Genomic DNA, 52,500 nt, shown 5'->3' on the forward strand with positions numbered 1-52,500 from the left:
TGTCAGCGTATACCGCTGAGGGTCTAAATAAGGATTACAGCCAGTGTTCCCTCTAAGCTGCGCGGCTGCGCGGCCGCGCAGCACTTACAAATATGCCGCGCAGACATTTTCTGATGCCGCGCACAGATTATCAGAACGTCGGGCAAGTCTGATTCACTAGAAAAATTTTGGTCAGTGGTTTGAATTAAGCGACATTTTTAGTGCCTGTTTTGTTAAACAAACAGTCTTTGTGTTTTGGGACATAAATAGAAACCCCGGATATAATTAACTGGCCTCGACCAAACTGATACTTAAAGTTTCTGACCTCGGTTGTCATAGCACAGGTCTAGTTTATGACTTGCCTCTCACCTGAGCGGGGTACCGACCTAATGTCTGGGTGACACTCCCGCTGCTTGATTTAATGGTTTACCCCAAAACTGACCGCAGCACTGACACCTAATACCGGAAAGGGATTGCGACTACTGGCTGACCATGCAAGGTTTTTTTTTATTGCCACTGCCCTCCCCCATCTCCCAACCCCACCCATTTCCTTGATACTTTGACGATTTACCCAAGTCAGATGCAAATTCTACGCTACTAGAGGTGGATGTGATTTTGCTCTTTTTGGTTTAAGGATTTATATACTTTATATATCCAATTCTTGGGATCATTACGTGCACCTGGATTGAACTGTTTCAGTGTTCACAAACCGGTTTGGTAAATAAGGAATAAAAGTTTACTACTCTGTGCTATTTGAAAATGTTGAAAAGAAAAATGTGTGTAACAAGCGGTAAAACAATGCAGCAAAAAAAGCGAGAGATTCGTTTAAACTGGAATGGCTCAAAGTTAAAGTAATAACCGATACGCCCGATTCAAAGAATGTTTCAGTTGAATTAGGAAGCATCTATGAATATTCAGATGAGATTGGACTGAAGTGTAAGTTCTGTGCTGCTAGTGCGTATAACAAAACCAACAAAGACAACGAATTCGTCACAGGAAAGCGTTGGGAATCATGGAAACTTGGCTACTGTAAACGTCATTTATTGTCTCGTGTTCATGTAGAAAATGTTGCGATTGTGTACAACCGCTCAAATGGGACTGGTCTTAAACGTCTGCTGGTTGAAACTAACAATGAGCGAGAAGAACGAATTGAACAAAATGAGCGCCAGCGTTCAAACGAGGATCAAGTTCGAATCCTAATGGATAATGTTCTTCTCGCCATTAGGATGAACGCCTCGATGCTGTCGGTACAACTGATTCATAACCACATGGGGAAGTATGTTTCTATACCAGACAGTTGGCGAAGTAAGAACTACGCCTTTGAGTTTGTTGAAGCAATCAACAAGGTGGTTGTAAAGAACATACTGACAGAACTTCGAGTAGCATCGTTTCACACGCTTATAGTTGATGAAAGTACTGACATAACTGTACATAAAATGCTAATCCTTTATTTTAAATTTCGTCCAGTCAATTCTTTACTTTACAAAACCGTTTTTGGTGGAATAATTCAGCTTACCGCATGTGATGCCTCAGCTCTGGAGGCAGCCATAACACAGTACTACACTGAACATCAACTTGACATGAACCGCATGGTAATGATAACATCAGACGGGGCATCGGTTATGTTAGGCCGTAGGAAGGGATTAGCTGCTTTACTGAAGGCTAAGGTCCCCCATCTTGTTGAACAGCACTGTGTTGCTCATCGAGAAGACTTGGCACTTTCTGACGCTTGGAAAGATGTTAATTTGTTTAAAATATTGAGGTTATCTTACGCACGGTTTACACCTTATTTAGTCGATCTTCAGTTAAAAAGGGCGCACTTGAAGAATTGGCCAAGGTGCATGATATGGATGTAATTTCTTTTCGACCAATTCATGAAGTTCGTTGGTTGTCACTTCACTTTGCTGTCAGTGCTTTTGTTAGAAATCTTGATGTTTTAGCTGCCTACTGTGAAGAACAAGTCCAAGACTGCAATGATCCTGTTTGTTGTTATGTTTTGAGATCATTAAGAGATCCCCTGTATCAAGTTGCTCTGTATACCGTTAATGATGTATTAACTGAATTCGCTAATCTATCAATGTTGTTGCAGCGAAGTAATTTATCATCTATTGAAGCATTTCTAAAATACGCAAATTAGAAGCACAATACCTTAGTGAAGATGTTTATTGGAATGATAAAGCCAAGAAAATTTTGAATGAAAACGTAGGAATCGACACAAGACAAATCACACAGTTTATACGATCAGTCTGCGATCATTTAAATGTAAGGTTTCCAGCAGATGAACTTCAGTTTTGGTCAGCTTTTGATCATACTGGTTTAAAAAATTGTACATTTGAGTTTGGCGTCAAAGAGATTAAAGAGCTGTGCGGAAAGTACAAAGATGTGTTACAAACAACAAATGAAGAGTCAATTATCACGCAATATAATGACTTCAAATTTCAGCTCAGCGAAAAAATCAAATCAGGTTCAGTAAATTCACTATCCGAAATCGCAGGAGTTGCTTTAAACGATGAACAATTTAGCTCACTGGCAAAGTTAATTGACATATGCTGTACTTTTCAAGCATCCAGCGCTGATTGCGAGCGAGGTTTTAGCCTTATGAACAGCATTAAAGTGCAAGCACGAAATAGACTTGAAGCCACACATTTAGGAAATCTAATGCGAATTAAATTATATCTAAATGCTGGAGAGGATGTGGATTTAAACAAAGCATATAAGGTGTGGAAGCAAGGCAAGGTTAGACGCGAGAAATTGCAATGAATGCCCCTGCAAGGTTAGCTAATTTTGTTTTCAAGTCAGCTTTTTAATATGGTTAACATGTAAAACTGTCGTATTTGTATTACCGTTATGGTATTAACATTTTTAACATGATTGCATTACACTAACATAGTAAGTCGACCACATAACCTCTTGTCTAAGTATAACTCTGAAAGTTTTTGTTGTGTATTTTATTTTGATGGGATTCGTATCTTCTTTTAATTGCAATAGTTTCACTAGTCCTACACATTATTCTATTAATTTATCAAAATGCATGCCTTCATTACTCTGCTTAATTGTAAGCCTAAACATACATATTAACTTGCCCAAGTCATTTTTAGCACCGCGCACACAACATATTTTTTGCACACACACTCTTGGTCCTTAGAGGGAACATTGATTACAGCCAAGTTGGGGTCTGGGTTGAATCAAAGGATAAAGGTGAGTTATAGTTAGGGCTAGGGTATCGATACCAACAAGTATCGTCCTTACACCTGTCGCGTACCACGTGATCACCGTGCGCCATCCCTGCCCCCATTTGACGCTGTAATTAGGTCAAGCACGCATGAGAAAAGTTGTTATCGTTTCCAATCGAGGCAACGATTCGCTATCGTTTCAAAACGAGGCCCAGGATATCACGTTCGAGCTAGCGATATCTCTGTGGCATTTCGTTACGTCACTCGACACCAAGATTCTATTTTTAAACGCGGGTAGCTTGTGAAAACTGCAAAGTATGACTCGACGAAAAAAATGAATAAAATTTGCCTATCGAGAAATACAGACGTCATTTTGTCGATACCATTTCGTCGACGACAACTTACTTCTACTTTTTCGTCGAAACTACCTTTTTTGTTAACACACATAGAATATGCTGATTTAAAAAGTATGATATAAAATTATCAAATGTTTTTTTTAGAAATCCGAAAAAGTGCAAAATGCTACTTCCGATCACCGGAAATCATTAATCATTTGAAATAAGCCAGTACATACGATCTTTTACCTATATATGAGATTTTGGCTATCTAACTGAAATGGTATTCAAGTTATCATTTTTATACCACGGAAATATCAGTATTTTCGGTTACTGGAAATGGTTCAAAAGCTGAAAAAAACCTGCGCGAACAATGTAATACTTATATGTGAAATATCATCCACCTGACTTAAACGGTACCCAAGGTATCGGCTTTTGAGAAACCGGAACTAGAATAAATTATGCGATGGCGGAATATTTTCGGCCAAAAGTTGACATAGAAGTACACATGTAGTATAACACGTGCATGTAAAGTTTCGGCAACATGCTGAAACGGTACTTAAGTAATGACATTTACAGACACAGAAAAAATTGCAAGTTATTCCGAAATATGAAGTTTTAAAACGTCGAGATTTTTAAAAGCTCGATTTCGCATAATTTGAATCCTTCCTCGAAACTCCGTATAAGAGAAAGTAAAATGCGAACTAGAGAAGATGAAAGTTGTTAAAACTTGTTGATCAACACAGAGACCCGGTACTAAATTTTTGACCGTGCGGGATTGCCGGTCACGGTTTAAATTGGTCGCATCGTGCCGGCGTCGTTGTTGAAAAGCGGTCCAAGTTTTAAAGCCGGTCGGTGTTTGCATTAGACGCATGTCTCGAATTAATTATGCTAATTGGGACTGCGCTGAACACTTCGCTGTTTAAACAAGGACATGGGTGTGTAGGCTATGTTTTTTGGCGCATTGGAATTTTATTTATAACTTTTCAACGACGTCATTCTGTCGATATTATTTGTCGATGTCATTTTGTCGATGTCATTTAGTCTATGTCATTTTGTCAATGTCATTTCGCCGACGTCATTTATTTTGTCAATGTCATTTTTCAATGTCATTTTGTCGATGTCATTTCGCGGACGTCATTTTGTCAATGTCATTTCGTCGATATCCTTTTGTCGATATCATTTTGTCAATGTCCTTTTGTCAATGTCATTTCGCCGACGTCATTTATTTTGTCAATGTCGTTTTGTCAATGTCACTTTGTCGATGTCATTTCGCGGACGTCATTTTGTCAATGTCATTTCGCCGACTTCATTTTGTCTATGTCATTTCGTCGACGTCACGCCGACGTCATTTTGTCGACGTCATTTCACCAACAATCGTCCGACGTTATTTGTGCTATATGTTCTACTGTTTATCCTATACCGTTTCGCCGACGCCATTTCATCGATACTGTTTCGTCGACGACGATTTACCTCTACCGTTTCGCCGACAACAATTTCGCCACCTCAGTTTCACCGATGCCAACTACAGCTCCCCAAAACCAATTTAAAATACAAAACGGGGTAAGTGTCTACAACTGGGGATAGAAACGACTTATGACTCTTAGTCTTGACTTGAGTTTAGACTTAAAAAAACACCCCTCCCACCATCACACCATCAGCCCTACACCATCCCCGTCACTACCTCGGCATCAACCCCACATCATCAACGCCTAACAACACCCCGACATCACCCTTCACACAGCACCATCACCCACACCATCTCCACTTTCAAAATGACCCAAACAACCCAGAAAATAAAAACATCTAAGCCAACAATTCGACACATCATTCAGATTACACAACAATATTTTGCTATTTCTATACATCATTCAACGCATGCGCGGAACGACTTTCTATTTTTAGGTCAATACACCCTGTCTATACATTAAACAGCAGACAACTACGGCCATTGTGTTGCTATAGTTAGGAACTTATAAAATATATTGAAAGTATCCAGTGTGTAGTTTAGCTTCAATACGCTCTCAGGGGCGGTTACATTGTCAGAAGTTTTTATAAATAGACAGTCGTGCTGGGGTTTAAGACTAGCAGAGTTTCTTCCAGGCATATATTCGGGGGGGGGGGGGGGGGGGCACCGCCCCACCCCCCGAAGAAAGTCTACCCCCCCCCCCCCCCCGAACGAAATGGAATTTATATAGAAAATATATACTTTTGACATTGTCCGCCCCCCCCCCCCCCGGAAATTGTTGTCCGCCCCCCCCCCCCTAAAATTTCAAGTGCACCCCCGGAGAAAAAAGTCTGGAAGAAACACTGAAGACTAGCCAGTGATACTCAAGACAAACAGGGCGTATCATAGATAGTATGGCTAGTATCACAACCTTAACCCTAACCCTAATGTTGGTATTAGCTGAATCTCTTGATTAAACAGCCATAAACTTAACCAGGGACGGCGTGGTCGGAGAGTAGGGACTACGATTGCTAACCCCGAGTTCAGATCCCGGGTTCGATTCCATAGGATTTCCCTGAGTCCACCCAGCTTTAATGGGTACCTAGCCCACGTTAGGGGAATCAATGACAGCTGTCGATACTACCCCTTCTGAAAGAAATGGACTCTACATTTACCTCCCCCAATGACCACTAGGTTCAAAAGGTACTATATTTTTTATAATCTTAACTATAGTCCAGACTAGCACTAATCTTCAAATCCTCAGGACACAGAGATTCAAAAGCAAAAAAAAAACAACCTTTAAGACACGCGACTGTATATTTCATGTTTTAATTAGCCTAAAATAGGTATTAGTAATCCCGTACTTAATTAGTCACATTTATCTTAGATTTCTGTCACGTGGGTTAGTTAACCTTGTAGTGAAAGTACGTACTAACCGATAACAAAACATTTGGTGAAGACGTGTTAAAAAACTATTAGATCCCGACAGCAACGAGTCAATTCTAGGGGCCGTCAGTACAAAAAGGTGACTCGAACAGGTGTGGAGTCAGGAGTCAGGATGGGTGCCAGAGTACCTGTTGCGTAGGCAACAGTTAGTTTAGAGTTGACTCTCCTTTTCGAAGTTGGTCTTGATTGGAAACAGACACAATTTCTGCTCACTCACTGTTGTGTTTTACGAGGGACTGAGTTTTGTTTTGTTTTCGAGATTATCTCTTTATCAAACCTTAATATTTTATCTAATCGCATACATACATTAAATGCATCGTTTACAAACTGAATAATTACATTTTTAACTAAAAACATACAGGTAAATAACGAAACTATTTACATGCGAAACTACAGCTGAAATGTAAAGCCATAGGTAAAATACGAAACTATAGTGCAAATACGAAACTATAAACAAAAAAATGTAATTTGACGAAATAAATAAAACAAATATATAGATCTAGGCCTATACAAAAATATTTGTACTCTCTTCTTTGGGAATGATCCAATTTGAGACATCAGTTTGCATATTAAATGTAGAAATACTTAAAAACAACACATAAAAGAAAATTACAAAACAATAGTTCATACACGATACTACGGCTCAAAAATAAACCACAGGTGAAATACGAAACTACAGCTCAAATACAAAGGCGTGATGCAAATACGAAACTATAACTTGGTTACGAAAATAGCCTGCTCAGTAAATACGAGCAGTCGAGCAATTTGAATAAATAAAGTAGATTAAAATACGAATGACGTAATGTATTTAGTTCATTTATAAAATGTGTGTATAAATATACTTCAAAACAAATATTTTATTGTTTTTGTCAAATGCGGCTCTATATATCTGTATTTGTCTTTGCAACGCACATGCGCATCTGAAACTACACCGCAGAGCGGCACTGTGCATATGCACCAAACGACATAGCGGCACTTCACATCTGCACCATATCGCACAGCGGCATTGCGCATCTGCACCGCACCGCGGCACTTCATATATGCACTGTATCGCACAGCGGCACTGCGCATCTGCACCGCACCGCGGCACTTCATATATGCACTGTATCGCACAGCGGCACTGCGCATCTGCACCGCACCGCGGCACTTCATATATGCACTGTATCGCACAGCGGCACTGCGCATCTGCACCGCACCGCGGCACTTCATATATGCACTGTATCGCACAGCGGCACTGCGCATCTGCACCGCACCGCGGCACTTCATATATGCACTGTATCGCACAGCGGCACTGCACATCTGCACCGCACCGCGGCACTTCATATGTGCACTGTATCGCACAGCGGCACTGCACATCTGCACCGCACCGCGGCACTTCATATATGCACTGTATCGCACAGCGGAACTGCGCATCTGCACCGCACCGCGGCACTTCATATATGCACTGTATCGCACAGCGGCACTGCGCATCTGCACCGCACCGCGGCACTTCATATATGCACTGTATCGCACAGCGGCACTGCACATCTGCACCGCACCGCTCCAGGGGTGTGAGATAACACTTAAAGCGTGCGAGGCAATTAAAGAACTCACCTCAACACCCGCTTCAGATATCTGATGGAAGGATTGCAAATGACAATACAATCAGCAGATAAACACACACAAGATGGGGTTATTTATTGCCTGCATGATAGGCAGTCGCTGTAGATTTGGGCGCTTGTCGATTAGACGTACTCACATTGGCTCATTGTTTTGGTGATATTTGCGACAACGGTTCTTTAAAATCAATTTAAAGCTAAAGCTTTAGTTTAACTTAAATTTGAGTGTGAATATTTATCTTTCACTAAAATAACGAACCCGATCTATACCTGATCTATACCCGTAATCGTATACTTACACTTAATTAAGTTACCATTCGAACCTGACTGTTTGCGAACAGCTGAAGTAGAGTTCACCTGTTTGGCCTCGGCGTTTGAAGGGATGGTGTTGTCAGCACTAAGCCACGTCGCGTTTCGAACATTTAGCCCGTAAGTCATTTACCTGTAAGTCAGGTACTTTTAAAGTTGGGTGGACGTTTACGAATCTAGCCAGGGATCCGAACTCGAGACTTACGAGTTAGCTGTCGAATGTTCTACAACTGGACCACCCCGTCTCTTATAGATATACTAATACTTCCATATTTAACCTTAACTTCTAATCTTAATCATATATATTTAACATTAACTTCTAATCTTAATCCTAGTCTAAATCCATACGGGGATTAACCAATTATTTATACTAGAAATAAAAATATAATTATCAAACAAACATAAATTTTAAAATTTTAACACCGTAAATTCCAAATCTTTGTGGATTGCACTCAATAAAATTGAATATACCTATACCTATTTCTTCTGAAATCTCTAAAAAAAAGAGTTGTGTTAAGCTATTTCTTTAAAACCTTTTATATCAAAGATGTTGTGTTACGTAACTTGAGATGATGGAGTGGGCGCCAGACCTTCTCAATGTGTTGGATATCACGACCTGAAGTTTCACAGTTCATCAACACAAATACCCGTTAAAAGTCGATTCATTCAACAAATATCGTCTGCTAATACTTTCCCAGTCATAAGTTGCAACGCTTCACTTAACTACAACCCAACTACAAAATCACAGAATCTATCACAAATTTATGACAGACTTATTTGCCAAAAAAAATTCATCTATTTTTTTTTGCGGACGACCTAGAAAAGAGAAATTTCTGAAAAGCGCAAACTAGCATTTTAATGATGCGTACGTTTACACTAGGTGTACTGCCAAGGAGATAGAGACAACGTTCGATTGAGAGAGATGGGAAAAATGTTGTTGTAGTCAGTGAAAGATTTGTCTGGTATGCTGTAGATGTCTGTGTGATTTGTGTTGGACAAGTGGTGGGGTGTAAGTCTTTGGGGGTAAGAAACATTCAAATCTTAGGGGCTGGGAATGTTGGAAGGTGATACTCGCTGTAGATCTTTCATGTGCAACTTTGTGACGACTTGTTGTGGGTTTGTCTTTTCGCCGCCTTGACAAGGTGTCTTACAGAGGCATTGACCTATCTTACAGAGGCACTGACCTATCTTACAGAGACATTGACCTATCTTACAGAGACATTGACCTATCTTACAGAGACATTGACCTATCTTACAGAGGCACTGACCTATCTTACAGTGGCCTCTACCTTTCATCATGTGACCTTGACTTATATTCCAGTGACCTTGACTTATCTGTCAATGGCCCTGATTTATCTTTCAAAAGACCAAAACCACATCTCACCATGTGGGTCGAAGGGTGACAACCACACATTACCACACATAACCACACCTCAACACAACCCAACCACAAAAACCAGTCTTAGACTTGACCACCTTATAACCTGACTCTAAACGTGTCGATCAAAGTTCAAGGTTATTAGGTCAAGGTTACTGGGTCAAAACTAACACCTCCGTGTGCAGTTTTAATTAATTTTTACAGTCCTTTTTTATCCCTTTCTTCATCAAACTAATGATTATTGCGTGTGCTTTGAATTTGGCGGCGTGCAATGACCTACCGTCTGCAAGAAACCAGGTTCGTTTTGTGCCGCCCCTTTGATCATACCAGACCTCCAACAAAGATGGCGTTTTGTTGATTTGCTTCATTAACCAAAACCAGTTACTAATTAGTGATCGGTGGGTTGTTGGGGGTGAGGAGGAAACTAATTAAAGTGATGATTATGTTGTGGGTAGGTTGCTGTGGTGCATTGTGGGAGAGGAAGTGATGTCATGCTTGGTGAATTACAGGGGAGGGAATACGTGAGTCATCATGTTCGTAGGTGGGACAACAGAATTAATTGGGACCACAGAATTAGTTGGTCCACAGAATTAGTTGGGACCACAGAATTAGTTGGGACCACTGAATTAGTTGGACCACTGAATTAGTTGGTCCACTGAATTAGTTGGTCCACTGAATTAATTGGGACCACAGAATTAGTTGGTCCACAGAATTAGTTGCGACCACAGAATTAGTTGGTCCACTGAATTAGTTGGTCCACTGAATTAGTTGGTCCACTGAATTAGTTGGTCCACTGAATTAGTTGGGACCACTGAATTAGTTGGTCCACAGAATTAGTTGCGACCACAGAATTAGTTGGTCCACAGAATTAGTTGGTCCACTGAATTAGTTGGGACCACTGAATTAGTTGGTCCACAGAATTAGTTGCGACCACAGAATTAGTTGGTCCACTGAATTAGTTGGTCCACTGAATTAGTTGCGACCACAGAATTAGTTGGGACCACAGAATTAATGTGTTTATGTATGTGTTTGAGTGTGTGTGTGTGTTTGAGTGTGTGTGTGTGTGTGTGTTTGAGTGTGTTTATGCGAACAGAGCATGTATAAACGTGAATGTAAATCAGTCCACCTTTATGTATCTCCGGCCTAAAAATGGCTGGTACCCATCAATGTTCAAATGTTTTGGCTGCAGAAGTTTTAAGATGTACACATGATTCTCCCGAATTGCTGTCATTTTATTCCAGACAATGGATGCAGGGATTCTAAGGGATCGACCCCCACCCCCTCCACAAGCCCCCGAACCCACCCCCACAAGCGCCCGACCTCACCCCCTCCACAAGCGCCAGACCCCACCCCCCTCCACAAGCGACCGACCCCACCCCTCCCCAAGCGCCCGACCCCCACCCCCCTACAAGCACCCGACCTCGACCCCCTCCACAAGCGCCCGACCCCCACCCCCTCCACAAGCGCCCGACCCCCACCCCGTCCACAAGCGCCCGACCCCCATTCCCCTGTACAAGCGCCGAAGAGTACTAAAGTTCTCAGCTTATTTTCCAGACTTTGCAAAAACTGAATATTCCAGACAGGACTATAATTGAACGTGATGTTGAAATATATCACACTCTATTATTGATTTGTTTCATTGATATGATTAATACGATGCTAAGGTTCAACTTTTTAGCGAGATTAATTACTTTCATACATAGACCTGTGATTTATCTGTTTCAAATGTAATTAGAGTATTCTACCCAATCTTGTTTTAAAATGGTTGTTTTTATCTGTTATAAAGGTCGAGGTCAGTTATACCTTTAGTATGTGTGATATATGGAATAAATAACTGAATGTGACTAATATAAAAACATATTTTTAAGCTGGAATAGTGCGGTCTAATTACGTGTTCTGATTTGAGCAACATTTTAATGAGCATGTGTGAGAAAGGGGACACAAGCACTTCCTGATTGAAATGGAATAACTCCCAGACTTTTCAGTTCAATAACCTCCCCTTGGTGCCAGTAAAAAACTGCACGGATCAGCGATTTTCATCTCACCTGGCCAGCGGCACCTGCAGCCACCAGTGTCTAGCAGACGAGAGCACAAGTGTCATGGCGGATCACTTCTGCTGCGGGCCGGGGTACACTGTTTACATTCTCACTGATCCGCGAAGACGCGCGAGCTAGGCAACGGACTAAGACGTTGGTGGTGGGGGGGGGGGGGGACGGGACACACACGACGCGGACGGGGGTCAGGTCCAGGGGTTAAATCACGGATGTTCTTTACAAAACGGGTGTTAAATGGAGGGTGGGGGTCTAAGCAGAGTAAAGTGTGCTAATGCATGCAAAACGATTTTGCAAATATTTGCTGATCAATAAAAATCTAAACGAATCCATATCACCCAACATAGACTTCAATCAATTTCGAGCTTCGTATAATCAATACCGTTATACCATCAATGATATTCATAATTTGAATATTATTTACTTTTTAATCTATCCAATTAATATATTGGAAAATGCATGCTGAAAATTTTCATATTTTACATAATTTGTTCAATTTTTACGAAATTAGTTCACATTTTACGTTTTTTTGTTATTAAAATTATCAATTGCTCGTTTGAATACGATCCATAGCTATGTTTAGAACACTAATCTAATTTTATCTTCATCGGTCCAAGAAAACCTTTTTATAACTTGGTTAAACTATGGAGGGTAAGGTTACAGAGAGTGGCCTTGACGCCTTCAAGGTTGACCTGCTTTGGGTAAAAATAAATCCTGGATGCAGTTCTTCCACCCATCAGTGTACGTGTGAATTTTGGTTGATTTTACATTAGTGTAAGGCCGTGTTGGGCTCGGTTAGACAACTTGTTGTACGGTTGCTAATACGGGACAGGTTACATTGATGGAAGTATTTACATACGAATACTTGTCACTTAAGCTGGGATACTATATGTGTTTAAATGCAGAGCTTGTGGCAAAGTAATACCAAGGCGAAAAATGACCCTTAAGTGAAAGAATGGAAATATTTATTCCATACACCTAGATCAGTGGCGCCGCTATGGGGTGAGCGGAGGGGTGCCGCCCCAGTTGCTGACCCCATTTTGGAGTCTGTAGGGGTAAAATAAAATTGCTGTTTTGGTATATCACTATATTATACATGCATCTAAGAAATTGGGAACTAAAAAGACTTTTGAAACTATTTTATATATTGATTGTATAGAAAAGTTTAGGTCGATACTTTAAAGGTCAGTGACCGACGAATAACGCCCCACCTCTACACACTAAACACCACCCCTTCCCTCCACACCATACAACACCATCACCCATCAGCCCTCATACACAACACATCAACACAGTAGCCAACCATTACCCACCACCCAACACCATGTGACAGCCCCCACCCCCACACACCTCAACACAGTAGCCAACCATTACCCACCACCCAACACCATGTGACAGTCCCCACCCCCACCCCCACACACCTCAACACTCGAGCCACCATTAACCACCACCCACACCATCTGACAAACCCCATCTTCACACACTCCACTCCTCAACACTCTAGCCACCATTAAACACGAAACTACAGCCACCACCCCTCACATCCCCCACCCCGCACCTCCACACAATAGCCCACCAAATAAGCCACCAGCCACACACCAGGAACCATAACGTTTTAATGACCTCCACGTTTATCGACCCCAGCTAAATTTCTATCATAACTTTTTAAAGTAGCTCTAAAGCTCCATCACCCCCCCCCCCCCATTTTATCGACCCCAACCAAAGTTCTATCATAACTTTTTAAAATAGCCCCCCCACCCCCCAATGACTCTCTAACCGATATGCCCTAAAAACAAACAATAAAACATTCCCCCCCCCCTCCTGACCAATGTTCCCTTTAAGCTGCGCGGGTGCGCGGCCGCGCAGTAATTTTGAGCTTCCGCGCAGTGATTTTGTAAAATAAGTATATCCCTGTATAAGACTTTTAGAACACCGCGCACAGAAAATACATTTTGCACACTAGATTTCCCCTCTTAGAGGGAACATTGCTCCTGACCCTATATCTTCTTTTTCTATATATAAACCCATCCTCCCACGCTAAAAAATAGAGCCGTTTTATAATTAGCATTAGCATAAGTGTTCACGGCCGTCTCGGTTCATAATTAGTAACATTTTGAAAAAAAAAAGAAATTCTAACGTATTCTGTTGTAATGGAATCAACATATTGTTCCGTTAAAAAAACAACGAGTCGCTCTTTTGTTGGTAAAAAACACGAACGTTGGCTTTTTGTGAATGCTAACAAACCCCGTAAGAATGATGCTGGTGCTTTAAATGGTGCATACATAATGGTGTATTGATTCTGGTGGTAGCTCAGGTGTGTGAGACTTGCCCGCACACCACCCACACACCACCCACACACAAGCACGCGACACCCACAGCCACCGGCTTAAGTAAAGCTTACATAATGTAGTGCAACTTAGAGAACATATAAGTGCATTCCTCAACATTAAACCTCCCACATTCCCTATTAGATCCTAATTCACATTCTACATAGCAAGTCCCATATTCCCTTTATAATACCCCACTGCATATAAAAGTAAAAAGTAAAGTTCCTTTTCAAACCTGACGGTCTATAGGGCTAGAGAAATAGAATTCACTTGTTTCTGTGACCTCGGCATATGAAGAGATAGTGTGGTCAGCACAATGCCCAGCCGCCTTTACCTTCCCTAACGTGAGTTAGGTACCTAGGTACCCATCAGAGTTGGGTGGACTCAGGAACGTTCTGCTGACTTGAACCCGGATTCGAACTCTAGACTTTTGGATTAGCAGTTCAGCTCTCTACCGTCCCACTGCAAATATAGCACGTCCCATATTCCTATAAAATAACCGATATAGCATGTCCCATATTTTCTATAGAATACCCCATATGGTATGTCCCATACTCCCTATAGAATTTCCCATATAGCATGTCCCATATTCCCCATAGAATACCCCATATGGTATGTCCCATACTCCCTATACAATACCCCATATGGTATGTCCCATATTCCCTATACAATACCCCATAAAGCACGTCCCATATAGAATTTAACTCACTTTTCTTATAACACAACAAAGTACCTGATTCATTTGGCCAAACTGATTGCAAATGACCACAATTCAGCAGTGGTCAATATTACCACTGCCTATACCTTTTAGTGCAATCCCCCCCCCCCCATCCCTCCAAAACACATAACCAATCTCTATTATTTATTTTTTTTACTTCAGCTGTTTAATTTTTAACATGTGTTCACACACCCTCTCATCTACAACACACCAACTGCTGGGTGGGACTCTACTGCCAATCTAACGATAATATTTGTGTTAAAGTTAACTCTTTGCTCCCAGAAAGTTGGTTGAAAATCACATTTTGTTTTTATCAACCTTGGAGTTTGTGTAGATGGTTGCATGAAAAGTCGTCAGAAAATGTGGAAAACGATGTTTAAATAACAGAAGATGTGTAGTGAATGGGATGTGATTGAGGGACGATGAGGTTGGTCTGGATATCGAGGATAGTCATAGGATGTAATGGGATATGAGATGGGAAATTGGGTATTTCATGATTGGGTATGTGATGAGAAATGGGGTATTGTATGGGTAATGGGGATTGTAATGGGCAATTGAGTATGTGATTAGCAAATGTGTACGTGATGGCATGGGATATGAGATTTGCTATGATATATGAGATCGGCTATGGGATATGAGATTTGCTTTGATATATGAGATGGGCCATGGGATATGAGATTAGCTGTGATATATGAGATGGGCCATGGGATATGATATTTGCTATGATACATGAGATGAGCCATGGGATATGAGATTTGCTATGATATATGAGATCGGCCATGGGATATGAACCGGGACATATCATAATATTATAGAAATGTGTTCTCAGTTTAACACACTTCAATGTGTCCTGAAGTTAAATACACGCCGAAGCCGTGTCACTGAGAAATCCTACACACTGACATATCACCGAGAACTGAACTCATTCGCTTCAAATTACCACCCATACACTTCTACCCCTCGGTCACCACATGCTTTGAAAATGTGGACCTCAACGTTTAGACGTTTACAGGCTAGTTGTTTGACCACTAGACCTCAAAGACAGTTGGAATCAGAGTTTCTTACAGGCACCTCTACCGCCCCCTCCCCCAGAACGAAATAAAATTTATATTACTTACTTACTTACTTAATCCTCATCACTCCCTTTGGAGTATAGGGCAACAACAAGTCTCCGCCATTCCACTCTGTCTTGGGCGAGCCACTTCAGTTCGCCAGAAAATATATACTTTTACAAGTGTCCACCCCCCTCCCGCCCCCGAAAATTTAAAGTGCCCCCCCCCCCCCTCCCCGCTCTCCCCCGAGCAAAAAGTCTGGAAGAAATACTGGCTGGAATCAGAAACCGCTGGTATTTGTCCACAAATTCATACATTTCCGCTTCGAGGGCCATCACAATGTTAATCCTTTTAAAATAATCATGCAACTTACAGAGTTGAAAGGTCACCCAAAATCCTTCCAAAAGAAAGGTCATACGAAGCTACAGTGTACAAGTTTAAAAAAAAACAACCCTGAAGGTTATTCTATTTTCAAAGGTCGAATATTCAGGGTCAAAAAACAAACGGTTGAAGGTGTCTTTCAGAGCAGACGCCAAAAATCGTCTAGTCATGAAGTTCTCTAAGTCGTCCACAAGTTTAAAAAAAGAAACGTCTGGAGTTTTAAAAAAAATAAATCTAAATCTGCATCTAGTACATGGGCATTTAAAATAGATAACCTTAAATAGTAAGATTTAAAATATAATTTTTCAACTAGGGAATGGGGGGAGGGGAGAGAGAATTCACCCATGGTACAGTGGGAAGGAACATATTGTTCAGGGTAGATTTGGATGGCTGGCTACGCTTGACGTATAAACGAGGACATATCACTAAAGATCATTGCATATTTGCAAGGTCAAGGATGTTTGTATTATCGTGCATTTTACCAGTAAGTTAGTTCGCACTTTTGTAGGTCCTGCATTTGTTTTGGTAGCTTTTGGTGTGTTTTGTTTTGTACATTTATTATAATATACCTCTTGGAGCATGAACCAAAAAGTGGTTGCCTTCGTGGTTAGGTTGAGGTTGGGGGGGGGGGGGGGGAGGGGGTGTGGTATAGGTACTGTGTACGTAGAGTTTCTTTCAGACATCTCTTCCCCGTAACACGGCTACAACCCCCTCCCTCCAAACAAAACAGAATGCATGTAGAAAATTTATACTTTTACCAGTGTCCGCTCCCCTACCGAATAATTTAGCCCCCCTCCCCTAAAAAAGTTTTAAGTGCACTTTCCAGAGAAGAAAGTCTGAAAGAAACACAGCTTCTTGACTTCAAGGCTACCTCTACTGCTAGGCTACCCATTTCTCATTTTGATACCTTTACCACTAGTTAGGCTACCATAACTTTAGACACACCAACATAAGGCTACCTCACCTTTAGAGTACCACCACATTTAGCCATCCCCGCCTCTAGGCTACCCCCACCTCTAGGCTTCACCATTTTGGATACCCAGCTTTTAGGCTACCCCACCTTTAGGCTCTCCCACCTACAGGGTACCCCGTCATTAGGCTACCACCGTCTTAAGGCTACCGTCACTAACACATCCACTAACGCCTGTCGGCCCTATCTTTAGGCTACCCCCATCATTAGGCTACCCCCGTCATTAGGCTACCCCACCATACGGCTACCCCCACCTTTAGGCTACCGTCACTATCGCACCCCCCCCCCCTGTCGACAGTGCTAAGTGCTGCTAATGTTTGCCCCGACCATCTCAACAAAGACCAGCAGCCCTTAACCTGCTGCTACCAGAACCAGGACGTCACGTGGTCTTGCAGACGACACGAATAGCACAACATGAGTGAATGTGTTGGGACAGCAAAGGGGAGGACTTGAGTAGATAGCAAATGTTTTATTTTTATCTTGATTCTTTTTCTGTATTTACTTATTCACCTTAGCATTCTTGCATTCCTGAAAGCATGCGCATATATATATATATATATATATATATATATATATATATATATATATATATATATATATATAATCTATTATGGTTTGTGAACCTAAAATTGTGGTTTCGTGATATTTTATGATGTACACAATGTATAAAATGGAATGAGTTTCCAGTTGTAGTTTTATTTGACTGTCTTTTTGGGGTTTTGAGCGCAGAAGATGGGGGGGGGGGGGGGGGGGGCATCTGACACCTTCCTTTAAAGTTCTCTCTAGATATGCTACTGTATGTGGGTCTATCCTCCCCTACCCACACCTTAAAAGTGGTAACCTCTCTTAAGTCGTCTCCAATCCCTCTGTCTGATCAAGCTGAACCAACAAGTAATTGAATATTAGCAAAAAAAAAAAAAACTTGCAAAACCTGGGTCCTGGATTGCTTGAAACTCAAACCCATAGAAGTGATGACATTAAGTCATGACAAATGTCACTGATGTAGTCATGACAGTTTATACTGACATCAAATTATACCAAAATGTGTTGACCTACAGTAATGTCAATCATGGCAAATCATGACATTGAATTTTAAACTTTCTGTTTAAAACAATATGATTCTTATTTTAACAAACAACATCAATAAAAAAACAAATTTAAAAAGTTTTTTTTAAAGTTTTTTTATTTTTATTTATACATATTTTAAAATTTCAAAATGCATTTATCAACAAAATATCATCTTTAGCATGCAGAAAAACAACTACGTATGTATTCACAAAGTGTTTTTTTTTAAATCGTAAAAACAATACGTTCGCACATCTGAAGAAGTATTCACCCAGTCTACATCCACATAAGTCATCTGTAACCCATCCTTAATAAATAATCAGTCACTCATCAGTCACCCATACCAGACTTCAGTCAGCTTATCAAAATTCTTCTCATCAAAAAGGCAAGCAAATCCAATTTGATAAAAAAAAAAAAATCCATTGTACAATTACAACACACATACATACAGACAAAAGGTATAGACAGGCTTTTTTTAATTTCACGCGATTGAAGAGTTTGCATGTCTCAGGACAATAACAAGAAAAGCTGATGGTAAAAATTCAACAATTTGAATATGAAGCAATGCAACAATGGTAACAAGAAGTCACATAATAACAAAAATACAAATTTGAATGAAACACATATTTCATCAAAAGCATAAGAACAAGAAAGAGAATTATATTTTTAAAAAAAATTTAAAAATCTGATAATGAAGATTCCGTACAGAGACTTCTTGAAAGGTGAAAGGTCACAAGCTATAGGAAACTAACACAAGATTGTCCAAACAAGTTTCTCTACAAACAAGGTCGCTCTGAAAGTTTACCCATATGAACTGAGAGGCAACAGAAAGATTGGGTGAACCCATATATATTTATATAGGAATCAACAAAGTATGTATATGTATGTGTGTATGTATGTCCTATGATAAAAGAAGTATGTGTATGTATTAGTGCATGTAAGTCTTATTTAAGAAATAAAATTGGCTATTTATTATCAAGAAATAGATTATTTCTCAAATAGTTTAATTTGCTATTTAAAGTGTATTACTATTAGTATGTATGGACTGCTGAGTCAGAATTTTAGATGTGAATTTGTATGAATGGACTGCTGAGTGAGAATTCTAGAATGGCTAAGGATTGGCAAAACAAGATTTTTTTGTGACTATAAATATGCAAAAATTTTGAATGAGTTTATCACAGTGGCCAGATTTATGTCTTTTGTATCACATGTAGAAACATGTAGCTAATGCCAGATTGTCTGCTGTGTATACCTCCTGATATTAATGAGTTGATACACCACCCAATAGTCTACACATGTATATACATATTTAAAAACATAAACAAGATTCATTTTTTTTTCAAAACATACAGTGTTTTCCAGTATTTTATCCATGGGCACTTATATTTTGATTGCGATTCCAGTAGTTATTTGAAAAATTAAAAATAACTTTATAAAGTCAGTTCAATATGAAATGACTATGATGACAATATGAGAACAGTACGTAACAATGATGCCGCATCTTTCAAGGACCATCGCAAAGGCTTAAAATGCACTGATACTCATCAGCATGCCGAAAGCATGAAACAAACTCCATGAATATTTAATTAAAACATTTTAAACTGATAGACTAAAACAAAAATAAAACTACATATAACTGAAATTGTAGGAGCAAGTGGGAATTTTAATTTACAGAAGCAAAAAAATTTAAAAAATTAAAGAAATCTAGGAGCTGACTAAATAAAAAAATGATATGCTAAAACAATAAAAGAAGCATTAAAAATTAACCTTTTTTTTTTACACTAAAGCAGAGCTTATTGATAAATGTAAACAAATAAAAGCACTAAAATGACAAATAAGTTCTCGTTTTCTACACTTTAAAAGACACAAATACTGGTTACTGTTGACTCATAATAGAGTGAATTTTAACAAAATATCAAATTTTCTTTAACAATATATCAAATTTTCAATTTTGAACATAAAAATTAACCAAAAAACAATTAAAAAAATAAACTGGAACATAAATTTCTATATGCTCCAACCTACGAAACCAGTTTAAAAAGTTGCAACCTTTACGGCAACATTTTCCCCCCAGTTTAACAGCCAGCATATGTACAGTTTACCTACAACAAGAGCTTTTCATGAGATCAATTTTTGTACTTGCAAATCAATTTTAAGACCAGTTTTAGCAAAACAAAAAACAAAGTTTTTATTTAGATAAAAAAAAAAAGATTTAAAAGAAACCCATAAGAATTTCACTTAACTATCTCAAGTCAAGACTGATAGAAATATGTAGTCAGTTGAAGAGATATGGAGTACCACATACTTTATGTATGTAGTAACACATACACTTGTTTAGTCTTTTAAAACGTGGCATGAGTATTTCAATTTAATGCTGGATTAGAATATTGTAACCAATTTATTTTGTCCACAGAAAGACTAAGTAAAATTTACCGTTAAGTACTTACTACTGAAAACTTTTGGAGTCCCGATCAAAAACATTTTTTTTTACATAAATTACATTATTTCAAACTGATAAGAACGCATTTACAAATATTCTAAAATTAATTTTAAAAAAAAAACATGGCTGTCAAAACATAAATGGAACATGGACAAGGAACTAGGAATTGGAATGTTTTTATAATCTCATGAATGGAAACATAAAATCTGCTAAACTTAGACATTAGTTGTTTCGTAATTTGGTCCACGACTTATGAGTCCATATTTCATCAATTCGGCAAATGAGGTAAACGGAGGGCATTCAATAATACACACGTTTTAGATTCAATACACGTTCATTTTTAAGGAATGATATGCTTCTCACATTGAACTTGAGAAATGTTCACTGATGACAATTTAACATTGTATGTTTATAAAAAAAAAAGGTATGTACATTAAATAAATACTTAATTAAATACATTAATTAATTGATAAATTTACACCTCAAGTATTGCAGAATTTTTCTTCAAAACCGTGACTGAAGAGTGCATATACTGCAATTAGACAACTTTAAATTTTACTTACAAATAAACAGTACTTTACAATGTATAGGCAGGCAAGGTTAATCGGAGAAAATAAGTTTGTCTTGTTTCTCTGACAAGTTGCAAGTAAACATTTGCAACGTTTTTTAGCTTGGCATATCATTTTTTCAAGACAGTACAACTAGCTAAAAATTTTTTTAACAGGGTAATTGATTTTATTAATTACTATAAAGTGTTTGGTTTCTCAAACATTTTTCAATTCAAGTTTTTTTTGGCAGTCTAATAATCTAATCAAATTTTTATTACTGAATTAATTATTTTAAAAAAAAACATTTTCATCTCTGCGGATCAGTTTTTTTTAACCAAAATGTAAAACCTCAATAATTACTAGCCTAAAATTTTATAAGGTTAATTCCGCAAAGATATTTAAACAAGAGCAACCTAGGTTTTGCTTTGTAAAAAAAATCATTACATAAAAATATTTTATTATCAAATTTACAACTTATGCCAACATTTAAATAAAATTTCTACCAACAATTAACTAATCAATTATGATTAAAAAAAGAAATTATGTTAAAACATTAAATCATGGCATTTTATATATAGGCCTAAAACATTACCTCACAGTGCAGAAATCATTCCATTCTTCCTTTTTCATTCAATAATATTTTAGTTCATCCACAATGCAACAGTTTATTTTACTAAAAACAGCCCAAACACTTGTAATGTTGTCATATCACCACTTTTCCCCTTCAGAACGGAGGGGTAACTTAAGTACACATACACAATATCACCTTCGTTCAAGTCGAATAAACCTTGAACATTTGAGTCCCTCACCTCGGAGCGTTTGAGTGTCAGTGAATTGGATGCTAGTGAAACTGCTTTGCCGTGATCCCCTGGTTCCATTTTTTGTATGGAATGTTGGATGATCAAGTCAGTTTTGTTGATATCCAGGGTGTTTTCAATGGTACTTAATGTCAAATGGTTGTAGATAAAGTACGTTCCGCGTTTTTGGATGACGAAATGACCATTTGAATACTTGACGCCCGATCCTACGTAGCTATTTTTATCTTTATGATCCGACACCCATGAAAATAAATTTTCTGAAAAATAAAATTTAAAAAAATAATTTCAAGCTTCAAAGTTTACGGGAATTATTGTAGACAAACCAGACACAAAGAATAGTAAAAAATAAAATATAATAAAAATGTGTATAAGTGTATCCACTTACGAGGAAATGGTCGGTTTTTAACATTAGCCTTTGTAGTCATCACATCTAAGACGAGATGAGCTTTAGCATCTACATTCCCTGAAAGCTGGCATGGAAGGACTTGTGGGTAAACATTTGGACCAGGGCCAGGCGATGTCTGGAAAACAAAATCATTATTGTCAATTTCTTGTCAAATTTTGTACAGAAAGTTTCAAAGACACAACTTTCAAATTAAATTCTATACTTTAAAAAGATTATTTTATTAGGCCTACTTATTAAATATTGATTTAGGCCTATTTAATATTTATTTGGTCTATTGACACTATACTATTGTAAATTATTCATTTTATGCCTTTAGGCCCTAATTAATAAATATTAATTATTATAAGACATAAGCTTATTTGTAATTTCATTGATATTATTATAATATAGGCCTAAAAATGGGCCTAATATAATAATAATTATTAATAATTTATGTCAATTTATGATTAGTTAATTATATAATAATGGCCTATTATTTTATTAATAATAATATTAATTGACAACATGTTATTGAATATTGATATTTAGAGTTAGACAGTGCATGCAAACATGATTACAGAGAGAACTTGATTTTGTTTCTTTTTACGTAATAACAATGAGGGAATAAACTTTTTGATACTAGATTCTAGATCAAGATCTATATAGATCTATTTGTTAACTAGCGATTCGATAAAAAGGCGTTCCAATCGAAGCACACAACTAAACTTTAAGGGCGTGAGAGTTCCACATAATGGGAAATCCCTAACAAGATCTAGGTCACACAGACGTCGGTACCTGTTGTCAGTGGTGATTAAATATCTTGTTTACACATGCGACTAAACATCTATAAATAGTACATGTGTAACCGTTTAGAAAGAAAAGCATTACAAATATTTAAGTTTACTCTTTTGTTGCCGCCCACTCCCATATTTGCTAAAGTGGGCCATAGTTTAGGCCTAAACTGCCCGAAGTAAGTCTAAAACATCCATTGTTTTTATAATCGGGTGACCATTCTACTTAGATAACTTTTATGCCACTTTTAGATAAGAGTTACACCACAGCAAGCAATAACCCAACTTATTAAAACAATTAGTTTTAAAATAACTATTTTGTTGCAGTGGTCATTTTAGACATATTGTTTTAGATTAAAACTATTTATTTTACTTTTAATCTAAATATTTAAGTATTTAAATACGAAGCTTGTAATCCAATCTAATCTAAAAGTTAATTTCATGCCTGCCGTGAATCACCGGCATGGCGAGCGTTAATTTGTGTTGTGGTAATCCCTTTCAACTTTTCGACAACAACTCTTGTAAGCTTTACAAATGAAAACATCAAAAGTAGAATTCCCGAAACTGATCCCTGTTCACACATTGGAAATAGTGTCTTATCGGACAAACGGTTAAACCCACTTGAGCGAAATGAGCCCTATATTCCAGCTTTTGAGTGCTGGGTGCAATTTATTGTGGCCCGTCGCAGCAGAAATTGACAAGTGATAAAAAGCGTGTCCAGATGTTGAAGTGCCTGATAAAAGTTTGGAAATCCACCAGAAAATCCAAACTCAAGCTTTTATCAATTACAGAAAAGAGTGCCCAAAATGTATCGTTAACACAAGAGGAAATAGAAAGGATATCTCCTACCATACAGAAAAGGGTGCCCAAAATGTATCTTTAACTTTAAGACAAGAAGAAATAGAAAGGATATCTCATAACATAAAGGGTAACAAACAGACGAAGCGAATGGGGGGGGGGGGCTCTTAGGGAGCTTCAAAACAATTATCCATCATGAAAAAAAACAAGGTAATAGTTAAAATTTGCTTACCGGTGCTAAGATATCATACTCAGCGCTGGATAAATCGTCTGCACAGCAGATGTCATTGTTAGATCTGACCTTCACCTTGTGACTGAGTTCAAAGTTAAACTTTCCACAGGGAACACACAACTTGACGAAGGGACGGCCGTTTGAGTCTAATGAGAAACTGGGCGACGGGGACAGTGCAGGAGACGTGACGTCATTTTTCTGAGACATCCAAATACCGAAAAAAATTCCGAATGGAATAGCGAGTAGCAGGTTCAATATGACGGAGAGTATGAGGGCGATTTTGATAGTCCTGCTGTTGAAAGACCCCGAGACCTGTCGCATGAACTTGTGTGCCCGGGTGGTGAGGGCGGGGAAAGATTCACTCATTTCGTTGACGCAGTTCTCGGCGTCCTCGTAGGAAATTTGACGGTCAGCAGGGCGCGTGCAGTGGACTTTGTGCTTGCTGGGGGGCGCGTCCTGGGAGGAGTCGAACGTGACTCGTGTGTCCTTGGCCATCGTTGTGAAAGAGGTTTCTGTTATGCTGAAAATAGAAGGGAAAAAAATAAATAAATTTGTGTGTTGAGATGTTTGTATTTTTATATTAAGTTTGAGTTTTTTGACAGAATGCAGGAGAGATAGGTAATCTTGATGGAACAAGACGCTAGTTAAGTGATGAAAAGAAAAACTTGAATTAGATAAAAAATTAGATATTCTTGCATTGTCTACCGAGATCTACCACTGTAAGGAGAGATAGGTAATCTTGATGGAACAAGACGCTAGTTAAGTGATGAAAAGAAAAACTTGAATTAGATAAAAAATTAGATATTCTTGCATTGTCATCTAAGATCTATCACTGTAAGGAGAGATAGGTAATCTTGATGGAACAAGACGCTAGTTGAGTGATGAAGAAAAAAACTTGAATTAGAAAAAAAATTAGATATTCTTGCATTGTCTACCGAGATCTACCACTGTGTCAAATTTCAGCTCAATCTGACAATGGGTTACATTAATATTCCTAGATTTACGGAGCCACAAACATACAGAGCGAACGTAATAGAAGTCTTTAAAAAGTAAAAGTTTAATCTAGAGTAGGCCCGCCCGGGATGGGATCAGTGTCTAACCCTTAGGTCACGTGCACCGCGTTACATCTGTCGATGCTACCTGGCAGAGAGGAGACCAGTGCATGCTGCCGGAGGCGAAGGGAGGTTATTCAACAAGGGAGGTAATTTAGAGACAAATATACAGATCGCATTTTATTTTAGAAAAGTTTTTTTTTTTTTTTTTGAATGTCGTGGCCTGTAGCGCCAGAGACTAACAACGTGTTTGGTTTGTCTGGTACAGGGGTGTAAGGGGTTAGAACCCCCCCCCCCCAAGACCAAATCCAACCTACGCCGATAGATCAACCAGACACACAACCCACTCCACCCCAAGGCCACGATAATAACATTTTCTCTCGCCAAACCACGCCACATGTGGTTGCGTGGTTCGTTATCTAAGAAATAACAGACCACGGCCACGTGTGGCTACCTTGCTTGCAACAGGCTGACTAAAGTCTGCAGGTTGAGGGGAGGGGGAAGGGGAAAAGAACCGGGAATGGAATCACACAGACTATCAGAAGACGGGCGGGATGAAAGCAGACGACCTACTAAACAATCCCAGACTACCTTGTTGCATATGGCAGCAGATCAAACGTTTCCTTCTGGCTTGGTGTGGTCTTAAAAGTGAGCGGTAGGGCGCTGTAAAAATGGGGTGGTAGGGCGCTGTAAAAATGGGGTGGTAGGGCGCTGTAAAAATGGGGTGGTAGGGCGCTGTAAAAATGGGGTGGTAGGGCGCTGTAAAAATGGGGTGGTAGGGCGCTGTAAAAATGGGGTGGTAGGGCGCTGTAAAAATGGGGTGGTAGGGCGCTGTAAAAATGGGGTGGTAGGGCGCTGTAAAAATGGGGCTCTGAGCGGTAGGGCGCTGTTAAGACGGGGCTATGGGCGGTAGGGCGCTGTAAAAAATGGGGCTCTGGGCGGTAGGGCGCTGAGCGGTAGGGCGCTGTAAAAAATGGGGCTCTGAGCGGTAGGGCGCGGTAAAAATGGGGCTCTGAGCGGTAGGGCGCTGTAAAAATGGGGCTATGGGCGGTAGGGCGCTGTAAAAACAGGGCGGTAGGGCGCTATAAAGACTGGCCAAGTGAAGTAGAGAAAAGTGAGACTGGTCAAGTGAAGTAGAGAAAAGTGAGACCGGCGAAGTGAAGTAGAGGAAAGTGAGACTGGCCAAGTGAAGTAGAGGAAAGTGAGACTGGCCAAGTGAAGTAGAGAAAAGTGAGACTGGCCAAGTAAAGTAGAGAAAAGTGAGACTGGCCAAGTGAAGCAGAGGAAAGTGAGACTGGCCAAGTGAAGCAGAGAAAAGTGAGACTGGCCAAGTGAAGCAGAGAAAAGTGAGACTGGCCAAGTGAAGCAGAGAAAAGTGAGACTGGCCAAGTGAAGACGCCGGCTGAGAAAGGTGAGGGAGTATGTATGGGAGGATCACAGCATAATTACCTGGCATGTGCATGTAACTCTTTCATACGTTTTTTTTTCTGTTAATCAAAAAAAAGGAGAGGGGGTAACCCAATGCTGTCTGGGAATGCAGACGTTTCGGAGTTGCCTTCCCCTTGTCTTCCAGACGTATCCGAGTTGACTTCCCCCCCCCCCCCCCCCAAGTTTTTCGCTCGCCAACTAATGTACATTCGCACCCTTTAAAAATAAGGGTCGCATACTTTCTTTAAACCTGCCGTACCTTCAAGCCCACGAGGTGGGGGGGGGGGGGGGGAAAGGGGAGATCGGGTGGGGATAATTAAATCAAATATTTTTCCTCTATAGAAATTCCCACTAATTGTATGCTATCACCACGAACAGCACACACTGATCGGTGTGTAAACGAAAGTACAAAATTAGCACCCTATCTGTGGCGAAGGCGCCCCTTTTAGAACTTTTAGTTTCCGTAGAGGCTAAAACACAGAGCACGCGATAGCCCCGCTGTGTAAAACATAGCCTCGACAGCCCTACCCGAATGTAAATGTTTAATGCATTACCCCCCTTTGTTGTTCTTCAATAAATTAGCGAATTAACGAGGACATATCTAAGCAATGAACTCATGCTAGAAAGAAGAGAGAGAGGAAAAAAAGGAGGGGGTGGGGGTTAATTAAATAAATTAAAACAATTTATTATCAGATACTCAAGACGCAGTAAAATAAAATATTTATGTCCTACTCCAATCGACGGGGGTATGGGCCAGAACAAAGGACCGTTAAGGCGGTAGGACAATGGAGAAAAGTGTGGAACTTTCTATAGAACGTTTGGGCGCGCATTCCACCGATTACGTCATCCACCCACACCGGTAGGAGGGAAGGGGGGGGGGGGGGGGGGGGGTAAGGGAGGGGAGGGAACTTTGGTTCAGGATCAAGAATTCAGGGTATGGACCTTTAAAGATGAAAACCCCAGCACCCCCCCCCCCCATTCCTGAACTTGCAATAAAAAATTATATTGCGATACTTTTCTTTGGTGAACTGTTTGTTTCTGTGACGTAAAGTTAGCTATAAGTTGTTGATGAAATACATGAAAAAGTATTGCTACTTTCTAATTTACATAGCAAAATGTCTATCTTCTAATTCACATGACAAAGGATGGCTACTTTCTAATCCACGTAAAGTATAGCTACTCTCTAATTCAAATAGCAAAGTATGTCTACTTTCTAATTAACATATCAAGAATGGCTACATTCAAATTCACAGTATATAAATTAAGCAACAACTATGAATACGCTAGCCTCTAGGTTTTAAACAAGACAGCTGTTGCCCAACATTATGTTGCTAATTGCGACAATAATTAGAGCAGAAAAATTTTAACATAACTAGAATAGAAATGGTTTAATCATATACGGAGTCACCACATCATATTTTCCCTTTTGTGTTCAAGAATAAAGAAACATAAAATAAACACGACCTCGGTGTAAAAGTGGTTTACATTAAAGAGTATAAAGAGAGTAGGGGGGGGGGCAGGGTGTGTACTTTTACCTGTGTGTGTTGACTCACGTCTAGATGCACAGCACGTCTGCATGCGGGTATTGACAGAAATAATATTTAAAAAATTTATAACGAAAACCATGCGAGGCGACAAAACACCACCAACCTCCGAGAAGTCAGCCAGATATTAGACAGTGCTAGGGCGTTGTTTTATTTACGTGTGGGGTGGTTTTAACGAATATAGCTATTGTGCTATGGTACACAAGAGAGTAGTTGATTTGTGTTTGACTTGCAAAGTGTGAAGGATTGAAGGAAAAACAACATAGCTAGTGGAGTGTTTTTTTTTTAAAGGGTGTAATTATAGATTATTTTTATCTGACTTGCTAAAATATGGAGAAGCTGTTAATTAACTAAATTTTGGAAGGTTTCCTGTATCGTACATAATTAATGACGTCGGCTGTTTTAATCATAAAGGGCAGGGCTGTTTAGGTTTAGGATCAGGATTAAGATTTGTATCAAGGGGGGTAGAGATAATGATTTCAAAAATAATAGTTAGGACACGCCTTACTGGCGTACTTAGAAGTACCATCGAAGTTTTTTTTTCCGGCTACAGAAAATAAAATTAAAAAATACAAATAAAAAAAAAAAACTTCAGGTATTCGTCAAATATTTATCTCGGCGTAAAGATAACATTCTATTTATAGATCACGTGACGTGTGTGATATGGCTTCCCATCCTGGTCGGATAAGTATAGAAACGCACGTGTAGAGTTTTAACACCCCCCCCCCCCCCCCCCCCCCCCCCCCCCGGGGGCAGTAGAGACTGCCGGTACAGGGTTCTGTGAGATCGCGACCATGACGACGAGACCAAATTCCAGAGCGCGACACGAGATGTAAGAAGTTCCAGAACTTTGGAGGGCGAGAACTGTCGAGACGGCGAGTGACGAGCCATACGGGTGGGGGCAGGAGAGCGAGGGTGGGGTGGTATTTGGGACCCGGGAAAAACTAGAGGAAGAAATCGAACAAGCGCGTGGAAAAAAAAGAGGTTCCATGAATTAAGACAGTGTTGACCACACTTTCCCCTTGTATGTTAGCTCATTCAACCAGATGGACTCTACTTCATCTACCCCGTGTGTTTTTCGCACGAACGGGAAAATATGATGGTGTATAAAGACATTTTACTATGTTAGAGATGGATAAACCTTTTTGTGGTACTTTAAAGTACCAAAAAACTGACACTGTGTTAAAGATATCAGTGGTTTACAACTAACCCAGATTTATTTGTAAACATCTTTACACACACACACACACACACACACACACATATATATATATATATATATATATATATATATATATATATATATATATATATATATATATATATATATATATATATATTGAAAAATCAACAATGATGTGAAAAAAACTAAAATATAACATTTTTTTTTTTTTGCAATTAGTTCGAAAATTAAGAAAAAAAGAGAGATATATAGATTGTAAACTAGATCAGGATTCTATTTTTAAAAAATCGATCATCTCACCAGTAGTGGGTGGATGAAATAACCTTTCAAAGAAATATGACATGGCTAGAAGAGGAACGAAGAATGGACGAAGGGGCCGCACCGTTAGCGTGGGAAAACCCATGCGTTATTTTAAAAGAAAATATTTTTTTTCCTCTAACCGGATCAATAAAGCTGGCCGGCCACTCCTAGACTACCTTGACACAGGTAGACCGAAAAGAAGCTCTAATCGTTTACACGTCGCAGTAAATAGGGAGGGGGGGGGGGGGGAATTTAGCCGAGGCAAAACAAAAAAGGGGTTTAGAAATCGGAGTTGCGTAGAAACTATTATACGAGTGTAAGAGCTAAAATACACTTTGAATGAGATATTTGTATAGGCATGGAGTTAATAGGCTAGAGATAAATATATAAAGAATTAAAGACTTGCGGAATGTTAGTCGACCCGCTCATGAATAAATCAAATTCTAGTCTTAACCTAAATGCCGGTTAAGGGTTATGATTAGGGTTGATAAATGCGATTCGATTATCGATGAAGAATTACTTTTAAAATATGAATTAAATATCCTATATATCCATGTATCAAATATGAATGTATATTAATATTATAGTCACACTATAGTGGACTAATTCATAGTATAAGTTATTTAGTCTAACACGAAGGTTTAAAACTTAATTAATAGTTCGAAGGCCGGCATATTTAATTAAAAATTTATTCAAGTGCGGTATTGTTACATTAAGTTTAAAAATAATAATTAGTTAGATCTAATTTACCAGCTACTTATAAAAAAACATAGATTTAATTAACGCGACGTTTTTTTAAAAAAAGTTATTTAATAAAATTAAACTGATAAAATAAAATTCGATAACTTGCCTTTCAGTGATAACCATCGAATAGAAATGTCCCAGTCTAATTTAGTTCACCAACCGTTAGAGGTTGACGGCATGAATGAGCCGTCGACTCGCGGGTCACACGTTAAAAACATAACGAATGTATGTATGGAGAGAAGAAGAGAAAAAAACTCCTTTCCGTTCGACCTACGCCAGCACAAGTGAACCCAACCAAGCGGCGCAACTCGTTCTGTTAGTAAATTACTTACCGCCCGCCCACATCACCCGCTACCACTTGCGTTTTGCAATCACCAAGGGCCATAACCGAGGAAGGCCCATAACTCGGTTCGCTAGCGAGTGTGGCGGGTCGCCTACCGTCAAGTTTGGTTTATCAGCAGTGGTAAAAAAGGGGAAAAAAAAACAAGGAAAAGAAATTTGGGGAAAACCTTTCGTTAATCATCAGAAATTTAGAAGAAAAAAGTACAGAACACCGTGTCCTAACGTGGTTTAATTTGTGGGTGGGTGGGTGGGACTACGCAACACGTGTCAGTTATTTCGTCATAACGGCGTGCAGGTCATGACGGCCGATTCACGGCATTACGAAGTGTTTATGGAATGGGTGGATTTCTGAATGAAAAATGAGCCGTTCGCATACGGGCCAGAAACTGGCTAAAATCAATCTTTCATTCACAAAGTTTGTACACCACAAGCACGCATATATATATATATATATATATATATATATATATATATATATATATATATATATATATATATATATATATATATATATATATATATATATATATATATATATGATATATATATGTATATATATATATATATATATATATATGTATATATATATATGTATATATATATATATATATATGTATATATATATATATATATATATATATATGTATATATATATATATATATATATATATATATATATATATATGGGTCTATATATATACACACGTATGTATATATACATAAAGGCCCATGTATACATACTCATATATATAGGCCTATATTTACATACATACACACATATATATATATATATATATATATATATATATATATATATACATACATATATATATATATATATATATATATATATATATATATATATATATATATATATATATATATATATATATATATATATATATATATATATATATATAGGCCTATATTTACATTCATATATATATACATAAATATATATATGCGTGTATGTATACATATAGGCCCTATATATCGGTATATCTGTACATAACGGCGTCTGGCAGACAGATTATAGAGCCCAACAAACAGGAAAGGAAAGTCCTCGACCCTTGAAGGTCACTGGTGTATCAATGAAAAGTATTGGTGATATGCGACACGGCGTCGCCTCGTTTTTTGATCCGTGCCTTTCCGTGCTATACTTTTTAACTTTTTACGTGCGATTATTTTTAAATCTGACCTATCCTTTATTTTATCTGCCGGCTGGCGTGTTGTTAAAACACTTTTTTTTTTTAAAACCACTCTGACAACGGCCTTTATAAAAGGTGGGATTGTCGATTATCAGATAATACAATACTTAAGTTAATCAATTACAGTACTAAAGTAGTTCCGATCGTTTAAGTTACGCAGTGGTGGCATATTATTCATGTTGCAGCGAAGCAGATGTAATTGATATGGTCTATTTTTAGAAGACACGCGGTATTCTGGCCAACACTTTTGCCGAGTCATTTAAACCAAGAGAAAATATGTACTTTCTTATTAAGTGCTGATTAAGGAAATGATACTTAGGAATATGATTTTTGTGTGTTGTTTACTTTAGATTTCAAAGCTGAAATCACGGTTCGATTTGAGCATTTTTATAATTATATTTTTTTAAAGCAAAAATTATTTTTTCTCTCCCTTGAATGTAAATAGTTATAGCCCTTTATTATAAAAATCAAAGGTGAATTGCGTCACAGGGCTTGCGAAAGCTCCCTGCCTTAAAAGGCTTTGAAAAATAAACGCCAAACAGGCAACTAGAATTTCTAGATTAATTATCAGCTTGTTGACACTTGTTGCTCGGGACCTGGTAGTGGTCACTTCAGCTCGTGAGCCCAAGTTGTAAAATTAGTCAATTACATTCTCGCTAATTAACCAGCAATTATGAGGTTATTGAGCAGAGGATGAAGTAGTATCGTAGTAGTGAGTTGGGGGCGGGGAGGGAAAAGTGTGGGGGGGGGGGGGGGGGCGCAACAACGACGTTCGGACGCGGTAGGGGGGGGGGGGGGGCAAAGTGAGAAAAGGGGGACAAGTATAGCCCCCGCCGTGTGTGAATGTGACGACATCGATACCCGCCGCTCCCCACCCGCTTGTCTAGACGGTGTGTTGTTTGCCCACCGAGGGCGTGGCGAGGTCTGGGTACTGAGGGCGCGAATAGTCCAAAAAAAAAAGTCATGAGATTCGATGACTTTAACTAAACGTCACACAGCTCAAATAACGCGATATTTGACATGACTAAAAGCAATACGAAACTAGCCTTATACTTGGTCTATATTGAAAATAGCCCAACATTGCCAAGATTTCCTTTTTATTGAATCCTTTAAACTGCTTTATCGGGCGACCCCCTAATAAAATTTTATTCGTTTTTAAGGGCACTTTCCTTCCTCTAAGTCCTAAGCATAAAAAAAGCTACTTTTCTCTCTTTTTTTTTTATGAGTAGTGTAAAACGTTACGATTTGTTAAAGGAAGCTTTGATTTAGGTTATACATGGTTAATAACGTTGCTATTATCGAAATGGGGTCTGTTATTTTAGGTACCTAACAGGGCAGTACTCATTTCCGTTAGGCGGTACCAGAATCATATACAAGGTGTAGGATAAATTACATGAATATATACATGCATTATATGTTAGCATAAAAACGTAAATCTTTTCTAAAATGGCACCTTAATTAACCGTGACATAGTTTAACTCTAACCATAATCGTCCAAAGTTTGAGCTAGATACCTAACAATCTCTTAAAACCGATTAAAGGAAACTTACCTTACAATACGACCCACCACCAACTTTTAATACTTTTTGGAAAGGCAATAAATGAAAGAGACGTCTATAAAGTTTACAGGGACATTATCTCCACGGGAACACGAGCCTTTGTCCACTTTATGTGTTAATCCCACACAGACTTAACACATAAAAAAAACCCACCCGCTCCGTACCCCCACACAAACCACCATTTATCTTGATTATTTGTTTCCCTTATGACTTTATAATGGCCGCCGAATCTAGAGAAGGGGGAACAATTACAGAAAAAAGGGGGGACAATTAGAGAGAAACACATGTAGAGGGAGATAATAAAATAAGGACTTGCAAACATAACCTCTTTACACGGTGACGTCTGGGTTTTTCCAGGGCAGTGTAGGAGAAATTTATAGAGCGTTCGATTTAACAATGGGTGTATTGATAGCATTACATTCTGGTAGGGCGTACAGGAACTAGGTTAAAATTCCGTGTACGCAAGGGCGCGTTCAAGTTACTGCAACGTTTCTAGTGGTTTTATTTTGTATAGATCTATGTTCAATTCAAATAGTTGTGAATCGCGATATAGTGAATGGAAATTTTTTTTTAATTAAATAGGCAAATGTTAACGTTATTTTAATGTTATATATTCTCTACAAGGTAGACGATTCACGCATTTCGTATATCGTTCAAATGAGTCTGACCCTCACGCGAATTTAACACTACCACGCGTCTGTCACAATAACAGAAAAGTACCCATATTCTTTTACCGTAATTTTACAATTTAAAACACAAATGGGGCGTGGGCGACGATAAATATTTACAGTGCGAATTTTTCGTCACGACATTCATACATTTTATCGGAACCGGCGATATTTTTACTACATTTTTATGTTCAAATAAAACGCAGAGAACAGTGAACGGTTTTTTTTTTAGCTGGGAGAATTGTAAGGGAAATAATCCCGTCTCTACAGAGTTATTGATTTGTTTTTAATAACAAACTCGATGAGAGTACCGTCCCCTTTGGTGTTATCACTACAGTAGTTAAAATATAAACGGAGTTGTGGTTAAATTCAACAAATTGTTTTAACGAGCCGGCCCGCGGCATAACATACGCCGCTATTTAGTTGTTTCTAATTTTCAATAATTCATAATTTGTGAATTCGACAGTACCAACGCTGACACTGAAAATATTTCTTTAAAACACTATAAGTAGCTCGTTAAGGACCATAAACCCCCCCCCCCCCCCCTTCCTTCCCTCCCCCCCCCTCCTCCCCCCCCCCCCTCGTTTAAAATCGTTGGCTCTGCTTGTAAACATTTAGAGTGAACACAGCTCACTAAAACCATGTAGGGGTGGGGAGGTAGGGAGAGCGTTTGCAGCTTGTTTTCTAACGGCTCGAAGAAGAGAATTATATATATAGATAATTAGTTTAAGAATATCACACATGAGAATAGTCTAAAAGGTAAATTACAATATACCTGTGGCCATTATTCCAGTAAGGTGCTAAAGTTGAATCGTCGGCTCCGTTCGGCATTAAAGGTAAATAACTATTCATTGGCGCTATGGCAGAAGTCATGAGAAAGCTAGCTTCGCTTGATACAAGCGTTAGCTAAACTTTTTAACACACTCGCTAAATTTCTTGTCGAAACTTTAAAGTGTAACTGGGCTAATGCAAAAATAAAACACCTTTTTGTACATTGAATCTGATAAATTTCTCTTGAAATTTTTTTTTCCAACACAATTTTTTTTTCCCTTAGGAACAGAATTCTTAATAAACCGTAGACACACTTGAATAAACTAGATGGTTGAACACAGCCCGAGTCAATGGATATCGAGAAGTTGAACGTGAAAGATGCTTGAACGCACCTCTCTGGCTAAATCCACGAGAAATTTAGTGTCCTTTAGTGAAAAACTATACGGAACAAAAACAACAGCTTTTTCCTGGCGATTTTAGCCCAGACCACGGGTCAAATGTTCAGAACTAGCCGTCACGTTTTTGATAAGCGGAGCTTGCGATTTCCATTGAGTCTAGTCTAGCACTGGCCACGCAGACCTGAAAACTATCGTCAGGTAAACAAGCGAGCTCAGGTAAATTCAACGGAAAATTTGCATCTTGGTGAAAACTGACCGACTTTTCAGACAAAAATTGTGTTAAGATAAAAGTGAAATAATTTCTAATAAATATAAATCCGTCAAAAATTAAGAAAACGAGAAAGAAAAACTTTAAATGCTTTGATGTATAATCCTTGTATCTCCTAGTCTTTGTAACGATTTGTTTATTCTGTAAGTCAGTTCTTCCGAGTATATTCCAAAGTGAAGTTTTCACTTTTCGGTATATTAAATAAAATTCAAAGTCTAATTTCTAAAAGTAAAAAGGGGCAAAATTTAAAACCGCTAAAAATGCATGAAAAATAACATCACAAATTCAAAGTAAAATAAGTTTGAAAAAACTATTTACTGGTGAATGAACTCTATTGTAAAACCACTGAGGTTTTGACTCAAAAAGATTTGAACTACAAGTAGTTACCTCGCTAGTGTGAGTGCGCTTATATCTCGTCCGGAATCAATCTTGGGAGGTTGTTTTTTTTTTTTAATCCACACACCGGCTCCCCTTCGACACGCACACAGACACCACCCACTCAATGAGTGGCATTACTGGCTTCAGATTCTTTTTCTCGCCATGTAAAAATCCCCTCGCTCGTTTCCTCGTTACCCTTCCACGCGAGACGTCCTACGTCACACACACACACTCCGCTGGTTCGTTGATCGGAACAGTACGACTTTTTTCTTCCCCTCTCTCTCTCTCGCTGCGCCCCCCCCCTCCCCCGCTCGGCTACGGGTGGCAAGCGGCCGGTAGATGGCGGGAGAATTATGGACGTTATGAATGGAGCGGGTCGGACACAGTAAACTTGCGACCAGACGGCTAATTTTTTTTTTAAAATTCAAAGACAAAATGCGATTTTATTTGACGGGTGCAGGAAGGCGTGGCGGGTGTGGGGTTGGGGGTGGGGTTCAGAAGAGGGGGTGGGGTTCAGAAGAAGGGGGTACTTTTAGTCTGACGAAAGGGGTGTGAGGTGTTTAAGCCAGTTTAAGGTACCGAAATGGTTTCTATGAATGAAAATTAATCTCAGCTGTAGAATCTAGATCCAGCATATCAGAGATTAACAGCTTAATCTCTCCACTACGGAGGATTTACAGGTGTCAGACACAACCTTAATGGATTATCTACAGGAGTTAGACACCCTTAACACTGAGACAGGGGTTATAAATAAATTGAATTTAGTTTTGAAACGCAGCAATTCAGCGATGTGAGTTGGACAAAAGTACAAATTATTTTGGCATATATTATGATATATGGACTAGATTCTACTTATTTGTATTGAAAACACCTAGACCGTAGTATGATGTAGATAATCGGAATGTTTATTAATATTATGTAACATCTAACACGTATCAAATATGAGCATGAGAATAATTTCACGGTTGTGTACCCTGCAGCTTGAGGGCTACTCGCGTTCGGTTGAGTTATCGCGCATGATTTAAACAAAATCTGGAGCGGAATTTCATCACGGCTATTTATAGACACCTCAGAAAGGTATTGCATATATTGGTTGTGAAGGGCCTAACAAAAATACACTAATCCAGTGTTGATAATTGAAAAGGTAAATACGATTTTATGATACTCAAGGACAAAACAGGTTTTATTTATAAAGAGGGCTTATTTATTAAAATATATAATTATTTTTTTAAAAATGTTCATTCATTTTTGTTTTTTTCGTTTCTTTATTATTCGTAGCACAAATTTAGATCTACGTATAGATTTATATACTCTACTGAAAAGATGTAGGGCTAGTACGTTTGTAATATCAAGTATAATGTTTGAGGGTTAAAACTAGGGTTACCAGATACCTTTTCCGAAAATACTGGACACCTTTCCATCCTTCCCTTCTCAGGTATGCCGCAAAGCAGAAGAAGGGGGGTAACAGTATTATTCATATACTTGTCCAGTATTTATATTTATTTTATCCTGGACAGTCTGCTCAAATACTGGACTGTCCAGTTCAAAACTGGACACCTGGCAACCCTAGTTAAAACATCACTGTCGACTGATGCTGTTTTAGAAGTAAGGCAAGAGAAACAAAAACTTTGAGCAGACGAGTATCGGGATAAAAGGCGGAAAATAAAATGAGAAAAATCAATCGTGGTTCTTCTACAACAATAAAGATTAAGGGATTATTGATTGATTGATATTATTGTGTATAATATTCATTTTTTAAAACTTTTATTATGTCGACGCATTTATAAAATATATTTATTGTACATGCTTAAGCAGGCCAAATCTCTCTCCCCCCCCCCCCCCCCCACCCCACAGGCCAATATCCTGGAGGTTGTAAAATATGTATTAGAAGAACCCCAGAAGAGACGTTGACGAGTTTATATCCCTGGGTAAGGTATGCTAGAAAGCTCGTGGGGGTCAAAGGTTAGGTTGTAGACCGGCCATAAGTGTAGTCGCGTTACCTGGAGGTTCCCTGCAGTTACCCCGGGGATTGGGGACTGGCGGGGGGGGGGGGGGGTAAGGTACAGCAGTCAATACATACGTACACCCGTCAGTAAAGCACAGGCAAGGGTTAGGGTAGTTTTGTCGACAGTTGTGAAAAATTATTACGAGAGTAGCTAGTCTATAGAATTTTGGTGCTATCATGAACTCTTCTGAAACTATTTGTGCAAGGTTGTTAATATGAAGCTATTGTTAGTTTTAGTTTTAGGGTAAGAAATTAGGTTAAAGGATATGCTAAGATTTGGATTACGGTTTGTGCTATGTTAGGATTGTTCTTGACAATAGCAAGTTATATTTGTAGCTAGATAAGTACAAGTAACCTTACACCCCTTTTTAAAGAAGATTCCATTATTGTGGCATTATCGAACACTGGAAAACAAACACACAGGAAGTTTTGGCTTCAGTTAGGTTTAAGTTAGTTAATGCAAGCAATATCACTGGGTAGTTAGGTTCAAGCAGGCAGTTCATCAATAGCTAATTTAATTATTTTAACATTTTATAAGTTGTCTACTTTTAGGGGAATTAACTCTACCGTTTGAACGTCATACATAACAGGGTTATCTAATTTTAATTTCGTTTCTGACATGTCGATTATGATTTAATTTTTCAAGACACTTTCACTTGATGCGAAGAAATAGACGGTTCATCTTTTAGGGTTAAGTTTTAGGTTATGTGTCGTTATTGAAAAAAGATAGCAATAACAATATATTTTCCAGTTTCCTGCTTATAAGATACGCAAAACATTCTACACATTCTACTAAGTACTTTGTAAATATGCAACAAGGTAACATAGAGCCTACTAGTCTTCACAAGTTATCCTTGCATGTTATTGTTTTGTTATTGCAAATGTATGCTATCATCACATACGTTTGTACAATAGCATCCAAGTACATACGGACACATAGATCTATATAAATCACACGTAAATTAACGAACGGTTACAAAAACAAAGCCGAATGATGAAAAAGTTGGATTGTACTTTACCGAAGAAACGACATCCCCTGGTTGTGTTATGGCAGACATATGTTACCTGTACAAGCGACTATTTACATCTGTCCACCGACCGACACACTAGGGGAAGTCACTCTTGATATCAATATGCCACCCCATACAAACTGGCCCGTCTACACTGATGACGGAGCAAGGACCGTAACTCTACCGGCTTAGGAAATAACAACCTATTCACGAAATGATTTGACCGGAGTTCAAAGCAAGGGGAAGTAATACGCATAAATTGGTTTCGTTTTAAAATGTTATAATAAAGCTTTGTAATGTTAAAACATTCAATGTAATTAAAATTCATTATAATTAGGCCTATCTAAATTTTTTTATAACAGAATTCTTTTTAACTTCGCTAGTTTAAAGAAAAAATAGTTAATTCACTAAGAGAAGGGAAGTAATACGGACGGAGAAAGTTATATTTTTAAACAATAAACATAATTCATTGTAAAAATTCAATTAAAAATCTCATAATAAAATAATGCTTATTTTCAATCGTACTATTCGATTACAAAAGTGTCAACGTGAAATAATTAACACAAAAAAAAAGTAATTGCATATAGATCTAAATCTAGAAAAAGAAAACATCGCTTAACTAAAAGAAACGAAAGAACACAGACCGATCACTTGATATAAGATTCCAATGCTGCCGTATTGCCGTGTTTCCTAAGGAGTAGGATGGTAGCCTACAAGCTTTAGGCCAACCCTGACCACTTAAGGCCTAATTGCTTCTTCCATCAGCTGGCGTCCGATGTCACGCGGTGACGTCATAGCCGACGCATCGCGTGCGGTTCGTCATGAGATCAGGGTGATAGTTTAATTGGTTTAATTAGTCTTCTTATTCGTTGCATTCAATTGGGATACTGTTTTTTTTTTTTGAAAGAACAAGTCTGGCGCGTTTAAAAGGCGTTTGTCGCGTTTTTTGTTTTGTTTTGTGTGGGATTCGAACTCATACCTCGGGCGTGTAAATGATACATTACGATTACTTAGCCCCTCATTTCTCCCCAGCTAATATAATCTACAGTGTTGTCCATTTTAACCTCACACCGACAGTTGCAATGAACGAATGTGGATTGGGGGGGGGGGGATTTAAAGTTTGACGACACACTAGCAATTTACAAGGTACCTTTTTTATTTAAAAAAAAATTTTGTAAAGTATAGTAAAACTTATCAATATACAAATAGACAATATAGTCAATGCAGCTCTGTTTATATATGAGTGGCTTTTAAAAAAAAATTGGGCGTAGGTTAGAAAGAAATGTGACGTCATTTTAGTGTGAGAGTCTAACCTTTTTTTTAACGATGTGTGAAGGGGAGGTGAGGGCAAGTGTTGGAGCTTGCAATCGTTCAAAGGGGAGGTAGGGGCAAGTGTTGGAGCTTGCAATCGTTCAAAGGGGAGGTAGGGGCAAGTGTTGGAGCTTGCAATCGTTCAAAGGGGAGATGAGGGCAAGTGTTGGAGCTTGCAATCGTGCAAAACGTTTGGCGTAATTTACGAAGGGGTCGTTCACAGCTCACGTCCATTCAAACTCCGATGTCCTAAGGTCATTCCCCACACAACTCATTCCCCATTCAAGTCATTTCACACTCAAATCATTCCCCACTCAAGTCATTCCCTACTCAAGTCATTCCCTACTCAAGTCATTCTCCTCAAGTAATTCTCTACTCAAGTCATTCCCCACTCAAGTCATTCCCTACTCAAGTCGTTCCCCTCGAGTCATTCCCCACACAAATCATTCCCCATTCAAGTCATTCCCTACTCAAGTCATTCCCCTCAAGTAATTCTCTACTCAAGTCATTCCCCACTCAAGTCATTCCCTACTCAAGTCGTTCCCCTCGAGTCATTCCCCACACAAATCATTCCCCATTCAAGTCATTTCCCACTCAAGTCATTCCCCATTCAAGTCATTTCACACTCAAGTCATTTCCCACTCAAGTCATTCCCTACTCAAGTCATTCCCCACTCAAGTCATTCCCCTCTCAGGTCATTCACTACTGAAGTCATTCCCTACTCAAGTTATTCCCCTCTCAAGTCATTCCCCACATAAATCATTCCTTACTAAAGTCATTCCCCAATTCAAGTTATTCCCCACAGCTCCCATGTCCTTAAATCATTCCCGAAAGGTCCCATGACCTCATTCCCTCCGCCCCATCAACTCACATCCTCAATACACAGGTCTTTAAGATTAAGAGCTGAAATCACAGCATTGGATTTGCCTCTACCATTCCTCTACAGTATTTGATGACAATGCTATAAATAAACTAGGAGAGCGACAGATAGAGAGACCCAGAGAGAGGGAGAGAGAGGGAGAGAGCAACCTCTCCGGGCGGTAAATAGACAGACCACCAGCAGATCAACACTTCAGACGTCAATCATATCCCCAGCAAAAGTGGGCGTGGCAATCACGTGTCAGAGTCGAACAGATATGTGTGTGTCCCGCCCTGTATACACTTTTTTGTTTACGTTCAGTGGCGTCACTGCACGTAGGTGGATTTCAGTGGCGTCACTACTCATGGGTACATTTCAGTGGCGTCAGTAAACTTGGGTGGATTTCAATGGCGTCACTACAGTTGGGTACATTTCAGTGGCGTCACTACACATGGGTAGATTTCCGTGGCGTTACTACTGTTGGGTGGATTTCTGTGGCGTCACTAAACAGGTGTATGACATGGCGTCATTACACACAGGTGGATTTTATTGGCGTCACTACAGTTTCGGAAGACTCCATATTGTTCTGCCTCTCTTTACCTACTTTTGAAGACAAATTTCCGACATTGTTGTCTTTCCTTCATACAACTAGCGGGACAGGGCCGCCATATCTAAACTACTGTCTATTTATTAAACACGGAGTTTATTTCCAGAAATTAATGCTAATGAAAACTATGTGTAAAAGTAATGGATGTTTAATCCAAAATAGTTTTCCTACAAGAATTGGCATTACTATTTTTTACAAACATTGACAAGCATGTTACAAATGTATAACATATTGTTACAAATGTATAACATCATGTTACAACTGTATAACATCATGTTACAACTGTATAACATCATGTTACAAATGTATAACATCATGTTACAACTGTATAACATCATGTTACAACTGTATAACATCATGTTACAAATGTATAACATCATGTTACAAATGTATAACATCATGTTACAAATGTATAACATCATGTTACAAATGTATAACATCATGTTACAACTGTATAACATCATGTTACAACTGTATACCATCTAATTACAACATTATAACATCATGTTACAACTGTATAACATGCAACTGCATACCATCATATTACAACAGTATAACATCATGTTACAACTGTATAACATGCAACTGTATACCATCATATTACAACAGTATAACATCATGTTACAACTGTATAACATCGGGTTGCAAATGTTACAAAGATACTCACTCTTTAATCTTTACTTTTATATTCGGTGTGTAGTCCGAGGGAAAATATCAGGGTCAATTCGCTCTCTGTGATACTTATTCCATTTAAAATTTTCGTAAACAACTGATTCGTGTTGAACTACCAAAACAAAAGCTAACTCATCGACTGTCGAACAACAATTCACCAGCGCAATCTAACACCGTCACTGAAACAATCTTTACCAGAAAGTTTTTAGCCACGGGGAAAACCCTCTATATATAACAAGATATTATGTGAAAGTTTAAAAAAATATATATGGTGGGGTCGGGGTGAGATATAATTTAACGTTCAGCTTCGCCAAGGCAATGAGAAGACAGGGTTCTGTAATGAGGGGGAAGACCCGATTGTCGTGTATAATCTTCATGTCTGGTGGAGCTGATGGAATGTTGCACCATTAGCCTCGGTACCTGTCCCGTCCCCCGTGGATCACGTCCCTGTCCCCCACCCCCCCTCCTCTGCTCACAGAGTCACGTGATCTGAACCGACCCGACCGCTAACGACCGGGGACCGTACCGGGCCATCATGGCCGCCATAATCACCTGCTGCGTAACCTGTCGCGGAAGATCAGACCAAGGGGACGTTACTCTCGCCGAGTTAACCGGTAATAGGGCCCGGGTTACCCCTGGTCACGTCTGCCGTGTTTGAGACCGGGGCAGGCCAAACTTCAAAAAGCCGTCTGCATAACTCGACTCTTCATGGGATTTCACCAAAACAGTTTTTATACGTATTTAAAAAAAAAAAAAAACGCATTTTTTTTTTTACTTTGAGTACAGGGGGAGAGTGTAGCCTAATTAGCAGTCTGGGGGATGTAGGTATAGACTGTAAATCCCTTTATCTTTTCGCCCATCGGAACAAGGGGCCGTAAGACAGGTAATCAGGGGGCGTCACTCTCTGATATAATTCACCTTATTGCAGCGCGCTGGGTGAGGAGGGTGAAGTATGTTATTATGGATTATTAGCGGTGGGTGGGTGGGATACTGATGAATAGGTGTTTGAAAAAAAATGAATATGAAAATATAATTTCGCACTTTAAGACCGCGATGTAGTGTGAGAGTTGGAGAGGGGGGTGGGGGGTGGGGTAGGTACGTGGGGGAGGGGGGGGGGGGGGGGAGGGAAAGCTTAAGACTTTTTGTTTTTGTGGATGTTTTGCTTTTCTTAACAGTTGGTTGAGGCGAAGTAATGGACTGATAACAATATTCACAATATTCTAGGTTTAAAGTTAGGCATTAGAAGTGAAGGCTTGGCTTAAGGTTAGGTGATGTTTTCGGGTGAGATGGTTGAGGATACGACGGTTGGTTGGTTGTAAAGTGAACTGTTCGAAGTTGGAAAGTGAACTGTCCGAAGTTGGAAAGTAGACTGTCCGAAGTTGGAAAGTGAACTGTTCGAAGTTGGAAAGTGAACTGTCCGAAGTTGGAAAGTAGACTGTCCGAAGTTGGAAAGTGAACTGTTCGAAGTTGGAAAGTGAACTGTCCGAAGTTGGAAAGTGAACCGTTCGAAGTTGGAAAGTGAACCGTTCGAAGTTGGAAAGTGAACCGTTCGAAGTTGGGAAGTGCACCGTCTAAAAAACTCAAGGTTATTTCGTAAAAAGAATGAGTTTAAAAAAATCAAACGCGCTTTTTATTTTTCCATTTAACAAACACACGTCTCAATTTTGTGCTTGTAATTTAAATTAAAAAAAAAAACCCCACCTTTAAATGGTTTCCAAAGTAGACTGCTATGTAAAAAGCCAACTAGAGTATAATTGTATAAACATATTCTATTCGAGTCTTATATTAGCAATCCTTTATAATTTTTTTGCAGGTGAAGTTCGCTATTCAAAACTAAATTACTTTGACTTTATAAGATTCAGTTATTTTAATCTCAAGTTTTGAATGTCTTCGGACCAGCAACATTCGGCTAAACGGTATACGACCATTTTATGGTGAGTAAATTGCATTCTGACGAGCGAACGTACAAGCAGCAACCACAGCATACTAATACAACTTTTTTTCTTTTTATTTGTTACTTTTACATGGTTCGAATTTTTTTTAGTGCCAAGCACAAATTATAAGATTTGCCATTATAGATCAGTCTAAACGGAGTCCTAAATATCAAAACCTTTTAAACAGTCTCGACTCCCTGACGCCAAGGCGCTGACTCCTTACACGATGTGCGAAGAGCGTGTGATCGTCTGCTAGCGAATGCGAGTGTGTCGCCAATAAAAATTTATTTTACGTTTCCTTGGAGTATAAAAAAAAAAAAATACAAAAAAATTTCAGGAATTAAATCCATGCGCTCAATTGAATTTGAAATTCCTAAAGTCGGGTCGCGGGCGTCGGCAAGGGGTAGGGGAGGTGAGAATAGATTAGAGAAAACTATTCAGACCTGGTAACGCCCCTTAATTTTAGATTTGCCTCCCCTTGTGGTGGTACACTGGAATCCACAGGTCGGGCTTGTTGTGTTGGGACCAGTTTGGATTGATTTATGCCCCTTTATTGCGTGCTTTATAACCCCACGAGTTGTAGCCCCCTGGCTGGTTGGGCGACTTTTACCACCGGGATTAAATAGCGATGGGCGGCATTGTTTAACCAGGGCAGGGGGGGGGGGGGAAGAGGAATGCTAAACGCTGAGGGGGGGGGGCAGTGTCGGTCTCAGAAATATTGAACTGACTTTGAGTTTATTTTATGTTTAAGACAATCAATGATAAGAAAAGCGATGACTAATTTAATAAAATAAAAATATATCGCCTATAACATAACTATATACTAATACATAATATATGGAACGTCTATGGTCTCAGAGTCCATCCAGCTCTAATGGGTACCTGATACCTGTTTAGAAAAACTTAAGTTGCTGGATATAGTGCCGAGAACACATAAGTCGATGTCAATGAAACAGTTGAACTCTACTCCCCCTGTCCTATCAGCCTTTGAGGCGCTGACGGGAAAGAACAAATAAATATAAATAAATCTATAATATAATGGCGTAAAGCAGGGGTTCCCAACCCCGTGCCCGCGGGCGCCATGGCGCCCGCCGAACGATTCGTATGTGCCCGCCTCTCACTATTCGACAGAGACAGAATTTTTTTCATAAACATATTGAAAGGTTGAAGGGGATGGAAATCGAAAATTTGACGGGGGTGGGGGGGGGGGGGGGGGGTGGGGTGCAAATCGAAAGTTTTGTCCCCGGGGGACGTGAACGGTCGCTACGCCTCTGGAAGGAGTTTGTCGATTTAAGGGGGAAGGCTCCGGTAAAAAAAACTTTTTTAATACTCGTTAGAAAACAGTTATTTCTTTACAGCTTAATTAAGATACATCCGCATATGCATTTCCACTAAAAAAAATTTTTGAAAAAATCATGGTAACTATGACAACGGCGGCCATCTTGAAAAATTAACCCCTTCGTAGGTTTTCCACCATTCACAAAATATTACATTTTAAGCCCAATAAACAATCAATTCATAATCTTCTTCCATATTTTGAGGAAATGAGCTAAAAATTTTAAGTGCATATCTTCAAATTATTTTTTTATGAATTTTCAAAATTTGTGTCTGTTCAAAACACTAGTTTTAATGCCCCAAAATTCCCCAAAGTTAAGAGTTTTGAACGGACACAAATTTTGAAAATTCATAAAAAATTAGTTTGAAGATATACACTTAAAATTTTTAGCTGATTGCCACAAAATATGGAAGAAGATTATGAATTGATTGTTTATTGGGCTTAAAATGTAATATTTTATGAATATTGGAAAACCTACGAAGGGGTTAATTTTTCAAGATGGCCGCCATTGTCATAGTTACCAAGATTTTTCCACCAATTTTTTTAGTGGAAATGCATATGCGGATGTATCTTAATAAAGCTGTAAAGAAATAACTGTTTTCTAACGAGTATTAAAAAAGTTTTTTTTTACCGGAGCCTTCCCCCTTAAAATAGGTGGTGCCCGCCACCCTACCGATATTTTAGAATGTGCTCTAGAGTAAAAAAGGTTGGGAACCCCTGGCGTAAAGGCTAGTACAGATGTAACACTATAACGCGGTACAACAATTTTAAACTAGATATATCCATACTAAGGCTTTCTAACTTGGCTTGATGCTAGATACATCATTATTGAAGTGAAACTGTTTATATAAAGTTTCTTAAGTTGAAAAAAAGTTCCCTAACTATTTTCACAAAACACAACTGTCATTTAGAGTGTGTTAAATAAAAGTTAACAAACAAAAAAACGTATGACAGAGAAGTTAACGCTATTGTTAACAAAACACGGGTTCAGTGCCGCATAATAGTACAAAGCCGTGGGTTATGGCTAGGCTAGAGTTATGGCTAATATCGACACCGGATAAGTTTAAGTATCGATATCAGCGATACTTGACGGAGGAATGGGCATGAAAAGAAACCGGAAGTAGTGTTCTGCTGACCGGCGATTACCTCCAAGATAAAAAAAAAAGTAATCGAGTACGTCCAAGTTGCATCATTGTAGCAACGTAACCATGGTGACGCAATGATTAATTAATTTAAATATCTGATCATGTTATTTATTAATTAAAATGCCTTAACCGAATTTAAAAATTGAAATCCTAAAAGAATTTTATAAAAAATAGATTTAATAAAATGTATTATCTGATTTATGTTTATGTTTTTGTTAGGATTATAAGACGCCCCCACCCCCGCCCCCCACCACCACCCACCCCGTACGCCCCTAGAAGGACTCGGCTTGTTTGAACAATTTCCTCGGCGTTTAAAGGGAATTAACTCTTGTTTTCTTTGTAAATATGCCCGAGATTTATCTTCCTTTGTCCCATGGAGATGGGTCGTATCGGGGCGGCATAAAATGTGTACGAAATTTTTTTTTTTTAAAAACCTTGAAACTGGCAGGAATGCGATGGCCAATCTCGTTACGACGCGACAAAGTCTCGAACGAAACGAGATCTCAAAAAAAAAAATAAAAAATACACCGCCGGGAGAAATCACAGCTATCTGGGGGAAATTAAAATTAAGCGTGACAGATTTACGAATCGTTCTCAAAATATTGCAGTCGCTTGATGTATGGGCTGGGCCTTGTTTTCGTAGTGTAGGCAAGGGTAGGTTAACACAATACAGGCAAGGGGCCGACATAGGCGTATAATTACAAGGTAAAATTTAATGCATGATTTATCGGATCTTTAAACGGGACGGTGTTCTCATAGACAGGGCTTTATCGTCGCCAAAAACCAGGGGAATGTTTTTCGTATTAAAGGGGCATTATCCGTGTGGTTTTAAGGGGAGATAAGAATAATAAAAACGCTCAAAATGCTGTTGGGTTAGTGTTGGAAAGGGGATTAACTCAAATTTCTCAAAGGCAAGGAAAATTAAAACACAACGACCGAACACATGGAAATGTAAACCGTTTCTGACTGCTGATAGATAGGCTAGAAAATTGGTATAAATTTAGACAATGGAATTCGGCATAAATTATATATTTCGACATTATATATATATATATATATATATATATATATATATATATATATATATATATATATATATATATATATATATATATATATATATATTTATATATATATATATGAATGTATGTAATGTATATGAATATATAAACGTATGTGTATGTGTGTATGTGTGTATGTGTGTATGTGTGTATGTGTATGTGTATGTGTATGTGTATGTGTATGTGTATGTGTATGTGTATGTGTATGTGTATGTGTATGTGTATGTGTATGTGTATGTGTATGTGTATGTGTATGTGTATGTGTATGTGTATGTGTATGTGTATGTGTATGTGTATGTGTATGTGTATGTGTATGTGTATGTGTATGTGTATGTGTATGTGTATGTGTATGTGTATGTGTATGTGTATGTGTATGTGTATGTGTATGTGTATGTGTATGTGTATGTGTATGCGTATGCGTATGCGTATGCGTATGCGTATGCGTATGCGTATGTGTATATGTATGTGTATATTTATATGCATATATATATATATCCCATGATCACACAGCTAACGTATAGGTTAAGGATTCTCTAACAGTATATAATTTAAGATTAGGGTTAGGGTAGCTCTAGTATCATCAAGTCTAGGGTTAGAGCCAATAATACAGTATCGATACCATAAAAAGCTTGAATAGCCCTTAGTCTCTTACAAGCCTACTGTAGTATCTAGACAAGTTAGGTGGGTGGTCCATTTCTATAGAAATAAAACAAGTCACTGCTCTATAAAATTATAGAATATTAAAGTCTGAATACAGACGCAAAAAGAGACAATATATAAATCAAGAACTCGTGGAATAGGAGACCATAGCATCAAAGTGTTGTCTGTGATTTTAATTTTTAGTAAACAAAGACAGAAGAGTGTCTTCCCTTGCGCCATAGAAATTATCTGCCCTTTTTTAGAATGGTAAATAGATTTGATAATTTCTGGTGACGTGTTCAACAGGAGCCAAGATGGCGGTAAAAGTGTTGTGAAGGCGTTGCTATTTATAGGGCGTGAAGATGTTCATTTGGTTCAACATTAACCTAGATGGCGGTAGAGGTGTTGCGAAGGTGTTTCTCTGAACTGTATTTGGGTGTGACGGTGTTTATTTGGTATAGATATTTACCCAGTATGCTTTTTTAATCGCTAGGCATATCCGTATTGCAAAGTATATGTTATATATATATATATATATATATATATATATATATATATATATATGAAGTGACTGGTGGCCTTTTGACGACTTGGCCAGGATCATGTAGATTATAATCTTAGGATTACTTACATGAGGTTATGTCATATCAATGTACACCCCCTCCCCCGCATGTAATGCCACCCCCCCCCACTCTCGTGGCACGACCCCCAGTCACCCGCCTCCTCCCTTTAAACTTTCAGGATCAGGTATCTGCTCCTCCCCCCTCCCCAACCTCCACACACCCACCATACGATGCTGTTAAGTGTCAGACACACTGACAGTGTTATGTAAATGAACTGTCTTTTACCGCAAGACGTCTTAACATACTCTCATATCTCCGTACATACACAATGGCAACAATTTTCAGGTGTTGGAAATATTGCCTCTAGGAGGTCCGCGTTACAAGGTAAGTCAGTACATCATAAAATTGAAATGTATTTTTAAATATTTAGTTACTCATATGAAATCTATATCGCAATCCACAAAGCTACACTACTCATGTTCAATCCCAATCCACAAAGATTCTCCTCATAATCTACAAGCTAACCCGCTGAGGGATCATCCATTTATGACGTCCACATTTTTTTGGATTTTTGACCCCCCCCCCCCCACTCCGTCCACAAAAATCCACTTTTTTCCTTATAAAAGTCCATATGCGTCCACAAATGTCCGTTTTTTTTTCGGATCCCCCCCCCCCGCGTGTGGACGTCATAATTGGATGACCCCTAATCTAAATCCCAATCCACAAATCCACCAAGCTTTGTCCAAAAACCACGAGCATAATCCACCAAGATTTATCCCCAATCCACAAGCCTAATCCACCAAGCTTTGTCCACAATCCACAAGCATAATCCACCTATCTTTATCCCCAATCCACATGCCCAATCCACGACAGCGCGCAAACAGAAATTAAGATTTGCCTCTGTGTGCTATGTAACGCCAGGCCTTGTGATAGATTGTACAGAAAATTATCGCCTAAGCTCCAAGGAATGTCTACAATTTTGTGCAGGGGTTGAGTGGGGGTGGAGGGTGGGTGGGGAGGTGCATTGTAAGGTTCACGCTTGTTTAGGTGACCCAACAGGAATGTATTACAAGGTAACGTGAGGTAAGTAAATTGAGATTGCTGAAAGACAACACACAACATAGAATTTTAGCACTGGGCCGTGAGATATGTTGTGTTGAGAAAATTGATGGTTTTAAAGGTGGTCTAAATACAATGTGTCGTTAAGATGTACGTGTGGTCAAGATATGTGGTCAAGATATGTGGTCAAGATACAATATGTGGTCAAGATATGTGGTCAAGATACAATATGTGGTCAAGATATGTGGTCAAGATACAACGTGTGGTCAAGATATAGTGTCAAGATACAACGTGTGGTCAAGATATGTGGTCAAGATATGTGGTTAAGATATGTGGTCAATATATAATGTGTGGTCAAGATATGTGGTCAAGATACAATATGTGGTCAAGATACAATATGTGGTCAAGATACAATGTGTGGTCAAGATACAATATGTGGTCAAGATACAATGTGTGGTCAAGATAAGTGGTCAAGATACAATGTGTGGTCAAGATATGTGGTCAAGATACAATTTGTGGTCAAGATACAATTTGTGGTCCAGATATGTGGTCAAGATACAATGTGTGGTCAAGATACAACGTGTGGTCAAGATACATACACACACACACACACACACATATATATATATATATATATATATATATATATATATATATATATATATATATATATATATATATATATATATATATATATATATATATATGTATATATCCCCTTAACGGTTACTATATTTTAATTAATTATTTTTAAGCTACTGATGACCAATTGATGGGGGGGGGGGGGGGTAGGGGGGGGGGGAGGGGGAGTGGGTGTATTAATCACTAACAGTTCCCACCTACGCCTCTGTAGATGAGCCTAATGATCACAAGGGTGCACCAAGCAAATGTAGTACTTACGTTTAGTCAGCTGTCTCAGCACGTGGTAGTTATCCGGAAATAATCACGTTTTAATTAATTCTTAATTACACAACTCTCACGATTCACAAATAGCTCCGGTCCTATTACCAAGGTCAGAATTCTAGTCATTAATTTAATTGTGAATTACATAAATCGTTGATTACATGTCCATATGAGATCCAGTAATTAGAGAATTAGAGCGAGTTATAAAATACCAGCATCAAACTATAATTACAACTGTAACATCATGAACTAAAAGGTATTTGATGTTGATGTAGAACCAAAGGCTAGTAACTCTGACATAGTTTAATGTTGACTGCGAGTGAGGCTCGTATACCGGATCTAGTCTTAATATAGTAACAGCAGGGGAAAAAACAACTAATCTATGGGAAAATCCGAAAGTGGGTAGAGGGGTTGATGGTGAAGAGTGGGATTTGTTTTTATTTTTTTTATTTTTAAAACTGTAACGGCGAATGGAAAACACATGTTCTACTTAGATTAGGTAATTCTTGTAAAAAAAAAAAGTCATTCCCCTTTATTTGCATTTTTTTTTTCCTGGTGCGATTGAAAATTTAGTAAAACATTCAGTAAATTATAATTCAAGATGTGTTAAAAATAGATCAACGCGTGCTATCTTGTTCTATAAGTAAGGATACATATTAGGTAAACGTGTAAACTTCCTGGAAAACCAGTTGATGCGTTACATTACGGTGGAGACAAGAGATGTAGACATCAGGGAAGTCTGAGAGGTGGGGGGGGGGGGGGGGGGGGCTACACACACAGGTCAAACGACAGATGATGGCAGATTGTGCTGTATTGTGTCAGTGTCATTGGCAGGATCTTGTCATAGAGTGGGGATTTCATATGTATTATATATATATATATATATATATATATATATATATATATATATATATATATATATATATATATATTAACAAACGACCCGAACTATTAAATAAAATGTTTTAGATCAGGGGTCTCCAAACTTTTCAGCCCGAGGGCCGCATTAACTATCAAATATCGGGTCGGGGGCCAGAGTTTCTTCCATGCATCACTTTTGAGTGGTGGTGCCCCCCCCCCCACCCCCAACGAAATATAATTATATAGAAATATATACACATTTTAAATGACCCCCCCCCCCCCAGGAGAAAAAGTCTGAAAGAAACACTGTCGGGGGTCGACAACACACTCGAGGTCCAAGTTTGTTCTCCTTGGGCAAACATAAAAACCCACCCATCATTTTTTGAACTTGTCTCTAAGGAAGTCATTTGCTTGCAATTCAATGACCTCCATCTGCAGTTCATCTGGGCAA

The 52,500-nt window shown here is 38.7% G+C and overlaps 1 protein-coding gene across 3 annotated transcripts; it reads right to left on the reverse strand.

The window, feature by feature from the left end:
* Nucleotides 1-18,344: 18,344 nt before the first annotated feature.
* Nucleotides 18,345-39,160, reverse strand: LOC131952174 (uncharacterized). 3 transcript variants are annotated; one of them, XM_059314730.1, is made up of 4 exons: nucleotides 39,109-39,160; nucleotides 24,242-24,761; nucleotides 22,421-22,556; nucleotides 18,345-22,292 (listed from the first exon to the last, which is right to left on the reverse strand). In XM_059314730.1, exons 1-4 carry the CDS (start codon nucleotides 39,120-39,122, stop codon nucleotides 21,883-21,885), a joined length of 1,080 nt encoding a protein of 359 aa, XP_059170713.1. In that variant the 5' UTR covers nucleotides 39,123-39,160; the 3' UTR covers nucleotides 18,345-21,882. The 3 variants fall into 3 exon arrangements, with proteins under 3 accessions (XP_059170713.1, XP_059170711.1, XP_059170712.1); XM_059314728.1 differs by lacking the exon at nucleotides 39,109-39,160 and adding an exon at nucleotides 35,045-35,301; XM_059314729.1 differs by lacking the exon at nucleotides 39,109-39,160 and adding an exon at nucleotides 30,599-30,826.
* Nucleotides 39,161-52,500: the final 13,340 nt, after the last annotated feature.

This window comes from Physella acuta, unplaced genomic scaffold, assembly GCF_028476545.2.
Source record: "Physella acuta isolate Inbredline_101_S28 unplaced genomic scaffold, ASM2847654v3 ptg000856l, whole genome shotgun sequence".
Classification (NCBI taxonomy): Eukaryota; Metazoa; Mollusca; class Gastropoda; family Physidae; genus Physella; species Physella acuta.

What these genes read in the sequence shown, in the direction of transcription:
- LOC131952174 (XM_059314728.1), bottom strand. Translation starts at nt 35,142, where the DNA reads ATGACTTCTGCCATAGCGCCAATGAATAGTTATTTACCTTTAATGCCG. An exon ending in AGTATGATATCTTAGCACCG is followed by an intron (nt 22,557 to 24,241) that starts GTAAGCAAATTT and finishes TTTGTTTTCCAG; the next exon opens with ACATCGCCTGGCCCTGGTCC. An exon ending in TAAAAACCGACCATTTCCTC is followed by an intron (nt 22,293 to 22,420) that starts GTAAGTGGATAC and finishes TTTATTTTTCAG; the next exon opens with AAAATTTATTTTCATGGGTG.